The sequence below is a fragment of the Sturnira hondurensis genome, unplaced genomic scaffold (genome assembly GCF_014824575.4).
Source record: "Sturnira hondurensis isolate 20B ecotype Veracruz unplaced genomic scaffold, ASM1482457v3 Scaffold0017046, whole genome shotgun sequence".
In the NCBI taxonomy this organism is placed as follows: Eukaryota; Metazoa; Chordata; class Mammalia; order Chiroptera; family Phyllostomidae; genus Sturnira; species Sturnira hondurensis.
Window position 1 is genome coordinate 322577 of NW_028089677.1, and position 72089 is coordinate 394665.

The 72089-nt window shown below is 39.4% G+C and overlaps 4 protein-coding genes across 9 annotated transcripts; 1 reads left to right on the plus strand and 3 right to left on the minus strand.

Annotated features, from left to right (window-relative positions):
- Window positions 1-709: 709 nt before the first annotated feature.
- Window positions 710-1282, plus strand: LOC119001632 (small proline-rich protein 2E). The gene has a single exon (XM_037067060.1). It carries the CDS (start codon window positions 722-724, stop codon window positions 935-937), a length of 216 nt encoding a protein of 71 aa, XP_036922955.1. The 5' UTR covers window positions 710-721; the 3' UTR covers window positions 938-1282.
- Window positions 1283-25627: 24345 nt separating this feature from the next.
- LOC119001620 (cornifin-B-like) lies at window positions 25628-27413 on the minus strand. Of its 2 annotated transcripts, none has more exons than XM_037067040.1 (2): window positions 27340-27413; window positions 25628-26221 (listed from the first exon to the last, which is right to left on the minus strand). In XM_037067040.1, exon 2 carries the CDS (start codon window positions 26200-26202, stop codon window positions 25789-25791), a length of 414 nt encoding a protein of 137 aa, XP_036922935.1. In that variant the 5' UTR covers window positions 26203-26221; window positions 27340-27413; the 3' UTR covers window positions 25628-25788. The 2 variants fall into 2 exon arrangements, with proteins under 2 accessions (XP_036922935.1, XP_036922936.1); XM_037067041.1 differs by having other exon boundaries at window positions 25628-26218; window positions 27337-27406.
- An 11929-nt stretch (window positions 27414-39342) lies between these two features.
- Window positions 39343-41816, minus strand: LOC119001619 (small proline-rich protein 3-like). 5 transcript variants are annotated; one of them, XM_037067039.1, is made up of 4 exons: window positions 41649-41810; window positions 40161-40359; window positions 39866-40112; window positions 39343-39718 (listed from the first exon to the last, which is right to left on the minus strand). In XM_037067039.1, the coding sequence occupies exons 2-4, from the start codon at window positions 40338-40340 to the stop codon at window positions 39654-39656; spliced, it is 492 nt and encodes a 163-aa protein (XP_036922934.1). In that variant the 5' UTR covers window positions 40341-40359; window positions 41649-41810; the 3' UTR covers window positions 39343-39653. The 5 variants fall into 5 exon arrangements, with proteins under 5 accessions (XP_036922934.1, XP_036922932.1, XP_036922931.1 ...); XM_037067037.1 differs by having other exon boundaries at window positions 39866-40387; window positions 41649-41816; XM_037067036.1 differs by having other exon boundaries at window positions 39866-40366; window positions 41649-41815.
- Window positions 41817-49575: 7759 nt separating this feature from the next.
- Window positions 49576-51476, minus strand: LOC119001621 (cornifin-B-like). Its single transcript, XM_037067042.1, has 2 exons — window positions 51381-51476; window positions 49576-50311 (listed from the first exon to the last, which is right to left on the minus strand). Exon 2 carries the CDS (start codon window positions 50290-50292, stop codon window positions 49882-49884), a length of 411 nt encoding a protein of 136 aa, XP_036922937.1. The 5' UTR covers window positions 50293-50311; window positions 51381-51476; the 3' UTR covers window positions 49576-49881.
- Between the last annotated feature and the right edge of the window lie 20613 nt (window positions 51477-72089).

The following is a 72089-nucleotide window of genomic DNA, read 5'->3' on the forward strand; positions in this document are numbered from 1 at the left end:
CTGTTGAATTTACCCACAGACAGCAAGTTTTCTGGGTCCTAAATCATGATCATTGGTGTGATGCTACTTATTTGATAAAACCTTAGAACTGAGGCACATTGATATACTGTTCTCACTTGTTTGTAGGTAGACAGTTTGATATCTGGTACAGAAAAGAAATTAATAGGGAAGCTTTGATATGACAGAGAGAAAGGCAAAAGTTTTTTTGTTTGTTTTCTATATATTTTTTGTGTCCCTTTTCTTCTGGTGAGTTCAAACACTCATTTTTTAGAAGGTGTGGGGCCATTGCATTATTTCTGAAGGGCCTTTTGCTCTGCACCAAAGCAGCCTATTGGGACCTCACAGGAGACAATGATGATAGAAATTGCTTGTGAGATAGGTTGCCCAGGATTTCAGAACTTGTGATGGACTTTCTGGAAGATGTTATCTTCATACAAACCATATGACTTTGTTCTTTCATCGATGTTTTCTTTAGACAAATAGTAAACAAACAAACAAACAAAAAACCCAGGTTTTTTCTCAAGGCTGATGAGTCAATCTTCTAACAATGAAGGGAGAAGCCAGAGAGTCTTAAAATGAAGTTAAGAGATGAAAGTACATTCTTGGAGATTGGAGGAATAAATCTCATGGGACTATCTAAGTGTTGGGTTCTCTCTCTGCAGGAGTGCCTTCTTGTGACAACTGTCATATAATTTCTTTCAGATTCTAAGGCTCCAGAAAGATGTCTTATCAACAGCAGCAGTGCAAGCAGCCCTGCCAGCCACCTCCTGTGCACCCACCTAAGTGCCCAGAGCCTTGCCCACCCCCAAAATGCCCTGAGCCATGTCCACCCCCAAAGTGCCCTGAGCCATGCCCACCTCAGCTGTGCCAACAGAAATGCCCTCCTGTGCAACCTGCTCCACCATGCCAGAAGAAGTGCCCACCCAAGAGCAAGTAACAGCTCCATCATTCATCAGGATCAGGAAAAGATAAGGAACCATTGGCTTACCTGGTTCCACACCCTCCTTCATCTTCCCCTCAAAGCCTGTTATGGATGCAGAAGAAGCTTTTCCACCCTTCAGCCTGTAATATGCCTGTGATGAATCCTGTCAGCGAATTATTTTCTTTCTGAGGTTGTCCCGCCATCCTCTCTAGGAGAAAGCTGAGAAAGGGCAGTCCTCAGCTGTGCCAGCATCCCCCAGCACCCCCCAGAAGGAAGACAGCCAGTCGCTTCCTGAGTGGCAGCAGAAGGTTCTTTCAATGGCTTCTGGGTCTGGTTGTCACGTAGATGAGATTTCTACTACCTGGGCATCTCTTACTTTTCTTTTATTTTCTGAATAAAGTATTTATTTGTGGTGGGATAAATACTGTTTTTTTTAAAGCTGCCTATTAGCAATATCATCTCATCATTTCTGTTTATTTCTATTCTTTGGGCCTAATGTTCAGGATCTCACTACCAGTATTTTATATAAGTTGATGAGATACCAAAAATTATTTCTATATCATTTCAAATATATCAAATTATGGAGCTCATAAGCATTTCAGTTTCTTTACTGCAAGTGAGAAAAATGACATATTACTTATGAACTGGTCTTAGGTATGAAATTGAATATGCAAAACTTAGTTGGCACAGTGCCTGATCCTTATTTAGCATTTGGTATGGTAACAGAACATCACTGTCTCCATTATCATCATTTTCATCTTCACCAGTGCCATCGACATCACTATCGTCATCCCCATCACTATTATCATTATGAACATGTGTGCTGGAGCTGGAAATTGGCTTAGACTTAACCAGTATAGGAATAAAAAGATTCCCAAACTTTACTACCCTTTCATATTCTGTGGTTCTCTTTAGTTTTAATTCACTCCATTTTTATATTATATTGCAGATAAAGAGCTTTTGATTATTAGTAGGGTATTCTGCATAAAACTGTATTTGTTTTTAAAACATGAGACATAATAAGAGTCCCTACAGAAAATGTTGCATCCTCTTCATGTGACCACCTTCTTTTCATACCCCACCAGAAATAAGGGTCTGATAATTTTGTTTACCTCTAAAATTACTTTTTTGAGTATTCTGACACCATATTTTAAAATTATTGGGGTTTCCATGTTTATTTAGATTTGCAAAGTTACTTTTGCCATGTACCTTGTTTTCTAAGTGCTCAGTCCCTTAGATAATTAAGCTGCAGAAAGAGGGATATGTGTGCTAGTATAATGTTTCTTGTGGTCCTCAGTGTCTACCATGGGACACACACACACACACTCTGACAATTACAGCCGTGTTTTAAAAACTAACAAATCCTTCATATAAAATCATAGCACACCTAAACATATTTAAAATTAAGAAGATTTGTCTGTCTAATAAATGCTATTGGGAAAATTAGACAGTTACATGCAAAAGTGACACTAGACCACCTTCTTATACTATATACTCAAATAAGAATATACTCAAAAATAAATTAAATTCTTAAATGTTAGAATCAAAACCATAAAAATCATAGAAGAAAACAGGTAGTAAAATCTCTGACATTTTCTTAGCAATATTTTTGTTAATATATCTCCTTGGCCAAGTAAAAAAATAAACAAATGGTAGTATATCAAACTTAAAAATTAGTGAACAGCAAAAGAAATCAACATAATGAAAAGAAAACCTGCTGAATGAGGAAGATATTTGCCAATGATACATCTGATAAGTGATTAATACCCCAGATTCATAGAAAACATATACAATTCAACACCCAAAAAACAAACAACCCAATTCAAAAGTAGGCAGAGGATCTGCACTGACACTTCTTCAAAGAGGACTTACAGATGACAAATAGACATAGGAAAAGATGCTCAACATCACTAATAATCAGAGAAATGAAAATTAAAACCAGAATGAGATACCATCTCACACCTTTCAGAATGGCTGTCATCAATAAATCAACATGTAGTAAGTGTTGGTGAGGATATGGAGAAAAGGAAACCCTTCTGCACTGTTGGTGAGAATACAGAATGGTTCAGCTACTATGAAAAACAGGATGGAGGTTCCACAAAAAATAAAATATGAAACTTCCCCAAGAACCAGAGATTCCATCAGAGATTCTATTTCTGGATATAGATCTGAACCCCCCCCAAAACACTAATTTAAAAAAATATATGAACCCGACTTTTAGCCAAGATGGAGGTATAGGTAGATACACTGTGTCTCCTCACACAACCAAAAGAAGGACAACATCAAATTTAAAAACAAAAACAACCAGTACTGCCAGAAAATCAAACTGTATGGAATTCCAACAACCAATGAGTTAAGAAATATTTATGCAGACCAATAGGAAGAGCGGAGATGGGCAGCCAGGCAGAGAAGACTCTGGCAGGGCAGTGGCAGGACAGTGGCTGGAGGACTAGGTGAGGTGAAAGCTGGCGGACCAGGTGGTTCAATATTTGCATGCAGATAAACTGGGAGGAGCAACTGGAGAGTGAGACAGATCCTGCAACCCAGGGTTCTAACACAAGGAAGTAAAGCCTCAATAACTCTGACTAAAAACACCTGTGGGGATTGTGGCAGTGGGAGAAACTCCCACTGCCTCAGAGGAGAGTTCATTGGAGAGACCCATAGGGTTTTAAAATGTATGCAAATCCACCCACCAAGGAATCAGCATCAGAAGAGCTCAATTTGCTTATGGGTAGCAGAGGAAGTGACTGAAAGCCACTGAGAGCCCAGGGAGTGGCATTGTTCCCTTTTGGACCCCTCTCCCACATCCAGCACCACAAAGCAGCAATGTAGGTTGCCCCACCTGGGCGAATACCTAAGGCTCCACCCCTTACCAAGTAACAGGTGCACTGAAACAAAAATATATGGCCCAAGTGAGAGAATAGATTAAAGTTTCAGGAAAATGCAACTAAGTGATGAAGAGATAGCCAAACTATCAGATGCAGAGTTCAAAACACCATTGATCAGGATGCTCACTTAAATGGTTGAGTGTGGTCTCAAAATAGAAGAAAGAGTGAAGGCTATGAAAAGTGAATTAAAAGAAAATGTACAGGAAACCAACAGTGATGGGAAGAAAACTGGGACTCAAATCAATGATTTAGACCAGAAGGAAGAAACAAACATTCAACCAGAGCAAAATGAAGAAACATGATTTCAAAATATGAGGAGAGGCTTGGGAACCTCTGGGACAACTTTGAATGTTCCAACATCTGAATCATACGGGTTCCAGAAGGAGAAGAGGAAGAAATTGAAATAAGTTTTCATGAAGTTGAAAATTTATTTGAAAAAATAATGAAGAACTTCCCTAACCTGGCAAAGGAAATAGACTTCTAGGAAGCCCAGGAAGTTCAGAGAGTCCCAAAGAAGTGGGCCCAAGGAAGCACACACCAAGACACACCCTAACTACATCACCCAAGATGAAAGTTAAGGAGAGGATCTTAAAAGCAGAAAAAGGAAAGGAGTCAGTTACCTACAAAGGAGTTCCCATGAGACTATCAGCTGATTTCTCAAAAGAAACCTTACAGGCAAGAAGGGGCTGGAAAGAAGTGTTCCAAGTCACGAAAGGCAAGGACCTACATCCAAGGTTGCTCTATCCAGCAAAGCTCTCATTCAGAATGGAAGGGCAGATCAAGTGCTCAGATAAGGTCAAGTTAAAGGAGTTCATCATCTCCAAGCCCTTCTTATATGAAATGTTCAAGGGACTTATCTCAGGAAAAGAAGAAGATCAAAACCTATGAATAATAAAATGATAACAAACTCACAACTATCAAGAACTGAACTTAAAAAACAAAAACAAACTAAGCAAACAACTAGAATAGGAACAGAATCAGAGAAATGGACATCACACGAAGGGTTGTCAGTGAGAAGGGGGAGGAGGGAGAATGGGGGAAATGTTACAAGGAATAAGAAGCATAAACAGTAGGTACAAAATAAACAGGGGGAGGTTAAGAATAGTATAAGCAATGTGGAGGCCAAAAATCTTATATATATATATTACCCATGGACATGAATGGGGGGGGATGAGAGTTGGGGGTATGCAGGGTGGAAAGGAATAAAGGGGAGGAAAATGGGACAACTGTAATAGCCTAATCAATAAAATATATTTAAAAAAAGACTCAAAAATAAAAAAAATGTTAACCCCTATGTTCACTGCAGTGTTACTTATAATATCCAAGCTATGAAAGCCATGTAACAGGGTGCAGTCATGAGGGGGCCCCAAATAGGAATTTGTAATGGGGTTCAAAAGAACTTGGAGATAATCGGCTCCACACCACAGGACCATACCTGCCCGGAATGCTGGCAGCTGTGGCCAATTGTGGGAGGAGCCAAAAATGAGGCTGCAGCAGAAGTTTGGTGCTGGGATTTAAACCCAGGAGCAGCAGCCATTATGGGTCTTTGGGGGGAGCACATGGCTTTGGCGGAGAGTTGGAACCACGTGTCTTGGGCATCTTGTTGGGACCACACAGCTTGGGTGAGAGTCAGGACCACATGTCTTTGTGAGTGCTCCTTTTTGCCATGGGGATGATGCCTGGACCCTAAATCACAGACGTCTACATCTTTTCTGAGATATGGTACCCAAGACTGGGTGAGGGGAGAAGGAAGGACTGTGTGCATATGTGGATGTTCTAAAGAACTTTAGTCTGTGTAACTTTTAAACAAATAATAATTCCTTCCCTTTTCACCAATCTTTGGCATTAAGAGACTTCTTTCCTCTGGTGGCAGGCAAAATGAACCTAGTACAGGTGACGAACCCCCAGAGAAAAAGGGGGGATCTTTTATATCATTCAGTTCACCCCAGTCTGTTCTATAATAGCCACCCGAGTGTCCATAAAAAGATGAATGCAAAAAGTTGTGGTATATATATATATATATATATATATATACACACACACACACACACATACATATACATACAATGGAGTATTACTCATCTATAAAAATAATATCTCACCATTTTTGACAGCATGGGTGAACCATATGATTTCACTTATTTGTGGAATCTAAAGAGCAAAATAAATAAACAAAATAGAAAACAGACTCAATAATATAGAGATCAGGCTAAAGGTTGCCAAAGGGCAGGGAAGTTGAGTGAAAAAGGAAAATGTATTAAGAAGAACAAATTGGTAGTTACAAAATAGTCAAGGGGATGTAAAGCACAGCATAGGGGATATAATAAATAATATTGTAATAACTATAAATGATAACAGGTGGGTACTTAAAATATTGGGGGATAACTTTGTTAATTTATCCCCCAATAATAAGGGACAACTGTATTAGCCTAATCAATAAAATATTTTAAAAAGACCCATAAGAATTAAAAAATATGAACCCCTATGTTCATATTTTTATACAGTTGTCTAATGGTTAGACAATCATAAGTTATATGATTGTCTAACCATTATGCTGTATATCAGAAAATAATACTGAATGTAATTTTAAAAAGATTAAGAAAATTTTCTTTTTCCTACATCTTCCACTCAGAAAGCTAGAAGTAAAGAATCCAAGGTGATNGGGACAACTGTATTAGCCTAATCAATAAAATATTTTAAAAAGACCCATAAGAATTAAAAAATATGAACCCCTATGTTCATATTTTTATACAGTTGTCTAATGGTTAGACAATCATAAGTTATATGATTGTCTAACCATTATGCTGTATATCAGAAAATAATACTGAATGTAATTTTAAAAAGATTAAGAAAATTTTCCTCCCCGCCTCCCTCCCCTGCGGGGAGCATGGGGTGGGGGGCGGGCAGGGTTGGGAATATAAGACAGAAACCTGTACTTGAACAAGAATTAAATAAAAATTATATTAAAAAATAAAAATAAAAAAAATAAAGATGGATTTATCAAAAAAAATAAAAATGTTATATAAAAAAAAAAAAAGAAAATTTTCCTTTTCCTACATCTTCCACTCAGAAAGCTAGAAGAATCCAAGGTGATGGAACTGCAGATAGAAGGAGATTCCCAGATTACATATAGCTCAACTCTCATCAGACTGTGAGGTGAATAAAAATGAACACTGATATTTTAGACTTATTTCTGCTGTACTCAGTATATTCAAAGTAATACAGAAATTAGTTCCTTGATGTGGGTCTACTACAACAAATTTTATTTATCTTTTATTTTTTTAAAGATTTTATTTATTAATTTTTATAGAGAGGGGAAGGAGGGGAGAAAGAGAGGGAGAGAAACATTGATGTGTGAGAGATACATCCACCAATTGCCTTTTGCATACCCCCAGCTGGAGAACTGGCCTGCAACCTAAGCATGTGCCCTGACTGGGAATCAAATCAGCAACTTTTTGGTTCACAGGCTGGCACTCAATCCACTGAGCCACACTATTCAGGGCCAAATTTTAAATATGTAGCATTGACTTAGTAGCTTGGTAAGGAAATTGATATGGGAAACTGAAAATATGATGGTATGTGTTATTCAATGAAATACATTGGCTAAAGAGGTTGTCTGTTATAACTTGGGAGGCTGACCAAATGTTGATTATTTGTATGTTCAACTAAGTATTTTCACAAAGACAAAAGTTCAGGAAATCAGTGTTTGGTTTGCATGCACCTTGCTACCCAAGGAAAAGAGAAAACAATAGAGCCCAGAAATTCAAAGTGTTGAAGAATTAGAAGCTTGCTTGCAAGCCTTAAAGAGTAAAAGATGAGATTGAAAATGATTTTGAACTTTTAAAAAAAGATTTTATTTATTTATTTTTAGACAGAGGGAAAGGGAAGGAGAAAGAGAGAGAGAGAAACATCACTATGTAGTTGCATCTCACATGCTACCTGCTGGGGACCTGGCCCACAACCCAGGCACGTGCCCTGACTGGAAACTGAACTGGCAACCTTTTGGTTCACAGACTGACACTCAATCCACTGAGCCACACCAATCAGGGCTGGTTTTGAACTTTACATTCCCTTTGGGCAGACTGTAACTACCCAGAAAAAGATAAAAGGGTGGTCTTGCCGACAGTATGCCAGATGCCTTCACATTCACCCCATTATGTTCAGAAGGAAAGGGTTTGGGGAAAGGCAACTGAATGAATCAGGCTTAAGAATTACTTTTGGAAAAGATGTGAGTGTGGTTCAGAATATCAAAATGACTGGAGGAATAAAATATATCAGATGCCTAATAAGTTTTTAAGGGAACTGGCTGAATAAACTATGAGATGAGATTCAAAAGACTTTGATTTTTCAAGAGTAGAAACTATTTTCCAGTCCTCCTTACCCACTTCTCACATCATCTGTTTCAGATGTAGTCAGTTACAGGTACCTGATAAGCAGTAATAACTTCTGTGAAGTGGATACAACAACCCCAGTAAATAATGAGGGAGGTATCCTCTCTCAGAGAACAGTATCAGAACTTAGTATAAGGAGACTTCCGCCAAGATGGAGGCATAGGTGGAAACACTGTGCCTTCTCCCACAACCAAGTTTGAATACAACAAATGTTTAGTAAACAAAGATACAGCCAAAGAATGGAAAATTGAACTATATGAAAGTCTGACAACAACAAACCGTTCAACTGGACCAGTAAGAGGGGCAGAGCCAGTAGCAGAGCAGGGTCAGGCAGGAAGGATCCCCTGACCCCAGGCACCCAGGCAGCCATGGACAGATCCCAGACATGGGGTAGCAGTGGGCAGACCCAGTGAGGATGCAAGGCGGCAGGTTGACCATGGTCACACATTCGTGCATAGGGAGACAGACTACACAGGCCCCAGCAGTGGGAAGCAGCAGAGGGGACAGCCATTGCTCCTCTTTGACCCCGCCCCCACATACAGCATCACAACCCAGCCACTGAGTTGCCCGGCCCTGGTGAACACCTAGGGCTCTGCTCCTCATATGTAACAGGCACGAACAGTCCAAAATATGGCTCAAGAACTCAAAGCCCCAGAGCTGATAACTCTAACTGACCAAGAAATAGCGAATCTCTCAGATGCACAGTTCAAAATACTGGTGATCAGGATGCTCTCAGAACTGGTTGATTTTAGTCACAAATTAGAGGAACATATGAAGGCTAAACTGATTGAAATGAAGGGAAATGCACAGGAAAACAATAGTGGTGGAAAGGAAACTGGGACTCAAATCAAGGGAGTGGACCAGAAGGAAGGAAGAAATGACCAAACAGAAAAATGTGAAGTAACAAGAATTCAAAAAAATGAGGAGAGGCTTAGGAACCTCTGGGACATCTTCCAACATTCCAACTTCTGAATTATAGGGGTACCAGAAGGGGGAAAAAACAGCCACAAGTGGAAAACTTATTTGAACAAATAATAAAGGAGAACTTCCTCAGTCTTGCAAAGGAAATAGACTTCCAGGAAATCCAGGAAGCTCAGAGTCCCAAAGAAGTTAGACCCAAGAAGGAACATACCAAGGCACATCATAATTACATTAGCCAAGATTAAAATGAAGGAGAGAATCCTAGAAGCAGCAAGAGATAAGGGGACAGTCACCTACAAAGGAGTTCCCATCAGACTGTCAGCTGATTTCTCAAAAGACATCTTACAGGCAAGAAGGAGCTGGAAAGAAGTATTCCAAGTCATGAAATCCAAAGATCTGCATCCAAGATTGCTCTATTCCACAAAGCTTTCACTTAGAATAAAAGGGCAGGTAAAGTGCTTCTCAGATAAGATCAAATTCAAGGAGTTCATTATCACCCAGCCCTTATTATATGAAATGTTAAAGGGACTTATCTAAGAAAAAGAAGATGAAAAATATGAACAGTGAAAGGACAGCAAACTCACAGTTATTAACCAAATCTAAAACAAAAGCAAACCAAGAAGACAGCTAGATCAGGAGTGGAACCATAGAAATGAAGATCACATGGAGGGTTAGCAACAGGGGGGTGGGAGGAGGAGAAGGGGGGAGAAGGTACAGAAAATAAGTAACATAGATGGTAGGTAGAAAATGGGTAGGGGGGAGGGCAAGAATAGTAGGGGAAATATAGAATCTAAAGAACTTGAGACACGTGGTCATAAACTAAAGGGGGGAATGTGGCGGAGGGGTGTGCAGGGTGGAGAGGAATGAAGGGGGGGAATAAAACAACTGTAATGGTATAATCAATAAAATATATTTAAAAAAAGAACTTAGTGTAGGGAAGGAGGTGGTTATTCTCTTTCATCCTTTGCACCCTGGTTTATGGAAGTAAAATTGACAAAATTATATATGTTTTAAGTGTACAATGTGCTTATGTGCCATTTGTATGCTTTTTGAAATGATTGCCATAGTCAGGTAAATCAACACATTCATCTCACAGTTACCACAGTGGGTGCGTGGTGAGAACGCTGAAGGTCTACTCTCTTACCAACTTTCAAGGACACAACACAGTATTGTTATTTTTAAATATTCTTTCTCATTATTTATTTATTTAAACATTTTTCAATTATAACTTACATTGATATTATATTAGTTTAGGTGTATAGCATGTTGGTTAGATAATCATATAGTTTACATTGTGTTCCCCCCTGATATATTTCTAGTACCCACTGGGCACCATATATAGTCACTACAATACTATTGACTACATTCTCTGTGCTGTACTTTACACCCCCATGGCTATTTTGCAACTACCAATATGTACTTCTCAATCTCTGCATGTTTTTCACTCAGTCTCCCAAATTTCCTCCCCTCTGGTAACCATCAGACTCCTCTCTGTAACTATGAGTCTGTTTCTCTTTGGCTTATTCATTTATGCTGGTCTTTAGCTTCCACAAGTAAGTGAAATCATATAGTACTTGTCTTTCTCTGACTTATTTCACTTAGCATAATACCCTCTAGGTACATCCGTGATGTGATAAATGGTAAGATTTCATTCCTTTTTTTGGCTGAGTGACATTCCATTATATATGTGTGTGTGTATATATATATATATATATATATATATATATATATATATATAATATCATATCTCTTTATCCATTTATCTATTGATGGGTACTTGGTTTGTTTCCATAGCTTGTATCTTTTAAGTATTGCTGCAAAGAGCATAGGGGTATATAAGAAATTTTGTATTAGTATTTTGAGCTTCTTCTAGTATATATCTGGAAGTGAATTGCTAGTTCATAAAGCAGTTACACTGTTAATTTTTGGGAACCCTCCATAACAATAGAGCATTATTAACTATAGTTGCCATACTGTACATTAGACCCCAGAGAGTATTTATCTTATAACTGAAGGTTTGTACCCATTGACCAGCATCTTCACATTTCCTCCACCCCTTAGCCTCTGGTAACCACTATTCTACTCTCGTTCTAAAGGTGGCCCCATGTTCTCTAGATTTGTTCATGTTGTGCAAATGGTAAGATTTTTTAAGGCTTTATAGTATTCCATTTTGGGTGAGTCATATAATTCTGATAGGTGTGAGATAATATCTCATTGTGGGTTTTTACATTTCTCTGATGGTTAGGGATGTTGTACACCCTTGTACTGTTACTGAGTTGTGTTATTATATATTCTGGATACATTCAGATATGTGCTTCTCAAATATTTTCTACCATTGTGCGGATTGCCTTTTCACTTAATAGATTATTTCTTTTGCTACATGGAAGCTTTTTAGTTTGACCTAGTTCCACTTTTTAATTTTTACCTTTGTTGCTTGCATGTACATGTATGTATAAAATCATTACCAAGATTAATATAAAAAGTTTTTTCCTATGTTTTCTTCTAGGATTTTGTAATATTAGCTGTTACCTTTATGGAACCCATTTTGAGATAATTTTTGTGAGCAGTGCAATATAGGGTTCTGGTTATATTCTTTTGCAGGTTATTGTCCACATTTTCACCATCTCTTCATCTCTGCAAATCAACATTCTACTCTCTGTTTTCAAGAGTTTAACTTGTTAAGATTTTTTATGTGTAAGGAATACCATACGGTATTTGTTTTTCTGTCTGGCTAATTTTATTTTAATAATGTCCTCTAGGTTCACACATATTATTGCACACAACAAGATTTTCTTCTTTCTTGTGACTTCATAATATTCCATTTTTTGCATATGTGTGTGTGTTTCTCACATCTTTTTCCATGTAGTTGTCTATGGACATGTAGGTTACTTCAGTGTATTGGCTATTGTGAATAATACTGCACTGAACATGAGAGTGTACGTATCTTTTTGAGATAGTGATTTCCTTTATCTATATCATCTATATCTATATCTATCTTTATCATCTATATCTATATCCATCTATATCCCATCTATCTGTATCTATATCAAGAAGTGGGATTGCTGGATCACATGGCAGTTCTATTTTAATTTTTTGGTGAAACTTCCATACTGATTTCCTATTGGCTGTACCAATCAACATTCCCATCAATAATGTAGAAGAGTTCTCTTTTGTTCACATCCTTGTTGATCCTTGTTATCTCTTATGTTTTTGATAATAGGTATTCTATAGATGTGAAATAATATCTTGTAATTTTATTTGTATTTCTCTGATAATTAGTGATGCTGAACACCTTTTTATTGCTAGTAAATTGTGTAATTTGATTATATGTTCTGGATACTAATCCCTTATTAGCTATGTGGCTTGCAAATATTTTTTTCATTTTATAGGTTGCCTTTTCATTTGTTGATTGTCTCCTGCTGTGCAGAAGCGTTTTGGTGCAACAAGTCACAATTTTAAAAAAATTTTGTGGCCTACGGTTTTGCTGTAACATCTATAAAATAATTGTCAAGAATGATGTCAAGAAGAATTTTTCTAGGCTTTCTTCTATGAGTTTTATAATTTTAGGCCTGACATTTATACATTTAAATCATTTTGAATTAACTTTTGCGAGTGGTGTAAGATAGGGCTCCAATTGTACTTTTTTTGCAGGTGGCTGTCCAGTTTTCCCAAAATAATTTGTTGTAGGGAATATCATTTCCCCATTTTATATTCTCGGTACCCTTGTCAAAGATTAGTTGACTGTACATACCTGTGTTGTATCTGGGAATCCCTATTCTTTTTCTTTGGTTATCTGTTTGTTTTTATGCTGATACTATACTTCTTTGATTATGGTAGCTATTAAAAAAAGTTATTTTATTGTTGTTCAATTACAGTTGACTGCATTTACCCCCTACCATTCCCCCCCCCCCACGACCCCAGCCATCCCCACTTCCTTCCCCTGCTTCCAACTCCCCTTGGTTTCATCCATGCATCCTTTATATTTATTCCTGAAAATCCTCCCCCACCCCACCCATTATCTCCTCCCACCTCTGCTCTGGTTATTGTCAGATTGTTCTTAATTTCGATGTCTCTGGTTGTAGTTTGCTTGCTTGTTGGTTTTGCTGATTAGGTTCCAGTTAAAGGTGAGATCATATGGTATTGTCCCTCACCACCTAGCTTATTTCACTTAGCATAATGCTCTCCAGTTCCACCCACGTTGCAAAAGGCAGGAGCTCCTTCTTTCTTTCTGCTGCATAGTATTCCATTGTGTAAATTTACCATGGTTTGGTAACTTTTCAATAAAGCTTGAAATTAGGAAGTATGGTACCTCCAGGTTTGCTATAATTTCCAAGGTTGTATTCACTATTTGGGGTTCTTTTTTATTTTTTTATTTAATTCTTATTCAATTACAGTTTTCTGTTTTATATTCCCTGCCCTGCCCCCCAAGTGCTCCCCACCTCCCTTCCATTTCCACCCCCACCTTAATTATTGTCCATGTGTCCTTTATACTTGTTCATGTGAGTCCCTCCCCTTTTCCCCTATGATTCTCTCCCCTCTCCTCTCTGGACCCTGTCAGCCTGTTCCAGATTTGAGTGTCATTGGTCATATTTTGTTTGCTTGTTTGTTTTGTTGTTTAGATTCCTGTTAAAGGTGAGATCATATGGTATTTGTCTTTCACTGCCTGGCTTATTTGGCTCAGCGTGCTCTCCAGTTTCATCCATGATGTTGCAAAGGTTAGGAGCTCCTTCTTCCTTTCTGCAGCATAGAATTCCATTGTGTTAATGTACCATAGCTTTTTGATCCAGTCATTTACCGATGGGCATCTAGGTTGCTTCCAACTGTTGGCTATTGTAAATTGTGCTGCTATGAACATTGGGGTGCATAGGTTCTTTTTGGATTGGTGTTTCAGGGTTCTTAGGATATACTCCTAATAGTGGAATTGCTGGGTCAAAAGGCACATTCATTTTTAGTTTTCGTAGAGAGTTCCATACTGTTTTCCATAGTGGTTGTACCAGTCTGCAATCCCACCAAGAGTGAATTAGGGTCCCCTTTTCCCCACAACCTCTCCAACACTTGTTGTTTGTTTCTTTGTTTATGATAGCCATTCTGACTGGTTACATCATACACCAAAATTAATTCAAGGTGGATTAAAGACTTAAATATAAACTGTGAAACCATTAAAGCCCTAGAGGAGAACATTGTCAGGAAAATCTCAGATATTCCACGCAGCAAGATTTTCACTGATACGTCTCCTAGAGCAAGGGACATAAAGGAAAGACTAAACAAATGGGATCTCATCAAAATTAAAAGCTTCTGCATGGCTAAGGAAAACAGTATCAAGATACAAAGAGAAGCAACTGTTTGGGAAAACATATTTGCCAATGATACCTCAGACAAAGGTTTAATCTCCAAAATATACAAAGAACTCCCTCAACTCCACTCAAAGAAGACAGGCAACCTGATTAAAAAATGGGCAGAGGACTTGAACAGACATTTCTCCAAGGAGGACATACAGAGGATCCAGAGACACATGAAAAGATGCTCGATATTGCTAGCCATCAGAGAGATGCAAATTAAAACCACTATTTGGGGTCTTTTGTGTGGTTCAATGTAAATTTTAGAATTTTTTGCATATTTCTGTGAAAATATCAATGGAATTTATAAGAGATTGCATTGAAAATGTAAACCACTGTGGACAGTAGAAGCATTTTAATAACATTAATTCTTCCAATCTGTGAACACAGGATACATTTTCATTGAGCATATCATCTGCAATCAGAGACAATTTTACTTCAAATAATTCAATATGCATATTTTATATTTTTTCTTTTACAACTTTTTAATTTTAATTGTTTAAGTACAGGTTTCTGTCTTTTACTCCCATCCCAGCCCACCACCCCAGTGCTCCCCTCTCCCTCCCATTTTCACCCTGCCTAGTTTTTGTCCATTTATTTAGGTCTATGGTGTAAGTTGGTGTTCGAGTTTCATTTTTTTGCATGTAGCTGTCCAGTTCTCCCAACACCATTTGTTGAAGAGGCTATTATTAGTCCATTTTATGTTACTGCCCTCTTTGTCGAATATTAATTGGCTGTAAAGATTTGAGTTTATTTCTGGGCTCTTGGTTCCGTTCCATTGGTCTATGTGCCTGTTTTTATGCCAGTACCAGGCTGTTTTGATTACAGTTGCCTTGTAATACAGTTTGGTATCAGGTATTGTGATCCCTCTGACTTTGTTCTTCTTTCTCAAAATTGCAGCTGCTATTTGGGGTCATTTGTGGTTCCATATAAATTTTTGAAGTATTTGTTCTACATCTGTAAAGTATATCATTGTTACTTTAATAGGCATTGCATTGAATCTGTAAATTGCTTTGGGTAGTATGGACATTTTGATGATGTTAATTCTTCCAATCCATGAACATGGTGTATGTTTCCATTTTTTTTGTGTCTTCCTTGATTTCTTTCTTCAGTGTTGTGTAGTTTTCTGCATATAGGTATTTTACGTCCTTGGTTAAGTTTGTTCCTAGGTATTTTATTTTTCTTCTTGCTATATTGAATGGGATTTTTTTCTTGATTTCTGCTTCTGCTGTTTCATTGTTGGTATACAAAAATGCCTTTGACTTCTGGATATTGACTTTGTACCCTGCTGTTTTGCCAAATTCATTTATTACGTCGAGCAGTTTTTTGGTAGAGTCCCTAGGGTTTTCCATGTACACTATCATGTCATCTGCAAACAGTGACAGTTTTGTTTCCTCCTTTCTTATTTGGATGCCTTTTATTTCCTTTTCTTGTCTCATTGCTGTGGCTAAAACTTCCAATACTATACTGAATAGAAGTGGTGAAAGTAGACAACCTTGTCTTGTTCCTGATCTTAGTGGGAAAGATTTTAGTTTTTGCCCTTTGAGTATGATGTTGGCTGTAGGTCTTTCATATACGGCCTTTATTATGTTGAGGAATGCTTCCTCTATTCCCACCTTGCTGAGTGTTTTTATCATAAATGGGTGTTGTACCTTATCGAAAGCTTTTCCCGCATCTATTGATATGATCATGTGATTTTTGTCTTTGCTTTTCTTTATGTGATGTATTACATTTACTGATTTGTGAATATTGAACCATCCTTGCATCCCTGGGATGAATCCCACTTGGTCGTTGTGTATGATCTTTTTGATATATTGTTGGATGTGTATTGCCAATATTTTGTTGAGGATTTTAGCATCTATGTTTATCAGTGATATTGGCCTGGTTTTCTTTTTTTGTTGTGTCTTTATCTGGTTTTGGAATTAGGATGATGCCGGCTTCATAAAAAGAGTTGGGGAATCTTCCATCATTTTGAATTTTTTGGAATAGTCTGTGAAGAATAGGGTTTAGCTCTTCCTTAAATGCTTTGTAGAATTCTCCTGTGAAACCATGTGGTCCAGGGCTTTTGTGTGATGGGAGTTTTTTTTTATTACTGCTCCAATTTCATCTGCTGTTATTTGTCTGTTCAGGCTTTCTGCTTCTTCTTCATAGAGTTTTGGAAGATTATATGTTTCTAGAAATTTGTCCATTTCACCTAGGTTTTCAAATTTCTTGGCATACATTTCTTCATAGTAATTTTTTACAGTCCTTTGTATTTCTGTGGTGTCAGTTGTAATCTCTCCTCTTTCATTTCTGATTGTGTTTATTTGGGTCCTCTCTCTCTTTTTCTTGATGAGCCTGGTTAAAGGCTTGTTGATTTTGTTTATCTTTTCAAAGAACCAGCTCCTGGATTCACTGATTCTTAGAATTGTGCTTTTAGTCTCTATGTCATTTAATTTTGCTCTGATGTTGGTTATTTCCTTCCTTCTACTAGCTCTGGGCTGTCTTTGTTGTTGGTCCTTGAGTCTTGTAGGCGTAGGGTTAGGTTGTTTGTTTGAAATGTTTCTATGTTTTTTAGGTAGGCCTGTATTGCTGTGAACTTCCCTTGCAGGACTGCCTTTGCTGTGTCCCATAAATTTTGAGTTGTTGTGGGTTCATTTCCATTTGTTTCCAAAAACTTTTTGATTTTTTTTTCTAATTTTATTCTTGACCCATTCATTGTTTAAAAGCATGTATTCAACCTCCATGATTTTGAGTGTTTTGGTTTTTTCCCCTTAGGGTTGGTTTCTAGTTTCAGTCCCTTGTGGCCAGAGAAAATGCTTGGTATGATTTCAATTTTCTTGAATTTTTTGAGTCTCGTTTTGTGTCCTATCATGTGGTCTATGTTTGAAAATATTCCATGTGCCTTGGAGAAGAATGTGTATTTAGCTTCTTTGGGATGACGAGCTCTCTATATATATCAATTAAGTCCATTTCATCTAGGGTATTGTTCAATGCCATGATATCTTTGTTGATTTTTTTTGGAAGACCTATCTATTTTTGACAGTGGGGTGTTAAAATCTCCTACTATAATTGTGTTGCTGTCAGTATCTTTCTTGAAGTCCTCTAAGATCTTTATGTATTTGGGTGCTCTTACATTGGGTGCATATACATTTACAATGCTTATTATGTCTTCTTGGTGGATTCTTCCCTTGAGTATTATGAAGTGACCTTCCGGGTCTTTTTTCATGGCCTTTTTTTGAAGACTATTTTGTCTCATATGAGTATTGCTATCCCAGCTTTTTTTTCCTGTCTGTTTGCTTGAAAAATTTGTTTCTGGCCCTTTACTTTCAGTCCGTGTAGGTCTTTTGTCCTGAGATGGGTCTCTTGTAGGGAGCATATGTGTGGGTCATGTTTTCTTATCCATTCAGCTATTCTATGTCTTCTTGATTGGAGCATTTAATCCATTTACATTTAAGGTTATTATTGATAGGTAGTTATTCATTGTCATTTTTTATATCTGTGTTCCTCCCTCTTTCTCTTTCCCTTTCCTTTCCGTTCCTTTAATCAGTCTATATTTTTTTCTTGCATAATTTCTCTGGCTAACACTTTCTGTAGTATGTTGAATAGAAATGGTGAGAGTAGGTACCCTTGACTTGTTCTTGATCTTAGCAGAAAGGCCTTTAGCTTTTCACTATTGAGCAAGATATTATCCTTGGGCTTGTCATTTATGGCTTTTATCATGTTGAGTTACATTTCTTCTGTACCTAATCTGCAGAGCATTTTTTTTAAATCACAAAATGATGTTGAATTTTATTTTTATTTCCATTCATTGAGATTTTTATATGATCTTTATTCTTTATTCTGTTAATGTGAGATAGCACATTTATTGATTTGTGTATGTTGAAGCTGTCTTTCATCCCAGAAATAAATCCAACTTTATCATAGTGTACGGTTCTTTTAATGTGCTTTTGAATTTTTTTAAAAAAACATTATTTATTTTATTGTTGTTCAAGTACAGTTTTCTGTTTTTTACTCCCATCCCAGCCCACCTCCCCAGTGCTCCCCACCTCCCTCACATTTTTACCCCTTCTTAGTTTTGTCCATGTGTCCTTTATACTAGTTCCTGTAAATCCTTCCTCTTTCCCCCTGGAATTCCTTCCCCTTTCCCCTCTGATCACTGTCAACCTGTTTTTTATTTCAGTGTCTTTGGTTATATTTTGCTTGCATATTTGTTTTGTTGTTTATGTTCCTGTTAAAGGTGAGATCATATGGTATTTGTCTTTCACCGCCTGGCTTATTTCACTCAGCATAATGCTTTCCAGTTCCATCCATGGTGTTGCAAAGAGTAGGAACTCCTTCTTTGTTTCTGCTGTATAAAAATCCATTTGTGTAAATGTACCATAGTTTTTTGATCCATTCATTTACTGATGGGCACCTAGGTTTCTTCCATTTCTTGGCTATGGTAAATTGCGCTGTTGTGAACATTGGGGTGTGGAGGTTCTTTTGGATTGGTGTTTCAGAGTTCTTAGGATACAATCCTAGCAGTGGAATTGCTGGGTCAAAAGGCATATTCATTTTTAGTTTTCTTAGAAAAAGAAAACTTTTCCATAGTGGTTGTACCAGTCTGCAATCCCACCAACAGTGAACTAATGCTTTTGAATTATGTGTGCTAGTATTATAGAAGGATGATGGAGAGTGAGCCATACATCAGAAATAAAAGCATAGGTACAGATGAAAAAAGTCTTGAAGTTACCACTTTTCTAGTAGTATTAGAAATATCTTCTGGTAATTCCTTCTTTTTCATATTTTATTATAGAACTTTGATTGCATGCATTATTTTGTTCAGTGGTATACAATATCAAGTAGTAAATATGGAGCTAAATCTTTGAATAAAGACTTGGATAAAATTTGTTATTTTTCTATAAATCTTCTTGTAGTGATGATTCAGGATAAAACCTTCACAAAATTAGGGAGTGAAGGTACTGGGACTGATTTTGGGGCTATTTGCTTATAAGGTCCATAAAGTGAAGCACCAAATAGACAGATAGATAGATATGTAGTATGTGTGTGTGTGTATAAAGTGCTCTATGTTCCATGTCTCAGGTCTTTGGTATTCAGACTTGGAAGGACTTTGATTGTTAGATGTCATTCTTCACCTGGAGCAACCCTTCATTGTGTTGAACTCTGAGTGTTAACATTCACCACTGCAACCTATAAATAGACTCCTGCCTGATGTTGGGGATACAAAGGCAGATGTAAATTCAGTGCCTTTATTATCATGATTAGTACCCGTTTTGAAGGAGTTTCCTCAGAGGGAGAGCCTCAAGGTATGACCAAAATCAGATTATCTGATACTTAAATCCTGTTTAAGCAGGTAATTCTCAAATTTTGGCTGGCAGATTTCTTAGAGAAATCTCTAGGAATTTATGTTTTAGATATGATGAGGAGTTACAGTGAGTACTAACAGTGATTACTAAGTGACCTGTTGAGTAAGTCCCTTCTGTTTGTCCTCTGAAATGGTCTATGTGAACCATTTGTTAATGACACCTAGTGTAGACACTTGGCCTTAGGGTACTGAAATGTTGGCTCTATTCCTGTATGGTCATGGACAATGGTGAATCTTGGCCCAAAGCCCTTCCTGACTGACAGGAGCAATGACAGTTCTGGGATCCTAATTTTTTTAATGCAGGGGATGTGATGCTGGGTTTACTAAGTGACTCTTAACTTTCCAGGGAATAGCTGGTGGCTCTTTCAGGGATTCTGAGTACATCTTCTCTTCCTCATTCTTCTGATCTTCCTCCTTCTTCAATGATGAAACTGCAATCTTGAAAATCTTCCTGATTATTGACCATGACAAAGAAGCTCTAGCAACATTACTTAATAATGTTAGTCTGCCTTAGTGACTGCAAGTAGATTTTTGAAAAATATAAAAAAGTCACGAAATGCATTGATAGCATGCCTTGAGTGACAGATACATCCAAATTGACAATAAGAGGTACATGGGGAATGAGAGGATAATATGACAATTTGAAGGGTCTAGCATGTTTAAGGTATAGATAGAGAATGGATGTGAAAATAAAATGTAAAACTTCTTGTCTTTTAAAGACATAAAATCTGTTTGTAAAGAGAGTGGGCTAAAGCAAATATATATGGGCAGCCCAAGTTCATATTTTCATCTAGATTTCCCAATCTCAGTGCTCTGACCCTTATTCTCCTCCTCAAAACATACTGTCAAGCATTACATGTGATGGTAAGAATGTTCAATGTAATTTTATTTATTTTTGGTTTTATGTAACTTTAAAACAGAAATTTTTATGGAATAAAAAAGACTTCTTTCCTGATAAGAGAATTACAAACACATACCAGCAGGCCAGGGTGGTGTTGGGATTAGCTGAGATGGGGACATCCTGATCTCATGAACAAATGTTTTCACTTCTACAGTAACATAAGGACAGTTTTTAAAAACTTTATTCCTGCCCTGGCTGGTGTAGCTCAGTGGATTGAACATGGGCCTGCAAATCAAAAGGCTGTAGGTTTGATTCCCAGTCAGGGAATACATCTGGGTTGTGGGCCAGGTTCCTAGTGGCGGGCTCATGAGAGGCAACCACACATTGATGTTTCTCTCCTTCTCTTTCTCCTTTCCTTCCCCTCTCTCTAAAAATAAATAAATAAAAATCTGAAAAAAAATAAAAAACTTTATTTTTAACCATAATGGGGTTCCTTTACCTGTGATGGCTCCCCACCAAATGATTTATTGCCTGATGAGACTTTAAAGAAATGAGTAGAGTTTATGTTCAGGACTGAAGAGCTCAACTGTGGAAGAATATTTGAGAGCTTATTCTGTAAAGACAGAACTCAAATCTGTATCAAGGATTGTAGAACATATTAGGACACTGTTTTCCAAACTTTAGTTGCTCCCATAATGCCCAATATATTTGTCATAATTACATGTTACATGTATCATATAACATTCTTAATATTTTAATATTTACAACCACTTTCTACCAAACTTTTGAATTTCTAATTTAACTGGCCATCAGAAATCATGTCCGTAAAATGGCAGATGATATATTTAAATTAGGTATTTCAATAAGGCAGCATTAACATAATAATACAACCAATATTTGAATTATATTGTTCTTCACCTAAGCCACCTCCTGTAACATAAGAGGTATTCCTGTTTTCAGAGACACTGTTAGAAATGGGATTGTTAGAAAACATTTCCTTTGCAGGCAGAGTAAATTTTTCAAAGGCTATTCATAAATAACTTTAATGCCTTTTCATGAGGTTGCCTCTCATTTGTAGCACAGAAGGTCTCAGGACAGGAAGTGTGTGCCCTTGTAAAGACTTTAGCAGGTACCTCTTGTTCTGCCCTGATAGCATCTGTAGGCTTGGATGCTGAAGGTGAAGCCAGAGTCTATGCTTTTGCAAGCATACAAGGGGGACAGAGAAAAACCAGAATTTTAAAGACCTATAGGATTGAGAAAGTTGATTACCTCTAGGTACTAAATTAAAAAAGATAAAATTGAGAATGATTTTGAGAGAATAAGACCCAGGTTTTCAGTCAAGATTAAATTAAGATTTAATGCCTTTTCACAAAAATTGTTTTTTCCAAATAGTATAAAAAATCTACAGTTGAGAAAGAAAGGAAAAAGGAAAAGGAAGCATACAAATATTTTCTGGGAAAGAAATTTGAGTATAGTTATTGGCACGTACAATTGACTGGAAGCAAATAGAAGTTTATAAAGTTTTTGAGGAATCATATCTCCAAAGTAACCATAGCCTAGATTTCAAACAAAACAAAACAAAACAAAACAAAACAAAACAAAACAAAACATGTTTCCAAGAGCCTTAAAACCACACTTGGTTAGAAAGTGAGGGTCAAAAGTGAACTAATTAAGGAGATCTTGATCTGCAAGACACACTTAAACTTTAATCATGTAAATGGAATAATCCTAACAATGGCAGAGTTATGAATAAAAAAGGAAAAAGGAGTTCCTTCCACTGAGCTGGATCAAGACCTTAACACAGAATTTCTATCAATTCTGGATGCTGAGATGGGGGAAAAATATGGCTTGACAATGCAATCCCAGCTATATTTTAGAAAACTAAGGCCAAGTTACAGCGATTTGTTCTCCATTATTTTTTCTTGCATGTGGCAGTTTCTATTTAGTGTTCCAAGGTCTCATCATTGGATTCTGGGTAACAGAGAAAAAAAGGTTCATCTGTTTATTTCCTAGATTATTGAACTAATAGGAGCTATAGAAAGACACGATAGGAAGAATGCTATGTTACCAGAGCCTGTACTTGGAGCTGGATGGGGATAAGGGGTTGTTCCCTGGGGGGACTGTATTCTGTTTATGAGGCAAAAGAAGTAAATGGATAGGTGAGGACCAGAGGGTAGGCATTGGCAGAAATTGAAGAGCTACCATGGGCATACCAAGAAACTACATTTTTGACTCTGTAGGCATATAGGGCCATATGACCAAATTCTACTCAAGCCAGTAAGAACAGAAAGGATTTATGTCATCCCTTATTTCAAGCGGATGAGAATAGGGCATATTCTTTATTTTCAGTCTATTTCCCTGAACATACTCAATTTCCTTGTTTTTGTACCTGCATCCAGAGGAGGACAAGGCACTCAATGACGGTGAGAAAATTTGAAGAAAGGAACCTGGCTCCCTTTATGTCTGCGTGGACCAAAATTGTTGCCAGCTCACATTGGACTTGGACACAAGTAAGAAATACTTTCTGGACTGAGCCACAAAAATTTAGGTGGTGTTTGTTATAGTTGACTAACAAATAGTATGGTTAAGACACATTACTTTCTGTTTGTTTGACTAACTGATTTGGTGCTAGGTGGCACTGTTTACTCTGTTATGATAGTGGACCTTATCTACTAACTAAACAAAAAGATGTTTAGGATAATAAGACTTTTAGGTAAACATTTTTCAAATAGACTTTAAGGAATGAAGTTAGGTAAAAACAGTATGATCAAAACTATCACAATTGCTTATGTTAGGTACAAATGCTTGTGATTTTTCATTATTTCATTTTACAATCTAAGGGAAAATGTGTCCCTTTTTATACTGCTGCAGGAAAATTTTCTTTGTCTTCAGTAATATAAAAAGAAACACACTTTTAAAAAATCCTCACCCAAGGATATGTTTCTTTATTGCTTCAAGAGCAGGGGTGTCCAACCTGTGGCCTGCAGCCTGCATAAGATTCAGGATGGCTATGAATGCAGACCAACACAAAATTGTGAATTTACTTAAAACATTATGAGATTTTCTTTGTGATTATGTGTTGCAATGTTGCATAAAATAAATGTATGTATGCTCTCCCTATTTGTACCCATCAGTGCACAATCAAGCCTTATTCATGGCATCACTATTTGGTGGCACCTACATTTGTGAGCAACTATTTTCAAGAATGAAACACATTAACAGTAAAATTAGAACCAAAATATCTGATGATCATGTGGAGAACTCTCTGAGAATTGTAACTACTTCTATTAAACCGATACTGATGCGCTGGTTTCTCAAATACAATGTCAAACATACCACTAGTTGTATGTTGCCCTCTTTTCTTTTACTTTTATAATAAAAAATATAAAAAACTATCAATGATGTTTTATTGTTAGGTATGAACATTTCCTATATTAATGATCACAAATTTGGGACCCACTCAGTGATTTTAAAAGATTATCAAAAGGGCTGCTGCACAATTAGAGTTATTATATGAAGACTTTTTTCTTATTTGTGGTGGTGGATATCATGAAAATTATGCACAGATCTTTTTTTTGCTCATCAGTTTTCATTAGTGTTTGTGTATTTAATGTGTGCCCTAAGAAAACTCTTCTTTTTCCAGTGCAGCCCAGAGATGCCAAAAGGTTGGACACCACTGTTCTAGAGGGAGAGGGGGAGGGAGGGAGGGAGGGAAGGAAGGGGAGAGAGAGAGAGAGAGAAGGAGAGGGAAGGAGAAGGGAAGGGAAGGGAGAGGAGAAGAGGGGAGAAGAGAGGGCCATCAATGTGAGAGAGAAACATCCTGTGTGCACTCTGACCAGTATGTTCCCAGACAGGAAACTGAACCCACACCTTTTTGGTACATAGGATGACACTCCAACTACTTGAGCCACCTGGCCAGGACAAGAAACATACTTTTGATGTAAATCTGAATATGAATAAATACACATATATTTGAATGCATGATTGATAATTCTACCATGTTTCATTTCACTGTAAACATTTTTATACTCTAGGATGGAGTAGTGGGCTTTCCAATTCTCATTTCCTGTGCTTCCTGCCACACTATATATGAAATAAACAGTTTGCAAGTTGGGATGCAGTGAATCAACTTATGTGTGCTATTCTGGAAAAACTCCTAATCTAGCATGCATGGGTGTGTGGGTGTGTATGTGTGTTTGTATGAGGGGTCAGGTGAGGAGTGAAGTACATCACTCTAAACAACTGTAAATGCCCTAAGGCAAGAACTGTGAATCCTTATTCTCTTCCTGGCAGAGTGGGCACTCAGTGAGTGGGAGAGGATTGATTGAGATAACAAATGTGGAGGCTGTGAGTCCTTGTGTATGTTTGAGAAACTGAGTCACAGGTAAAGAAAGAAATGAGTGGAGAGGAGCAGAATCACATATGTAGGAACAACATCCCTTGAAATAAACAGAAATTAGCTGGATAAGTCAGCAGTCTGAAAGCCAGGTTTAGGGACAAGGCACTCAAGCTTAGAAAGTCAGTCAGAGTCAGAGTCAGAGTCAGGGTCAGAGAAGACAGGCACTAACTAGACTCCAGGGTGACTCACTGAGTAGCAAGAGGAGAGTCCTGCTCCAGCCCTGGATGCCCAAGCAACAGCTTCTAGGTGGCATTACACAGCCTCCCATTGCCAGCCCAGGAAAAGTCAGTGGGGAAAACCCACACCTACCAAGAACCAGGATCTGAAGTCTCTGAATGATGCCCTTTCTCACCAACCTCTCTGTGAACAGGTCCTACTTCATAAGGAAAAGGAATGAAGATGTTGAGTCAGACCACAACACACACAGTCAGGAGTGAAATTGAAAGTGCATTTAATGAGGGCAAAACAGCTGATCCACCTTCCCCCCCAACCCCAAGTCCCTCTTCAGATGAATCCTGAGCAGCTGAAAACTAAAGTTCTAAGGTACCAAGACTGTCAGCCTCATTCAGAAGCTCAGAGGCCTTGGGAAGGAAAGCTTCATGGCACATATTTTTAGGGTACAGATGAGGGAATATTTTGACTATGGTGACTGTGTGCTAATTGCAAGGCAAATGGGGCAGTTAAGCAGAATGGGAGAAGATATTCAGTATTCGGTGGTGGTTGCCTCAAGGGCATGGGCCACATTACTTCTGCTTGGTCTGTTGAACTGGTGCTGGAATGACTGCTGGCTCTGGGCATGGCTCTGGAACTTTAGGGTGGCAGGGCTCTGGCATCTTGGGGTGGCATGGTTCAGGAAACTTTGGGTGGCATGGCTCAGGAACCTTGGTGTGGCATGGCTCAGGAACCTTGGTGTGGCATGGCTCTGGCACCTTGGTGTGGCATGGCTCAGGAACCTTTGGGTGGCATGGCTCAGGAACCTTGGTGTGGCATGGCTCAGGAACCTTGGTGTGGCATGGCTCAGGAACCTTGGTGTGGCATGGCTCCTTGGTTTGGGGGATACGTGGTTCCTGGGGTGGAGGTTGGCAGGGCTGTTTCACTTGCTGCTGCTGGAGCTGGGGGGGTGCGGTGCAAGGCTGCTTCTGCTGGTGGGAACTCATGCTTCAAAGAAGGCGGAACCTAGAGAGCAGAACAGATGGTTTAAATAGGGATTAACTAGGGAAGAAGCCATGTTCAATGCCACTTCAGTTCTCCTAAGAAGCAAAGTTTCTCCTTTTTCTCCCTTTACCACTAAGAACACCTTAATGATTTCTGAGCCTTTGAGCAGGGGGAACAGAAAGGCAGTTGGTTCTGCTCCACTCAGGGCTTCTCCCAGTGCTCTCCTTCTGGCACATCTTAAAACCCAATTAGCAAAACAACCCCACTGTAGGCTCTTGGCAGAAATGTGAGAGCACAATATTGGGATCACATGGAAATGTGATGTTATTTGAAAAACAAACCCCAGTAACTTCAACACCTCACACATTATTGGTAACAGAATGATTTATCACCTCGAAGATAATTACTGACTTTTCTAGAAACCCACATAATCCCCTCTCTAGCCTCACTCACACCCTAATCTGCCTCAAATGTTTCCCTCATTCAGTTTGTCCAGAAATACCCAGCCACCATGGGTTATAGGTCACCTCATATGATACATTTGGGAGGAATTTCTAGAGTAAGTCTTCTAGAAATTCTTTGGCACTTCTATCCCCAAACTACCAGAGACCTTTATTTGTCCTTATTGCTTCATGCATGTGACTTTCTACATAGGATTTTAGCTTTCCTGCCCATGTCTTCTTTTCCTTCATAAATTGTAGGTTTGTGGAATAAATTCCCTGTTTTTGTCTAAACAGTTGTCTAAACTGTTGTTTAGCAGATGATATGCCAACATAATAAATTCTCACAAAACAATTTGGTAAAAGAATACATTTTTCTGTCTTAAGACTATGAATAAAGAAATAATTATAATGTCACTGTAAGTTCTACTAAGCGTAAGTTAGCAGGACTTATCCTGCTGAGAGTCTTACACAATCCTCTTCTCTGGCAAGAACTGATGGGGCAGAATTGATAACATCTTAAGTCCCTTCAAGCTCAAACTATGAAAACTTTTAAAACCAACCTATTTCTAGAGGCTATAACTCTGATGGCTGAATTTCAATAGTAGGGGAAAGATAGCAAAAATAACAAGGAGGTTTCAGTAAAAATAAAAAACAACTTTGAGTGAATGGTAAAAAGTTCCAAGGAAAGAGACTCACCTGGTGTGCTGAGAAGAGCAGGCTGTGTGGTCACTCGGATCTGCTGTGGTGTCCCCAGCCAACTGGCTTTTTATAGTGACTGGTACCTCTCTCAAGGAAATGAGATTGTTGCAAACTGCTGTGCCTTAATTATTTGCTGCCAAGCATGATTCATCCCAGTCCCCTCATCTACCTGTTAGTTCAGTTTTTGTGATGAAACCACCCACTTGACATATTTTTGGCACTTGCTGTCTGACAATGATGTCACCTAAGACTTATCCCCACTGAGGGTCCTTTGCAGCCAAGTGTAGTGTTCAGAGTAAGGGCAGTATAGGCCAAAAGGTGAGAGGAGGAGGTCCTAGGGCTGCTGGAACCAGAAACAGCCCTGTTTCCTGGAGGCCTAATCCCTGTTTCCTAATTCTTGGCACTGACCAGGCTTGTTGAACTGTTTAGTATTGGAAGTGGATGTGGAGATAAAAAATTGTTTCTGGTTCTCCTGGTAGGCCAAGGGCATGGTTGTATGAAATTCCCCAGGTGGTAAAATGTGAGGGTGACTATGCCCACGAGTCCCTCCATCCACCATGGATGAAAGTAAACACTACCAAGACGTGATCTGCTTGGGAGGAGAGGTGGCCAGTTTCTCAGAGTAAAAAGGCCAGGAGCCCCTTCCTCCAGGGGCTTTTATTGGGTTGTAATACAGGAATTCAGGGCAGCAAGGATCAAACAGCAGATAACATTTCAAAGAAATCTGAGGGCTTAGTCTGAGTCAGAGTCTGTCAGGAAGGGAGTTTTGCAGAAACTTTAAGGCTTCCTGCTTGGACTCTTCACATATAAATGAAAGCACTCTTAGCAAAGCAGGATTTTTTAGGAATTCTTTCTTATGCCAGATTTCCCTGGATCCGGATCTGCTCTAGCAAGGCAAGGAGCTGCACCCCTCCCCACCAGGTTTTCAGGCTTAAGTGGTTTAGAGCCAGGGAGCACTTCTCCCAGAGCACATGGGGACTCAGGCTATGTCACATAGCCAGGGGGCAAGGGTCTATTGCTTGCTCTTTGTTGCAGCCTCCTAAGTCCTTCCATGATGGCCTCTCGAGTGATTGTGTCTGGCTTAGGTTGCCCCTTGCTGTGAGGAGTCTTACCCATCTCTGACTTCTGATCATGCTTTGGGGTCAGGGAGAGGAAACAGGCAGCATTTGCTACCAGAACCAAGCTTTTGTCTCCTGTGGCTTGCATTCTGGAGGTCACTCACTCATCCTTAGCCATGGGGGGTAGTTACAATCCCTGAAACCAGGTGGAGCGGTCCCCAACACCCCACCCTTGGGCTGCTGCTATGGGACCTGCTGCAGTCCCAGGAATGTTCTGGATGGGCAGGACATATATTTCTTCACTGACTTCGGTATTTTTAAGATATTTTGATAAAAAGTTATAAAAATAAATAATATCATATCATATGTAATGTAGAAAACATAAAGCTTTTCAAAAATGAGTACTAACTAACATAAAGCAGCCAGAAATAATCACTATTTATACAGGGGTGGGCAAAAGTAGGTTTATAGTTGTTTGTATGGAAAAAGACATGCAGGTTATGATTATTACAATAGTTATAATCATAAAATAGTTCACAATAGATAAACTCTGTGTTTTGTCTACTCACATCTGTAAAACTACTTTTGCCTGCTCCTATATTTTGGTGTGTTTAGTGTCAGGATTTTTTATTTTTCATAAACTCATATACTTGCATACATTTTAACAAAAGCACACAACAGTGTAAATGTATTTAATGCTGGGGAATTACACACTTAAAAATGATTAAAATGGTAACTTTTACATCACAATAAAATACATATTTTTTAAAAAGCAGGCTCCAAAGGATAGGAGTAACATTATTTTATATTTGTAATAGCAATGTATCATAGTGCTCATTTTCCCATTCAGGATAAGCCTATTTAATTGTGAGTGACCTGGAGTTCTATCTAGACTCTTCTACTGTTGAAATCAGCAGTAATATGAAGCCATGTCACATGTGCAGAACGTACAGACCCAAGATGCCTCATTTTTTCCTGCCGGTTTGACAACTACTCATCACCTGGTAATGAGTTGTTGGAAAATTTCTGTCTTACAAGCTTCCAAATATGTAGAATTCTTGCTAAACTTAGATTTCTTGTTCCCGTCACCTGTCTCACACCTTGATATTATGGACCATGAATCCTAACATAAAGTGAGGTTTGTTCCTTAAGGACTACTGTGGCCCTTCTAAAAATTTATGATGTCTTCTCTACTGCTGGAAGCAGCTCTCTAATATTCCAACCCACTCAGCACAGATCTACACCCTGCTGGTCCCCAGTGAAATCCACCAGACCAGGCTGCAGAGGAAAGTGAGAAGCGGGTGTCTGGAGAACTGGGATCTGGGTATGATGCAAAATCAATTTCTGGGTTACTCTAATTAATGTTTTGGTTATCATTTTCTTTACTTGAAAAACAGAATGGCTGTACCAGATGCTCTTAAGTCTCTTTTCTCACCTGATATTTTACAACTTAATGACCAGCTTTTCCCCAGCAATATGGCTAATTACACACCTCACCTTGATCATGTGCTCCTAATCACTGCCTAAAACTCACTTCTAGTTTTAAGTCATTGAATAAATCTGTATTTGTGGGTTAAGTCAGTAAAGAAAACCAGAATGATTAGGTTCAAGTATGTAGCAGTGATGTTTTTGGGAATAAGCAGGGGCCTTGAGGGCAGGGCCCTCAGAATCAGGGGTAGTTTGGAGCAGGCACCATGAAACTGAGGGAACTGAGGCATGACACAATCCAGTGTCAGAGGAGCGCCCTGCTCCAGGTGTGACTGCCCAAAGTGACAGGCTCTGGGTTCCATTACACAATAGCCATTGCCATTCTCGGGATGACCCTAAATGCAGTCACACACACAGACACACACACTCATGGGAATACACTGTACCAGAAAAATAGATGATGTCTGCACCAACTCATTTCTGATTACAGGCCCTACTCATGATGGAATAGCAGTGAATGGGGCAGAGTCACTCAATGACACATACAGTCAGGAGTGGACTTAAAAGTGGTTTAATGGAGGCAGAGCAGGAAACATGCATTTCTTCCCATTTAGATCCCCTCTTCAGATGAACCCTGAGTGGCCGAAGACTCACAGAACAATTAAGACTCCTGTTTAATGTAGAGGCTCAGGGGACCTCTAAAGTGAGTATAAGGAAGGCTTCATAGCAAATGTTTTTAGATGCAGGTAAGAATGTGAAAAACATATGTTTTCTCAGGGTGAAAACATACTGATTATAAAATCTACAGATAATAAATACACAGAAGCAGAAGGAAAGAAGGGGTTCAGCATCCAGTGGTCAGCTCCTCAAGGACATGGCTATGGACCACATTACTTCTGCTTCATCTTCTCCTGAGATGGACTTGTGGAAATAGTTGGGATGTATGGTCTGGAAACTTAGGGTGACTCAGCTCTTGTACTTTGGTGTGGCCAGGCTGAGAAACGTTGTTCCCATAACCAAGCTAACTCCTTGGTTATGGGAACAAATGTTTCTTAGGGTGGAGGCTGGCAGGGCTGTTTCACTTGTTTCTGCTGGTGGGAACTCAATGCTTTAAAGGAGGCTGGACCTAGAGACAGAAAAGTTGACCCAGTGGTTTCGTGAAACAAAGAAAAAGACAAACTTAATGATAAATATGTCTCATTTAATGTCCCTTCAGAGGCGAGATACTTCCTTCTCTTTCTTTCTGTTTCCCTGAATTTAAGATAAATGGAAACTTTGGCGATTCCTGTGCACTTTCAAGAAAAGAAGCTTAAAGGTGCTTTATTCTGTTTGACATGTGTGCGTGCTTTCTGGAAGGCTTTCTATCCATCAAAGGATAGAAAAGCAGCTTTCTTGCTGCTTCCCCACGTGCTCACCCACCATGGCTGTCCTCCCAGACACTCTCTGCCAGATCCAAGTCACCTTCCTCCTTTGCCACAGCATAGTACTTGCCTTGCCCTCTCTAGAAATCACTTTCTGTGAAGTATGTTTGCAAATTACCCTCATGTTTTATGTCCTATAGGTCATAGGGTCATAGGGTCATGAAGTAAAGAATTTAACTTTTGATCATCAAATTATCTAGTTCAATGCCTTTGAGATCAAAATTCTTAATAAAATTAGAGTAATAAGTAAAATGTCACTAAAAGTACCCCAGACATAATATCTAGGTCATATCCTCCTGGCAACTTTATAGCTATCTTTACAGAAATTATTTTTTTTTCTGAACCAATTTTCACAGGTGTACTCTAAATGGGAAGTACAAATTATGTACTTTAGTACCCTTAAGCACAAACTGCAAACACATTTTAGATATATTGTTAGAATGTTAAGAGCTCCCAAATAAAATGCCATTGGGTGAATAGTTCCAAGTAGGGAGTCTAACTTGGTGTACAGAAAAGTTTGATCTGTAGGTCAGTGGGAAATCTTGGCCAGCTGAATTTTCATCAGAAAATGAATTCTACCTTTAAAAAGTTGGAGTTTTAGATTTACTGCTAGCTTACTTCCAACATTTGTAATAAAAATCTCTGGCTTAACTTTTTGTTTTGAGACTTCGTGTTTGACAATGATGTCATCAGGGCCTGTCCCCACTGTCCATCCTTTGTGTTGAGTTATTGTAGCTATGAACAACAAAGAGGCTTTCTGGATGGTTATGAATTAAATCAATGGGAACTTCCGAGATTCTTGGACCAGAAAAACCATGCCTCTTTGACAGGACCCTAATCTTTAGCTCAGATGAATTATTTTGAACATTCTAGTTTTCTAAGTGGATGGGGAGATTAACAAAAGGCATTAGTGTTTTTTCTGGGAATTGATGCAGATGGTGACAATAAGTGAACCATCTAATTTTCATCTCTCAGTGGATCTGAGACTGGGAGAGGAAAGGAAAGGCTAAAATTTGTTCTTTGAAAATGAGTTGTTTTGACTTTGGAGGAAGCCTTAAGATGTCATGTAAACCAGGGATAGCAGATGTCACTGGGGATGATGGACCATCAGGATTGATTGCGTCTGTCAGACATGATGTTACAGCCCTGAAGAACCTGCCTCTCATGAAGTCTCTCTTTTCTTGAGGCAACACAGAAACAAGAGAGCTCTGAACCCCTGATTTCATATGCCAGCCATGTCCTCTGATCATGGTAAGAAGAAACAGAAGTCACTAACCCTGAATTGAGTTGAACACACAATCTCTTACTAGGCATTGCCCTTGGGAAATTCAAATATCCTTAAAACTTAGATATGTGGATGGTTCCTCCCTTTCCACTGCTTTACCCTGTAGGTAAGACTAAACATCACTCAGATTCCAGACATTGAGAAGGATGATGATAAGAAGAATTTAGTCCCTAGTGCTGATTTTTTTCCATTTATGTATGAGAAAAAAAGAAGTGAGTATATAGGAAATATATACTTGATGATCAAAGGAATGTGCTATGGCAGGATTTGAGGAATCAGTGATATCTGTGTTCTTACTTTCCTGCATGCAAGCATGTCATAGTTTTCAAAGCTCAGTACATTTATTTCTATTTTTGTTTTTTAATGTCAGTATTATTTATTTTATTTAGGTTCCTCCAGTTTATTAAGTTATAATTGATGAATAAAAATTGTACTTATTTACTGTGTATACCATGATGCTCTCATATACATAAATATTGTGAAATAATTCTCACAAACACATTCATCACCTCACATAGTTAATTTGTGTGTGTGTGTGTGTGTATGCTGAGAACACTTATGATCTACTTTCTTAGCAAATTTCAAGTATACGTTGTAGTGTTATTAACTAGATAGGATCATGTAATCTGTACTTGCCTAGGAGAATATGGGCAGAAGTGATGAAGATCACCTCTGGTCTTGTTAATTAGGAACAAAATTTTCTTATCTATACTCCAAATTCCTGGTGTATCTAGAGAGACTCTGGAAGATGATAGAATTTCACATGGCAGTGACAGAATCCCTGTGTGACTGGGTAGAATAGAACTCCCTTAGCAATCCAAATTCAACATGATAGATGCATAAATTAAACTTCTGTTGCCCTAAGCTACTGAAGTCTTGGGCTTTTTAGTGAATCATTTATCTTACTGTAAGTAATATATAAAACATTATTTTTATATATTATATAAAATATTTATATAATATATAAGTATTATATATATATTATATATATATATATATTTTTTTATCTTTCTCCTAGGGTAATGACTACTTATAATTGGTACAAGGGCCTAAATAAGTGAGCCAAAAAGGTGATAGAAATTTTAGGTTTAATGTTTTTTAAAGAGAATTTAGTATTTCTTTTTTTTCCAATTTTTTTATTTAATTATTTTTCAAGTACAGTTTTCTATTACTCCCATCCCATCCCACCCCCCATCCTCCCCCCTCCCTCCCATTTCCACCCTTCTCAGTTGTTGTCCATGTATCCTTTATATAGGTTCCTCTAAATCCCTCCCTTATTTCCCCTGAAATTCCCTCCCCTCTCCCCTCTGGTTACTGTCAGCCTGTTCTCTATTTCAGTGTCTTTGGTTATATTTTGCTTGCTTGTTTGCTTTGTTGTTTAGCTTCCTGTTAAAGGTGAGATCATATGGTATTTGTCCTTCAACACCTGGCTTATTTCACTCAGCATAATGCTTTCCAGTTCCATCCATGTTGTTGCAAAAGGTAGGAGCTCCTTCTTTCTTTCTGCAGCATAAAATTCCATTGTGTATATGTACCATAGTTTTTTGATCCATTCATTTACTGACGGGCACCTAGGTTGCTTCCAACTCTTGGCTATTGTAAATTGTGCTGCTATGAACATTGGGGTGCATAGGTTCTTTGGGATTGGTGTTTTAGGGTTCTTAGGATACAATCCCAGCAGTGGAATTGCTGGGTCAAAAGGCAAGTCCAATTTTAGTTTTCTGAGAAAATTCCATACTGTTTTCCATAATGGTTGTACCAGTCTGCAATCCCACCAACAGTGGACCAGAGTCCCCTTTTCCCCACACCCTCTCCAACATTTGTTGTTTATTGCTTTGTTTATGATAGCCATTCTCACCGGTGTAAAGTGGTATCTCATTGTAGTTTTAATTTGCATCTCTCTGATAGCTAGTGATATTGAGCATCTTTTCATGTGTCTCTGGATCCTCTGTATGTCCTCCTTGCAGAAGTGTCTGTTCAAGTCCTTTCCCCATTTTTTAATTGGGTTAGTTGTCTTCTTAGAGTGAAGTCGTGTGAGTTCTTTGTATATTTTGGAGATTAAACCTTTGTCTGAGGTATCATTGGCAAATATGTTTTCCCATACAGTTGGTTGTCTTTTTATTTTAATACTGTTTTCTTTAGCTGTGCAGAAGCTTTTTATTTTGATGAGATCCCATTTGTTTATTCTTTCCTTTATAGTCCTTGCTCTAGGGGACATATCAGTAAAAATGTTGCTGTGTGAAATATCTGAGATTTTCCTGCCAATGTTCTCCTCTAGGACTTTAATGGTGTCATGGCTTATATTTAAGTCTTTTATCCACCTTGAATTCATTTTGGTATATGATGTAAGTTGGTGCTCGAATTTAGTATTTCTTAAATAATGTTAGTTAGAACCAAATAAAATTTCTTACACTAGTATGGTAGAAATAGAAATATATTCAATAATTTATATAGAACAGTATTCATATAGTATTGATAATATTTTATAGATACATATAATTATGTATTATGTTTATACTTCCCTCTCAGAAGATTAATGGAGGTTGGGTTCTCCTACCTGTCCTCATGTTCACCACCTCATAGATGGGAGAATGGACAATGTCCAACTTATGGGCCTCAGTGAGGCTGGGGACACATAACCTGGCCCTCAGGAAGCTCTCTGTCTTCTGGGAGATGAAGACCTCTCTGGGCATTTCATGTACAAACAGGACAGAGAAGCTTGTTTGAAGTTCTGAGTACTGCTGCTTTAGATGTGGAGAGAGCAGAATGGGGTGGGAAGGATGAGGCTCAAGGCCTCAGCAGTGGGCAGGAGCGATCTGGATTCAGAGTGAGGTTCAGAATGTTCCCTTCAAACCCACAGTATGATTTGGTGAAGGTATAAGGTGCTTAGCATCTCAGGAGACATTAGATAAACTCCCACTGTTTGATAGCTGGTGGGCTGGACTTTGAGTCTACGGCCCGAGGAAGCCTGAACAAGAGGGCTTCTGCCCTCATGATGCTTACAGTGTGAAGTCAGATGTGATCCAATAACCACCAATGTCACCATATGGGACATGAAAGGCAGCTGGTGAAAGTAGCAGCCCGCCTGACAACTTTATCTGCAAATGTGTCAAGAACCTGGTGGCCTAATAAGATCCAAAGCCCAGACAGGCTACTGGGTTCCAGAGAAGTGTGGGTGGCAGGAGGGGGGAGTAGTATAGAATATAGAGCATTATAGAGAAGAGACAGAAGAGAGGGGAGGAAAGTAAGTTGAGAATTGGCAAAGAATAGCTGAAGAAAGTGGTTGACCTTAACATCCAATAATGACAATTTTCTAAGCCAGAAATATGGAAGTACAGGAAAGTCCTTGAATCAGTTTCTGTGTCAACCAGAAAGATTTTTTTCAGGAATTATAGAGGTCATAGTTCTGGTCATAGTTCTGGAAAGTGGAGTTAAGAAAAAAGGAACCATAAGGAGATACTAACTTGTTTGCACAAATTGACATGAACAACTAGACTGTGGACCTGAAGTTTGCCAAATTGTTCATACTTTGGACTGAAAGTTCTTCATCTAGAAGCAGTAACAACCTTCAGAATAGTTATCCCAATAGGGGATAATTTTTCAAAGTCACAAAGGAAGAAAGGGACTGAAGCAAGACAGGAGCTGAGACAAGAAGATAACTTGTCATTTACCTCTTAGATGATTTCAATTGTCAGTCAGTGGACAGGATCTGAGGCCCTTGAGCTGTGAGTGTGAGTGGAGTAGTTGGAGCATCCAGTGTCCCTACCAGAAGATTGAGAACTGAGATGGAGCTCTGTGGAGAAAAGAGACACATGGCTGCTCCACCAGGGTGTAGAATCTCCCACCCTTAAGTTGCTGCTATCGAACCTGCTGAAGAGCCTCAGGAATTTTGTATGGGCAGAACTTACATTTCACTAGTCAGCAGCATCTTCACTGATTTCTGTATTTCCTAATATAATGAATAAAATTTATACAGAAATCAAATAACATTCATATAATGTGTAAATGGAAGACAAAGCTATATAAATAATGAACACTAATGTATATGCATGCAAAACTAGCCATAGTTATAGGTTGCTTCATTTAATGTCAGGATATTTTTTCTATAAACCCACACACATGCATACCTTGTTAAAAAGATGTCTTTTACTTAAATTGTTTAGTGTTTACTTCTTTTTTCCTTTTCCAAGGATATGCTTATTGAACCTACAACCTAGGGATATGACATGACTAGGGATCAAACCTTGAATGGGATGAAGTTCAACCAACTGAGCCACTTAGCCACAAAAGCAGGTACTAGATGCTTTTGTAATAATATAATCTGAACATTTCCCAATAAGACATCATTTTCCTACAATGATCTTGTTAATGGTTGCTGTATAACCCTAACATACAGTTATTGAACCCATTATCTATTGACATGCACTTAGGGTTATCAACTTTTTGATATTGGGTAGAATACTGAAATTTATCCTTGTGTATAAAATATTTGTATATGTGCATGAATATTTCATAAAAATAAATTTCCAGAATAAAATGATAGTTCAAGAGTAAGGTAGAACTTTATACCTTTTGATTCATTCCTGCCAAACTCTTCTTTAAGATGCTTAAACCATATTCATACTCTGTATTATGGAGCCCATTTCCTCATTAAGAGTTAACTCCTTTAATTATTAATGGCCTAGATATATCTTTAAACATTTTTATAATGGAAACTAGCAGAAATATGAAGTCACTTCAAATGTGCATACCATACAGACCCTGGACATATAATTTGACTACTCATCATTTTGTAATAACCTGAAGAACAGTTCTGTCTTAAAGTTTCCAAATATTTTAAAATATTTTAAATTTAATTATTGTTCAAGTACAGTTTTCTTTTACTCCCTTCCCAGCCCATCCCTCCCCCTCAGTGCTCCCTACCTCCCTCCCATTTCCACCCCCCTTACTTGTTGTCCATGTGTGCTTTATACTTGTTCCTGTGACTTCTTCACCTTTTCTCCTGAAATTCCCTCCCCTGTCCCCTCTGGTCCCTGTCTGCCTGTTCTCTATTTCAGCGTCTTTGGTTATATTTTGCTTGCTTGTTTGTTTTGTTGTTTAGCTTCCTGTTAAAGGTGAGATCATATGGTATTTGTCTTTTACCACCTGGCTTATTTCACTCAGCATAATGCTCTCCAGTTCCATCCATGCTGTTGCAAAGGGTAGGAGCTCCTTCTTTCTTTCTGCTGTATAGTATTCCATTGTGTAAATGATCCAAAAACCATAGTTTTTGGATCCATTCATTTACTGATGGGCACCTAGGTTTCCAACTATTTTTGAGCTCTTGCCAACACTATTTGGAGTGCTTTTGTGTCACTCAGGTACCACCTGACACCTGCCTTGCTCTATGTGGTGTTATAGACCATGAATCTTTTCAGGAAAGGGGGTATACTCCCAGGGACTGCTACAGTTATTCTGATGTTTTCTCTTTGCTTCACTGATGTGGGAACAAGCTCCCTAAAATCCAAGACCCATTCAACAAAAACCTTGAAACCTGCTGGTCATCCTTGGAAACAAAAGCAGGCTGCAGAAGAAAATGATGATCTAGAAATCTGGAGACCTTGGTTCTGGGTGTGATTCAAAAACAATTTCTGGTTGATCTCAATTAATCTTCTTGTCCTTTCTGAATGTGAGTTTTTATCTGAAAACACAGGGACTATGCAAGGTGCTATTTAACTCTTGTTACATCCCTGACATTTTATAGCTCAACAACCTGTTCACTGTTGTTGAAATACAAATGACAGCAAACTGCCAGTTACTGCTGGTTACCCACCTCACTTGGATCACACATTCCTCCTTCTAAACTCTTCTTCAAACTCACCTTATTTTTCTAATCACTGAATACGCAGGATTCTGTGTTTCATTTTGGGTGAGACATTATTTGGAGTGTTTGCCTGTGGCTGTATATGTACATGTTTGTGTGAGGATGTGAATACTGTATCTCCCAGAAAAGACTACTGATTCTCCAAGGAAAGGCATTGTGTATTCTCCTCACCCTCTTTCTGGTAAAGATAGTTTCTGACCTCTTTGTACTTGATAGGTGGAGGTAAAAACAACATTGTCTGAGCTAATGAGAGCAAGGCTTATGTGAATAATTAGGAGAATGCGTGTCTACTTAAATGAATGTGCTTCATTGTGAGCATGTGTCTGTATGTATTCGTTTTCTTTTTCTTTTTTAAAAATTTTATTTTATTTATCTTTATAGGGTAAGGGAAGAAGAGAAGAAGAGAAATATCAATGTGTGGTTGCCTCTAGTGGGTCCCCTGCCGGGAAGTGGCCTGCAACCCAGGCATGTGCCCTGACTTGGAATCGAACCATGATTGTCTGCTTTGCAGGCCTGTGCTCAACCCACTGAGTTACACCAGCCAGGGCTGTATTCATTTTCTGGAAGGTGAAATGAGTGAAGAAAACCAGAATAATTGGGTTCGACTGTGTAGCAGTGATGTTTTAATGGGAATAAGCAGGAGCCTTGGGGACAGGGCCCTTAGGAGCAGGCACCATGGAACTGAGGCATGACTCAGCCCAGTGTCAGAGGAGTGCCCTGCTCCAGGTGTGGCTGCTCAAAGTGACAGGCTCTGGGTTCCCTTACATGATAGCCATGGCCATTTTCAGGATGCCCCTACATGAAATCACACACTCACGCATTCATGGAAGCACACAGTAGCAGGACAGAGAGATGATGTCTACACCAACTGCTTTCTGATTACAGGTCCTACTCATGACAAAACAGGAAGGGGCAGATCTAGCAAACAACATAAGAAGTCAAACGTGGTGTTAAATTCATTTAATGGTGGCAGAGCAGAAACAGGCATTCTTGTCAATCAGATCAACTCTTCAGATGATACCTGAGCAACTTAGGACCAGCAAAGCCACTTAGGCCTTCAGCATAATTCAAAGGCTCAGAGGACCCTTCAGAGTGTCCAGCAAAAGCCTCAGAAAATATATTTTAAAATGCAGTTAAGAGAGAGATTCTGACAGATGGTGAGAACATACTGATGACAAGATCATTACAACACAGAAGCAGAAGGGAAGAAGGTGTTCAGCATTTGGTGGCTCTTCGAGGGCATGGGTGCTACCATATTACTTCTGCTTGGTCTTCTGCTGGGATGGGCCTGGAATAACGATTGGAGAATATGGCTCAGGGACCTGAGGGTGAACTGGCTCTGGAAGCTTCCTGTGGCCAGGTTGTGTGTGATCCTTGGTGTAGCCAGGCTGAGGATCCTTGGTGTAGCCAGGTTGTTGATCCTCAGTTTGGCCAGGTTGTGGATCCTTTGTTTGGCCAGGCTGTAGATTCTTGGTGTGGCCAGGCTCAGGGACCTGAGGGTGAACTGGCTCTGGAAGCTTCCTGTGGCCAGGTTGTGTGTGATCCTTGGTGTGGCCAGGCTGAGGAACCTTGTTGTGGCCAGGTTGTTGATCCTTGGTTTGGCCAGGTTGTGGATCCTTTGTTTGGCCAGGCTGTAGATTCTTGGTGTGGCCAGGCTGAGGGACCTGAGGGTGAACTGGCTCTGGAAGCTTCCTTTGGCCAGGTTGTGTGTGATCCTTGATGTGGCCAGGCTCAGGAACCTGAGGGTAAACTGGCTCAAGAGCCTTGTTGTGGCCAGGTTGTTGATCCTTTGTGTGGCTAGGCTGAGGATCCTTGGTGTGGCATGGATCTTTGGTAGCGGGAACAAATGGTTCTTGAGGTGGAGGCTGTTGGGGCTGTTTCACCTGCTGCTGCTGAAGCTGGGGAGGTGGGATGTTGTGTTGCTTCTGCTGGTAGGAACTCATGCTTCAAAGGAGGCTGGACCTAGAGACAGAAAAGTTTTCCAGGAGGTTTGTTGAAACAAGGAACAAGAAAAACTTAACGATAAATATATCTCATTTTGTGTCCCTACAGATGTGACCAAGTGTCTTTTTTTCTTTTTTAAAATTTAATTATTTTTCAAGTACAGTTTTCTGTTTATTACTCCCATCCTATCCCACCCCCATGCTCCCCCCTCCCTCCCATTTCCACCCTTCTCAGTTGTTGTCCATGTATCCTTTACATATGTTCCCCTAAATCCCTCCCCTATTTTCCCTGAAATTCCCTCCCCTCTCCCCTCTGGTCACTGTCAGCCTGTTCTCTATTTCAGTGTCTTTGGTTATATTTTGCTTGCTTGTTTGTTTTGTTGTTTAGCTTCCTGTTACAGGTGAGATCATAGTGTCTTCTTTTCCTTTCTGTTTCCCTGAATTCAAGGTTAATGGGAACTTCTTTGATTCCTGTGCACATTCAAGAAAAGAAGCTTAAATATGCTTTATTCTGTGCCACATAGAGTGGAGTGCTGATCTAGCCCTCCTTTCTTTTTGGTGGTTCTGAAAACCTACATCAGCAACACAGCACAATGCCCATCCCAGGATTCACTGAATCTCCAGGTTTTTAATAACTTGGAAAGACGATAAGGTCTGAAGTCTCAAGTCTATCACATAGGTCTCATAGGAAAGCTGCCTGAGAACTTGCCCTGAGCCCACAGGAGCCCACCTCTGGTGCTCTGTTCACATCATTCTCCATGTGTATACTTTCTGGAAGGCTTCCCATCCTTTCACTGCTTCCATACAGGCTCACCCACCATGGCTCTCCTCCCAGACACTCTCTGCCAGATTCAAGTCACCTTCCTCCTTTGCCACACAGCACAGTACCTGCCTCGTCCTCTCTCTTAGTCATTTCCCATGAATTATGCTTGTAGATTACTCCCACATTTTAAGATCTCTGATGGATGGCATCATGAAGCAAAGAAAAATCTGTATTTTGAACACACAAGTTGCCAGTGCAGTGCCTCAATATTTCAAATTCTGAGTAATGATTAGAAGAAGTAATAAAAGTCACTAAATGTACTCTGGACTTGGTAGTCCCTATCCTGTAACTGAGCAAATCATCATTACAGAAACCATTCTCTGCAGTTACAATCTGAGAGGGAAGTCAGAAAGATCTGTAATGTCACCTTAACCACAAATCACGATTGCATTTAATATAAATATATTTTTTAGCATGGTGGAGAGTCTCCAGCAAATAAAATAGAATTAGACAAATATTAAGAAATCACAAGCAGAGAGACTCACCTGGTGCAGAGAAAAGTCAAGCTGTCTGGCCTTCAGGTCTTGTGAAGAGTCTCTGGCAAGCTAGCTTTTTATACAGAATATGAGCCTTGCCTTAAGGAAGTGCAATTGTTTGGGGGCCACTCTATCTTTATTCTAGCTTTTGTAATGAAAATCCCTGGCCTGACATGTTTGGGCACTTACTCTTTGACAAAAGTGTCATGCAGGCTTGGCCCCACTGTGCATCCCTTGTGGGGCCAAGCCCAGGTGATCCTTAGTTTGCTATGGACTATAGGATTCCTGGGTGGTGATGAGTAAATCAGGAGGAAGTTCTGGGTTCTGAAACCAGAAACAAGTATGTTTCCTGGACAGAACCCTAATCTTTAGCTCAGATTAATTCTATTGAGTGTTTGAATTTTCTAAGTGGTTGTGGAGATGAATAATAGACACTACTGGTTCTTCTGGGATGCCCCGAGGAGCAGGAAGTGAATCACCTATCTTCACTTAAGTGACTATTCAGTAAGTGACAATAGTGAATCATGTGATATTCCAGTTCTTCTATATCCAGGTCTGGGAGAGGCTTAAGTCAGGAGAGGCTTAAATGCTTGCTTTGGAAATGAATTGTTTTCAGTCTGGTGAGAGGCTTAAGTCAGCATGTAGACCCAGGATAGCATACTGATGTCACTGGTGAACAAGAGTCAGGATTCACTGGATCTTTTCAACATGGTGCAGAGTCCTGAAGTTAGTACATGTTATAGGTTCTCTCTTTCTCTCTGCCTCTCTCTTTCTTTTTATACAGCACCATGGCCTCCCATCCAGAGAATCGGAAGTCACTAACTCAGAGTTGACATCAACACACAACTTTTTACATGGTGTGGCCCTCGAAACATATTAACATCCTTAAAACTCAAGTGTGTGGATTACTCCTTCCCTTCCAGTGCTTTTCCCCTGTGTTACCATCCATCAACATGAGCCTCAGGCACAGCCACTGTTGTGAGCTGCTTCCATCAGGTCCCCAAAATCCTAGTTGCATCTTATGTCTCCACCTGTCTGGCAGGTGCTCAGTCAAAGGGCAATTGTTATCCCTGGTGGATGTAGGTTCATGAAAGGAAGGAAGGATGGAAGGGAGGAAAATAGCCAGTAAGGGAAGATGAAAGGGAGGGAAGAAGGAAAGAGAGATAGAGAAAAACATTATTTTAGAGAGATATCTATAACATGCTTTTGTAATCATAAGACAAGTAAGACAAGATGATTTACTCTTATGACAGTTTTCATGATATAATCTGAGGAGAGGGTGAGGGTTTGTCATCCTTTCCCTTTCCCACCCATCTTCTTCTTTTCTGCTGGTGTTTGACTAGTCTCCTCCCTCTGGGATGGTGCCAGTACCACCATCATGCCTAAGCTCTTTTTCCTGGCATCACATTATTCTCCTCTCAGGTTGGGTTCATGTCCTTCTCCCCTTCAAAATCACCTCTCCTGACCGCCTGACCCAGGGAGATTTGACCAGAGTCTGTTACTCCACCTGGGATTCTTATCTTCAGAGGTACCTGATCTTCTCTACAAATCAGCGTGTTTCTTGTGTTCTATCTTGATTCTGGGCTTTGGTTCTAGAAAAAATTATTTTCTCATTTTCCATCTTACTTTTGAGTGGCTTTCTCCTGCCTTATTCTGATATCTTGTGCACTCTTATACCAGCCTCTCTGGCACCAGCCTATAGGACTTCTAATATTACCCAACCCTGTTGTTCCTTTTTGTTTGGATAAGCATACTCAGTGTCTTGGTGTTAAGGCTCTTTCTGCCCTTCAGAGAAGCTTGGTTTGTTCACCAGTGTGCATGCACTAAGGAAACTAACCCCCAGTACAGAGTATGAGTCACATTGCTTCTGATAGAGAGTGTCACTTCCAGAAGTTCCTTAATCTCTTCTGGCACCTTTTCTGGTGTCAAGAGGCTGCTTATTTCCCATCTCAATGGCATGGGCCTTGCTTGATTTCTGAATTTGGATGACACTGGCTACCTTGACACATTCTCTAGATTTTCTGGGTCTTACTCTTTTGTCATGACCATGCTCACATTTTTCCTTGCACTTTACTTCCTTGGACCTAGGTTTCAGCATGGTACATCTGTGTGAATTTTTAAGGTGTTTGTGGAAGTGCAGGCTTGAATTGTTAGTGCTGGGCAGCCACACTCCACCAATGGAGTACATGAGCTGATAGATAATGATTCCCTCTTTCATTCCCAGTGAAAACCTTTCTAAGATGCATTTTTTCATTTTTAATATGTGTAATTAGATGAGTTTGAACATAAACAAACACCTATGATACCACTACCATAATCAAAGAAATAGACATATAAAAATCTTCCAGAATTTCCGTGTGTTTGTCTGTGGTAAGAACTTGTCATGAAATCCACTCCCTTAAATTTAAGCGCACAACACCATATTTTTTAACTATAAACATTGTGTTGTAGAACTGATCTCTAGAACTTACTCATCTAATAAAGCTGAAACTTTATGCCCACTGAATAATGACTTCCTACCTCTCTTCACCCATTAAAACCACTAGTGTATTATCTGCTTTTATGAATTTGATTATCTTACCTACCTTTAAAATTGAAATCATATAATATTTGTCCTTCTGTGATTAGCTTATTTTGCTCAGAATAATATTCTCTAGGTTCACCTACATTGTTGCAAATGGCAGGATTTCTTTCTTTTTTTGAAGACCAAATAGTGTTTCATTGTGTATATATTATATTGTCTTTACTCATTCACAACTTGTGTTGTGTCCACATCATGGCCATTTAAAATAGTGCTACAATAAACATGGGTGTGCTGGTATTTCTTAGAAATGCTAACCTCAATTCTTTTGAATGTATACCCAGAAGCCAGATCTTTTCATACTTCTATTTTAATTTTGAGGAATCTTCACTCTTTTTTATAGCTATTGTACCATTTTACATTCTCTTTGACAGTATACAAAAGTTCAAATTTCTCTATAACCTTATCAATACTTATCTTTTGTTTTTTAAATAATTGCTATATAGAACCACAAAAGATCCAGGTTAGTCAAAACAATCTTGAGAAAGAAAAACAAAGCTAGAGGCATCATATCCTGATTTCAGATTATATTACAAAGCTATAATGATTAAAACAGTGTGGTACTGCCGTAAAGACAGACATATAGGCCAATGGAACAGAAGGAAGAGCCTATAAATAAATCCATACATACACATACAGTTAACTAATCCTTGACAAGAGTGATAAGAACACATAATGGGAAAAGCATAGTCTCTTCAACAGATGGTGTTGGTAAAACTGGATATCCACATGCAAAAAAAAAAAAAGAAAGAAAAAGAAAGAAAGAAAGAAAAAATCGAACCTCTACCATCCATCATATAAAAATAAGCTCAAAATGGATTAAAGATTTAAGACCTGAAAATGTAGAAATCCTTTAAAAATATAGAGGAAAATCTTTGTAGTATTGGTCTTGACAATGATTTCATATATATAAACCAAAAGCACAGGCAACAAAGCAAAAGTAGTCAAGTGAGACTACACCAATCTAAAATGCTTCTGCACAACAAAATAAATGATCAGCAGGTTGAAAAGGCAGCCTACAGAATGGTAGAAAATATTTCCATTTTTATGAGGGGGTCAATTTTCAAAGTAAGTAGAAATCTTATAAAGGGTTAATTTCTAAAATACATAAGAAAGTCCTATAATTCATTGGGAATAAAAAGAAGGAAATATAAGGAATAACCTGATTGGAAAAAAGACTAAAGGGCTTTGATAGGCATTTCTCCAAGAATTACAGATGGCCACCAGGTATATAAAAAGATGCTTAACATGATTATCAGGAAAATGCAAAACAAAAAAAATTGTCTGGGAAATGCCCTTGGTAGTTGACTACTTTGTAACATATTCTTTGTAACATACAGAGGTTTCCTTTTGCCTAGTTTCACTTCTCCTTTATCTTATATTTTTCCTCCCTAAGATTATATTTCCAAAGAAATAAGTTGCACATAAGGCTCTGTTTTGGGAAAATCCAGGGTAGCACATGCCATGAGACCCATGCTCTGTATGAGATACAGAGAGAGAAACACAATTGTCTGCCAATGAAAATCAGTGCATAGGCCTAGGTCAGAAAAATCATAGGATGAAACATTGTAGGAAACTTGGAATTGACTAAAGACTCTCTCTGGAAGCTCTAGAACTAGGCTGTCCAACAGAATAGCCACTAGCCACATGTGTCTATTTAAATTTAAATGTAGGAGCCTCAGAATCTGAAACCCATGAAAACTATGAGATAATAAATATATGTTGTTTTAAGACATTAAGTTTGTTTTGATTTATTATACAACAATAGAAAACTAACAGTATTTATTTCTAATGATAAAATGTAAACTTTTAAGCAAAAATTATAATTTTGTGTTCAAAGGGCAAGGTTTAGAACATTCCTCTCAAATCTAAGACGCCCTGGCTGGTGTAGCTCAGTGGATTGAGCGCAGGCCTGCGAACCACACGATCACAGTTCGATTACCAGTCAGGGCACATGCCTGGGTTGCAGGCCAGTCCCAGCAGAGGACTCATGAGAGGCAACCATACATTGATATTTCTTTCCTTCCCTTCCCCTCTAAAGATAAATAAATAAGGTATTTTTAAAAAATCTAAGGCATTATCTAATGAAGATATAGACTACTCAACATCTGGGCAAATATCAAATAAACTCTCACCACTTGGCAGGCATTTGGTTCTGCAGAGGTGTGGGGCTGGCAGGGGTGTGTGGGGGATTGCTAAACACACAGCTGAAAAGGGACAGATGGCAAAGAGAGAGAGGGGGAGCAACATAGTGGAAAAGTGAGTACATTATGTAGGGAGGTATTGGAAGCCGTCTGGGAAAGTGGTTGGCATAGACCCCCTTCTCAAAGACTGTTCTGAGTCAGAAATAGGAGGAAATACCTACAGTCCAGTGAGAACTCCCTTATCGAACAGTTCTCATCTAAACAGGTTACTATCAGCCTCTGTTCTCTTCAGAACACATGGAGACTCATGGTAGTGCAGGGACAGAGAAACCAGGTCTGTCTACCCATAAAGAGACCCAAATATGCATTTCTTTATTGGCACAGGTGACATCTGCATCCAAGCTGGAAACATGCAGTTTACCAGCTGTGTGTAGTTTGTACCTCAAATTCCTCATATAGAAGCAGTATCCTACCCTCTACTGTTGGCTGGGTAAATGGCATTCATGAATATTTATGGGAGAGGAGAGGAGCCAAGGGAAGAGGAGGACCTCAGACAGGACACAGAACTCCACCTCTGCCAGGTAACCTTGTGGTCACAGGCTCAAAGGCAGTGGGCAAGACTGGAGTGCTTTGTTGAGAGTGGGCTGAAGGGAGTGCATTCTGGGGGACTTTTGACAAAAAGTTTTAGAATTGAATTGAGCTTTATATGGGATATCATTCTTTTTTAAAAGACTATTGTGCCAATCTTTTCCCTTTTGGGCTGCTGGCCTGGGAACAGCTGTAGGAAGTTTCAGGAAAAAACTTCAGGAAGTTTCTGGAAAAAAATGTTTCCTCTAGCTCATCAACATCTTGGACTGCTTAAATTTTTTTAAACATGTGAAAGAAGTGTTATAAATAAAAGCACTTTCAATTTATGGTATAGAAAATGTTTAAAACATAGGGATGTTCAAAGAATAAAATAAATAATACCTTTTACTCTATAGCCAAATATAGCCACTCTTCGTGTTTTGCTGTATTTACTGTCAGATTTTTAAAGATTTATGCATATATACATACATTTTAACAAAGAAATAATTATGTGACTATGTATTACATGGCGTAATATTTTGCAAGATCTTGACATTGTCTGAACAATTTCCCCATGACTAAATATTATTATTTTGTGATTTCAGTATAATCCATGACATAACTACACAATAACTTGTTCAGTCAATTTTCTCTTTTGGGGACTTTATTTTGTTTCCTTCTAATCCTTTTTTCCCATATTATGTTGAAGTGATTCTCATAAATAAGTATTTATATACATGAATGCATATTTTCCAGTGGAATAGAGAGTGTGTGCAAATGTTTAAGGATTTCAACTTATTTTTCTTAACTCCCCCTAAGATAGTTCCTTGACTTTACACCCTTCCAGCTGTGTGTCACCAGTGAGTGTCCCCAGTTGTAGTCAGCCCCTTTAAAGGTGAATGCTCTGTAGATATTGGTGACACTTTCCATCATGTCATTGTGTAGTTATTTGAAATCACCTGAATGTGTGTGCAAACCTCACAGGCTCAAGTGACATCATTCTCTCTTGCCAGTCTGATAATGACTCATCAAATTGCAAAGCTCTGTTGAACAATTTTTGTCTTATATTCTCCAAACATCTTGGAATTCTTCCCAAACCTGTCCGGGTGCTTGTGCATCATGCAGGTACTAACTGTTGATCTCTGGATATCAGTTTGTTGATTTGGAACATGAATGAGCTCTTTAAACCTTTCATTCTAACATTTTATATCTTAATGACATGCCCTCCCTCAACTTTATGCTGGCTTTTTGTCTTACCTGCATTAACCTCTCTTCCTCTGAAACCCATCTAAAGTTTTTTTTTACAATGCATTTGATTTTATGTTGTACTCTGAGAGGTACCTTGCGTGTGTGTGTGTGCGTGTGTGTGTGTGTGTCTGGAGAGAGAGAGAGAGAGGGAGAGTAAGAGGGAGAGAGAGATTGAGCATGTTATGTCCATGCTTTTTCTTGTTAGTGTAAGTTTATATAAGGAAGGAGGTAATGATCACCCCTCTTAGGCCTCTACTGGGGCAGGCACTGTTGAAATGTTCCCCTGAAGCACTGGGGTCTTCTTGTTGGGCATTCAGTGAGAAATAAACACTGGTTAAAGTGATTATATGTACCTATGTGTGTTGTGTGATTTGGGGGATGTATAGGAGTCTACCTGTGTGTGTCTCTGTGGTGAATGTGTCGGTGTGAATGTCTGTGGATTTGTCTGTGTGTGTGTGTCTGAATGTGAGTGATTAAGTGCTTGGCTTCCATGTGTTAGGTCATCAGGATGGGAGAATGACTGAAGAACAGATGATCATGTTGGAAAATNTGTGTGTGTGTGTGTGTGTGTGTGTGTGTGTGTAGAGAGAGAGAGAGAGGGAGAGTAGGAGGGAGAGAGAGATTGAGCATGTTATATCCATGCTTTTTCTTGTTAGTGTAAGTTTATATAAGAAAGGAGGTAATGATCACCCCTCTTAGGCCTCTACCGGGGCAGGCACTGTTGAAATGTTCCCCTGAAGCGCTGAGGTCTTCTTGTTGGGCATTCAGTGAGAAATAAACACTGGTTAAAGTGATTATATGTACCTATATGTGTTGTGTGATTTGGGGGATGTATAGGAGTCTACCTGTGTGTGTCTCTGTGGTGAGTGTGTCAGTGTGAATGTCTGTGGATTTGTCTGTGTGTGTGTGTCTGAATGTGAGTGATTAAGTGCTTGGCTTCCATGTGTTAGGTCATCAGGATGGGAGAATGACTGAAGAACAGATGATCATGTTGGAAAATGTACAAGCACTATTTCTTTGAAAAAAAAGTAAATAAATAAACAAGCTGAACAGAATAAGTGATTTGGGAACAAGGACTCAGAGTCAGAGACAGCTTGAAGCAAGGGCTATCTATACATAGATAAGACTTAACTCAGGGGTGAGAAGAAAGTCCAGCTCCAGCTGAGGCTGCCCAAAGTAACAGGCTCTGGGTGACCTTGACTGCCTTCCCACTGGCAGCCCAGGAACACCCTGTGGGTACAATAGTCACGCATATACATCTGCACATCTTTAGTGCCTGGGTCAGATGCTTGCTGACAACTGCCCTCATCACCAGTCCTGCTGTGTGCAGTACCTACTTTGTGTTGAGAGAACAGTGAAGAAAGATGAGTCAGACAATGACACACATAGCCAGCTATGGAGTTAAAAATGATTTAATGGGGGCAGAGCAGGAGAAGAGTCACTTGATCCCCATCCCAATCACTCTTCAGGTGTGCCCTGAGCAGCTAGAAGACTAGCTCAGCCAGTGAGACTTTCAGCCTTATTCAGGGGCTCAGAACTCTTCAGACTGAACGTGAGGGACTTTTTAGAGGGTGCAGAGGGAGGGGTTGTGACTCAGAGGGTTATGACAGCATGGTAATTATAAGTGGAACAGATAAGCAGAATAGGGGAGGGGATTCAGCATTCAGAGGTTGGTTCCTCAAGGGCATGGCTGTGGACCACATTACTTTTGCTTGGTCTGCTGAATTTGTGCTGGAATTACCGTTGAAGGACATGGCTCAGCAACCTTGGGATGGCAGGGCTCCAGAACCTTGGTGTGGCATGGCTCAGGAACCTTGGTGTGGCATGGCTCTGGCACCTTGGTGTGGCATGGCTCTGGCACCTTGGTGTGGCATGGCTCAGGAACCTTGGTGTGGCATGGCTCAGGAACCTTGGTGTGGCATGGCTCTGGCACCTTGGTGTGGCATGGCTCAGGAACCTTGGTGTGGCATGGCTCTGGCACCTTGGTGTGGCATGGCTCCTTGGTTTGGGGAACACATGGTTCCTGGGGTGGAGGTTGGCAGGGCTGTTTCACTTGCTGCTGCTGGAGCTGGGGGGGTGCGGTGCAAGGCTGCTTCTGCTGGTGGGAACTCATGCTTCAAAGAAGGCGGGACCTAGAGAGCAGAACAGATGGTTTAAACAGGGATTAACTAGGAAAAAAGCCATATTCAATGCTAAATAAATTTGATTTCATGACCCTTTACAAGAGTGAGCCTCATCTCTACACAGGAGTGAGCTCTGGCTGTCCTCCTACAGTCGAGAGTAAAATTTGTGGGCCCTTTTCAGAGGAGAAGCTGAAAGGCAATTTGTTAATTCCATTTCAGTGGGATTCATTGCTCAGCTTCCTTTTTTCCCAGGAATGTCAGAGTCCTCTTTGACAAGTACCCACATTAGTTTTTTTGGAAGGCAATGTCTTAGAAATGACTGCAGTTTCTCACTCCTAGTCCTACACAGTACACCCACCTGTGACTTATGGGAGGACTGTATGAATCCAAGCTCCTACAACCTCACTCTAGCCTTTGCTTACACAGTTCTCTCTGAAATGCTTTCCTTCCCATCTCTGCTGTCCAAAAACTCCTCCATCGTAGTGCACATTATTGCCACCACTGAGAGCTCTTTGTGAGTGTGGCTCCCCAGAATTGCCACAGCCCTTCCCTGCCCCTTCTCCTCACACCAGTCACTATCTACTTTGTGTCTCATCTATGTATGTACATGCATTATCTTCTCTGCTAGGTTGTGAGGGTCCTAAATTCCTATGAATATGGGTATGATTTACCTGAAGTGCTTAGCATAGTTCCTTAAATACAATAAAAGGCTCAGTAGAGGTCTATCATATGAGTTAAAAACTTTATAATGAGTATCATAAACAGAGAGGACAACAGTGTTTCCGAGAGTGCTCTGGGCTTGAGCTGTGGTTGTAAACCTGCTTTTAACTTACTATGGGATCTTCCACAGGTCTGTGCCCTTCCCTGTCCCCCAGTTCCACAGTTGTCCACTGAGGTGGCTGACTTAACCACCTACCAAATTTTCTTCAAACCTAAACTGTACTTTAATTTAAAATAAAAATATCCCAATAGCCCCATTCTCTAATACCCCTCATCAGCCCTCTTACACATTTGCCTCTATTTTCTAATAACAAAACAATAAACAAGAATTTCACATTGGTTCTAATCAGAGACTCACCTGGTACACAGAAGATCGGGCTTTGTGGTTGCTCTGGTATGGTGTCAAGTCAATGTCTAGCTGGCTTTTTATAAGGTGACTGAGCCCTGCCTTAAGAAAATAAAATTGCCCCAGGCCCCTCTGTTTTCTTTCTTCACCTGTTGAACATGATTCACCCCACTCCCCTCAATTACTAGTTGGCTCAGCTTTTGTGATGAAAACCACCCACTTGGTATTCTTTGGCACTGGCTGTCTGATGGTGATGTCACCTGGGACTAATTCCCACTGCCACCCTCCTTCCCCTTTAGACCCAAGTGTAGAGCTTATGTTGGGGCAGGGGTGAGCCACAGGCTTCCTGGAGGGTTTGAGTTAACCCTAGAGGGAAATCTGAGACCTTTTGTGATCTTGCCACCTTTCTGCTCTCTTCTTTCTTGTGGTGTTTGTTCCTCATATTCTGTGGGATAGAATGCATTTGGGCATATGAACAAGTGGGAAAGGGAAGGGGAGCCGTGGAGTTGTGGTGGGTACAAGTTGCCTGAAATGTGAAGTAGATGCTAGAGATCATGAACTTGACTGAATGTGGACTCCTTGTCTGGGGGATCCAAAACCATTATATCTATTTCCCCCATTTTTTCTCCTGACTCCTTGAACTACACACATTCGGAATTACTTAATTAACACTCCCCTAACTCCACTCCTTAGTGACTAGTTGCTAATCTGGGTAAACCTGCTTTGCTTTCACCAACCACACCTTCAACCCTCTCCTACTTAAGAGATTTTCAAGGGCTAATTCATCTTCTGGGATAACCTTTCCTTCCACTCCACCCAACCTTCTGGCCATGGCCATTTCCTTTTTCCTAACGCAACTCTTTACCATCCCACCTGAAAACCTGGAAACCTTTTCTTTCTGCCTGCCCAAGCCCATCCATTGGAGCCCTCAGTGATGAGTACCCCCACCCTCGCCCACTCCCAACTCCAGCCCCAACACCTGGAGCTCTTGCTGGCTCCTATGTGCCCCCACCCCTGGCTCTGTAACTCCTGGGAGCTTTCTGAGTATCAGAGCTGTGCCTGCTCAAAGCGATGATGTTCCGAGGGTAATATTTTTGTCCTCATTCATTCAACAAATATTAACAGTCTTAGTATACACCGGTCATGGCTCATTCTAGGAGCTCTCTGTACAAAGAGCACTTTCCCTCATGAGACTGGGAACTCCCTGGGACAAAAGACACAGTCTCATTCAGAGCTACTAGTGTCATGGATCTCGGAGAGCCTCAGTCCATGCTCCTTGTGTCATAACTGGGGTGTTTGAGGCCATGAGAAGTGAAATAATTCACCCAAACAACAAACCCCGTTTGTCAAACAACAAACCCCGTAAGAAAAGGAATTCTACCCAGATATCCTGTGTTCTCCTTTGTCTTAACCCGTCCTAATGCCTACAGAGGAAATTAAGCAAGAACATGATTAAAAATGGAAAGGGGAGCCCTGACTTCCTGGCTTGGAGTTGAGTCCACTCAGTCCTGGGAAAACTGTATGTGGCAATGTGGAAAGACATGAAGAGGCTTTTCTTTGGGTAAGCTCTTAATCTTTGTTAGGATGAATCCTCTTAAGTAGTCATCAACCTGCTTAATGTTTGAAGTGGCTCTGAGGATTAATAGAAAATATTTCTAGTTCTGGTAAAACTAGGAGGGCACATGAATTAGCATAGGTGGAGGTAAGTTTATCATTACTCAGTGGACCAGGGTCTGAGAGGAAGGAAAAAGCTAAAATGCCTGTTTTGAACAAGTTGCTTTCACTCTGGAGGAGGTCCCACAGTGATAGAGTCTGGGAACCCTGACCAGTAATGACACTGAGGATGGCGTAAGGTGAGTAGCCTCTGAGCACCTGCCCAGGTATACCTTCCCTCCACTATGGCCAGATCCTGACCTTTTCTGGGGATATAAGAACAGGAATTCCTTGGGTCCTCACACCAGCAATTTCCTCTAATCAACATAACATAAAATGAAGTCACTGGTTCAGAGCTGCCTTCAAAACACAATCTGTTATTAGGTGAGGCCTTAGGAAAATCCAAATGACCCTTAAAACCCAGGTGTGTGGATAGTTTCTCCTCCTCATTTGCCTCCACTGCCACCAAACACACACTTAAGTATTTGTGGAGAGCCTGCTGGCTCCACAGCTGAGCCACCTCTCATGAACCTGATTCCTGGATCAGCCTTCCACTGTGTCCCCATAGTCAATAGTCCACATCCATCCCCACATGCCACCTGGTGTGCAGTAAGTAGCTGCTTGGTGAGCTGGTAATTATAGAATGACTAACTGACTGACTGAATGATTGAATGAATGAATTAATGAATAGCATTATTTATAAACAGAGGTGTAGAGACTGCTGGAAAGTCCCCCACCTTTGGGGATAAGCTGATAAAAGAAGGGCCCAGCAAAAGATAGATGGTGCTTCCACTGCCTTCCCCATACATCTGCCTCACTATCTGTCAGTTAAATGACCCACCCCTCTCTGGGCTGCTGCCAGCACTGTGGCCACAGCTGGGCTCCGAGCCTCATGCTTCAGTTTAGCTCCCCTCTGGGCTTGATCCAGGTCCCTCTCTTCTCCTAAACTCCCTCTCAGGAGCCCCTGATAAGGGGAGCACCAGGAAAAAGTTGCTGCTGGCCCTGGTAGAATTTTCAGTCCCGAAGAAAGTGCTTTCTTTCTTTTTTTTTCTTATGACTTAAAACAACAGAAATTTATTATCTTACAGCTGTCAAGCATGAAGCATGAAATCTAGGTTTCAACAGGGTAGGTTCCTTCTGGGCACTCTGAGGGAAAATCTTCCATACCTCCCTCCTAGCTTTAGATGGTTGCTGGTGATCTTTGAATTTCTTGGCTTGTAGATGTATGACCCCAATCTATGTCCTCATTTTGACATGGCTTCCTCCTTTGTGTCTCTCTACTTTTCTCCTTAAAAGGACACTAGTGGGTTATCTTGGATGAAAGGAATATCTCTAGTAAGATCACATCTTAAGTAGTTACCATTTTCAAATAAAGTCACATTCTGAGCTTCCAGGAAGGAATTCCTGGCTTCTTTATTTAAATCACTAGAGTCTGCTATCCTTGCCTCCTGAAAACTCATGTCTGTCCCACATGCAAAATATATTCACTTGTCCCAATATCCTCAAACACCTTAACTCATTCCTACTCCAACTCTAAGACCAAAATATCATCTAAATAAAAACTCAAAGCACCCAAATAGCAATGCCCAAATCAGGCATAGGCTCTGGGTATGGTCCATTATAGGGTAAACTTCCTCTTTATCTGTAGACTTGGGAAACATCTAACCACCAGTCTGGTTCCAGATCCCATATGACAGAGAAGGAGGTAAGGGATGAGACCTTTCCTACTTACAGTCCTGATGCCATTATTTAGGATAGTGTCTAACACTCTGCTCATGCTCAATTAATGTTTCTTTTATTCCTTGCTATGAAATTTATTTGGTTAACAAAATTATACAGTTTGAGGTGCATGGTTGCACAACATATCATCTGAACACTGTATTATATGTTCATCACCCCAAGCAAGACTCCTCTCATTACCATTTATCCCCCCATACCCCAATCCACCTTGCCACCCCAGCAGTCACTACACTGCTGTTTGTGCCCATGAGTTTTCCTCCTTTTTTCCCTTTTGCTCAATCCTTCCACCCTTAACCCCACAACTTCCCCGCAACAGCTGTCAGCCTGTGTCTATCTATGACTCTGTTTCTATTTTGCTTGTTAGTTCATTTTGTTCCTTATATCCCACATATAAGTGAAATCATAAGGTATTTGTCTTTCTCTGACTGGCTTATTTCACTCAGCATAATGTTCTTCAGGTCCATCCATGCTGTTGCAAAGAGTATAATTTTCTTCTTTTTATTTTTCATGGTCAAATAGTGTTCTATTATGTAAATGTACCATAGCTTTTTTAACGTACTCATCTACTGATAGACACTGGGCTGTTTTCCAGATATTGGCTATGGTAAATAACACTGCAATGAACATAGGGGTGTTTATGTTCTTTCAAATTGGTGTTTTGGATTTTTCTGGGTAAATTCCAGAAACGGAATCACTGTGGCAGTGCCATACTGCTTTCTGCAGTGACTGTACCAATCTACATTCCCACCAAGAGTACACAAGGGTTCCCCTTTCTCCACATCCTTGCCAACACTTATTGTTCATTAATTTATTGATAACCATTCTGACAGGTATAAGGTGATATCTCATTATAGTTTTAATTTGCATTTCTCTCATGATTAGTGATGTTGAGCATATGTGTATCGGTCATCTGTATGTCATCTTTGGAGAAGTGTCCATTCAGGTCCTTTGCTTATTTTTCAGTTGGATTGTTTGCTTTTTTGTGTGTTAAGTTTTATAAGTTCTTTATAAATTTTGGATAATAAGCCCTCATCAGATGTATCATGGAAGAATATGTTATCCCAGTCAGTGGGTTGTCTTTCCATTTTATTGATCGTTTTCCTTTGCTGTGCAAAACTTTTTAGTTTTATGTAGTCCCATTTGTTTATTTTTTTTGTTTCCCTTGCCTGAGGAGATATATCAGAAAAAATATTGCTGTGAGAAATGTCCAAGATTTTACTGACTATGTTTTCTTCCAGGATTTTAATGATTTTGAGTCTGACACTTAAATCCATTTTGGGCTTATTCTTGTATATGGTATAAGAAAGCAGTCTGGTTTCATTTTTTGCATTTATCTGTCCAATTTTTCCAACATTATTTATTGAATATTTCTTTTTATCTCATTGTATGTTTTTGCCTCCTTTGCCAATATTAATTGACTATAAAGGCATGGGTTTATTTTTGAGCTCTGTATTCTGTTTTATTGATCTATATGTCTGTTTTCATGCCAGTATCATGCTGATTACTATGGGTTTGTAGTATAGTTTAGTACAGATAACAGGCAGCATGATTTCTCCAACTTTACTCTTCTTTTTCAAGATTGTTGTAGATATTTGAGACATTTTGTGATTCCATATACATTTTTGGAATATTTGTTCTAGTTTTGTGAAATACACCATTGGTATTTTGATAGAAATTGCATTGAATCTATAGATTGCTTTGGGTAGTATGGACATTTTAATGACGTTAGTTTTTTGTGTCCACAGACATGATATGCTTTCACTTATTTGTATCTTCTTCTCTTTCTTTCTCCAATGTTTTGTAATTTTCCAAGTACAAGTCTTTTACATCCTTAGCTAAATTTATTCTGGGGTATTTTATTCTTTTTGAAGCAATTATTAATTGGATTGTTTTCTTAGTTTTACTTTCCGATAGTTCATTATTGGCGTATAAAAATCCAAGGAATCTGCCTTCTGCTCCTCTGTTTAGCCCACACAGTTTGTGTCAGGCCATGGAGGATCTGAATCCAACTCTGAAACTGAATACCCTGGGTCCTCCTTTGGCCCTGACTCTGGATGCAAAGGAATTTCCCTGTCACCTGGTACCCTGCCCTGCTCAGGCTCTCCTGCTTGCCTCAACCTGTGCTTCCTTCTCTCCAGCAAACACTGCCTTGGCTCCCAACTCTGGAACTTTCCACTGACCCCCAACATCATTCTCCCTGTTTGTTGACCTGAAGCTCAATTAGTGCTTGGTGTTAAGTCTGTTTTCCCTGTCAAATAAACTTTGTTTCATTGTCAGGGTAAAACCCAGCTGATAAATCTAGACCTAGCAACTCCCCACATAAAAAAAAAGTGGGGGGAAGCAGGTGGCTTTTAATGGTAAGTCCATTTTTCAGGGTTTCTCAGGCTTTTACAGGAGCCTCTCCTTAGTTCACAGGAGGCTGCTGTTCTTCCTAAGCCCGAACCTGGCTGAACCTGAACCTCCATTAGCTCTGAGTTGCCTCTGGTTCACCACCCATTCACAGAACAGGGCAGACTGGCCTTGCACCTAACCAGTTGTCAGGCCCTTCCTGACTTTTGTAACTCCTTCCTCCTTTACTTCCCTGAGGCTCAGAGCAGGCAGAAAATATTCTGCAGAATACTAATTCTAGTGATTTTTACCATAGGCACCCATATTTGAAATATGGCAACATCTAGAAACAGGCAGCATTAAGAGAGTTTTACTTTCACTTCCTCCTCCTCCCAAACCCCCCCATCATTGTTAGGAGCAGGGTATCAGTTGCTTGTTACAGGTCATGATGGTTAAAGAGAAAAGTCTCTGTAACACACAAGACCCCCATCTGAAAAAAAGGAGGGAAAGGAAGAAGCAACACCATGCCTCAGGAGTTTAGAAGCCTGGTGAGCACCTTGGCCCAGCAGGCAAGGGAAGCAAATGTCGCAAGCATGGATGCAGAGGTGGGAGAGTGCTAGACATGGCACTGGTAGAGGCTGGCATTGACAGCCTCTACTCAGCTCTGAGTTTCGTAGCGGGGAAAGGGACAAAGAGGGTGAGAAAGGGATTGGCCCAGGCTTCGGAGTTTACCTAGCAGCAGAATTAGACCAACACCTGGGATACAGGGTTCCCTCTCCAAGCCACTATCTCCCTAAGAGTAGAGTATGACTCTCTCCCTTTTTTCTTTTTTCAATCCCTGAGAGGATGGATAAACATTTAAATTATCTTCTATGTTCCATGCAGGTAGAAATTGTTCCAAAGCCTTGTTCTGCCCTTGTTAGTTGGATGACCTTGAGCAAGTTGCCTAAACTTTCTGTACTTTAATGTTCTTATCTTCAAGTTGGGAACTTCAGATTATACTTTACAAAATTGTTGCGAAGATTAAATGAAATGATGCTTCAGACATTTTTAGTATGAATGTGTTAAAAATGTTGTTTATAATGATTCTTGCTAATTTGTCTCATTCTTTCCTTTTCTCCTATTTGAAATCAGATGAGACTTCTTCCTATTGCCTTTACAGTTTCCTTTTTCTGCTATGAGTGTGTGTGTGTGTGTGTGTGTGTGTGTGTGTGAGAGAGAGAGAGAGAGAGAGAGAGAGAGGCCCTTTATCTCTCTCTTTTTCCACTAAACTTTCAGACATACATATTGACTGGATTATATCATGAGTTATCGGATAGTGGTGATGACTACACAGTCCATGGTTTATATGAATTGGGGCATAGGGGTGGCTAACGTTGTTGGTGATTATGCAATCACATGGGCATGTCCCAGATACAAAAACTGAGGCAGAAAAATGTTAAGTAACTCTCCTAAGAGATTACAAATATAGAGTGTGCCAGGATACAGTCTCTTAATTCTGCCAGATTGCTTCTCAATACTAGTAAAGATGGAATGTTGCTGGAAGACTACTCTTAGAAGAGATACTAACTATGTCCTGACATTCTCACACAGCTGAACTGATCAATTGCCCATCTATTATCCATTTGACATAAAGTTTCCCTGAGTATGGTTGATCGTAAGATACAGATAGATAACCACTGAGTTTTGAAATAGAATCTAGGATCGTGCAGATTAAGTGCTAGGTGTGTTCCCCCTCTGATCATGCATTGCCCCATAGACTGTTGAAGGGGCACAGTGATAAGCACATGGCTAAACATTTTCCACAGAGAATCCAGAACCCCACTGGAGGGGATTACTGTTTGTGGTTGTTGGACTTGCCCTTTTTTATTCAGCTGTGCCTGCTACATCCTGACCTACTCTGAGACCCAGCACCTCCAGAGTGCAGAGTGGCCTCCAAAGATCACAAGTATAAAAACATAAAGTCCTGGGTTCAGATTCTGACTCTGGTCCTTACCAGCAATGAGTGTATGAGTTTAGGAAAGTTTCCTAACAACAATAGCTTCCATTTGATTGGCACCCACAAAGTGTTAGACTTTGTTCTGGACACTTGATGCTAATTGTCACAATAGCAGTGCTAGGAACAGGTCATTAAAACCATTCTAAAGATGTAGAAGTTGAAGAACAAAAGAATTAAGTCACTTGCTCAAGTTTACTTGGCAAATAGGTGGCAGGTCCAAGATGCAAATATAGTACTGTGACTCTGAGGCCTTTATGGATCATAGCTTATCTTACCCATACATTAGGAATGATAATATTGGCTTCCAGAACTGTTATTAAATGAAATTACATATGCAAAGTGACTACTATGGTGACTAGAGCATAGTTGATGGATACCAGATACTAACAATTTCTTCTTAGGATCTGAAGCACATCAATTATTAGAAACTCATCTCCAGTGACTCAGAACATTTCATAAAATTCTTGGTCTATGAAGTAGTCAGTCAGTCATTTGTTTAACACGTGTTTGCTAAATGACAACCAAATGTCAAGCATGAAGTCTGGTGGAGAAATAGGCAGCATTGGTGAGCTTCTGTGACCCGATACCCATCAGTGAAGAGTGTTTCCCCAACAGACCTAAGCGTAAGAATCATTTGAGATTCTCGTTAAAATACACCTGCAACCTCTCCATCTTAATAAAATAGAAATATCTAAAGGAGATCTGGGGATCTGTATTCCTGAACTGTTCTTCAGGGGATGGGGAAACACTGGATTCTAAACCCAACATCTTTTCTACCTTTGCTTCAATTACCATCTTTCAGTTTCTTAAAAAAATCCCTATCTGGCCTCCACTTCAGTTTTATTCAATCAGTCAATTTTTAAAAAGTCTTCAGATACTATCAGGGTTGAAAATCACTGCTCTCCCAGACTATCTCCACTCCTAGTCCCCGAATCTAGGCAGAGTGTACCAGTCCCATGACCTAATCCAGGTGGAAGTAGTTGCAGGTGGGTGAGAGGAGGTACAGGTGGGTGCTAAGGTGTCATATAAATGTTGATGCAACTAGATGCTGATAAATGTGGGCGTTTGGCCTGAGGATATTGAGAACCTTGAGAAGAAATTAAGTCCCATCAAAGGAAGGTGAAATATTTATACTTCTACACACCCTTGAACCCCACCTTCCCTCCAAGGAATTGTCAAAGGACAGGCGCAGGATGAGCAGGTCTTGGAGCCAGTGGTCTGGAGTCAGGAAATGATACTGTGTCACCTGCCTAGACTTCATCATATAAATGGTATGGAGGCTTCTTGGTGATATAGGGAAGGAAAAATTTTACCTCTGGCTATCTTATATTTTTAGCTGGACTCTTTTTAAAAAAGACAGATGAACAATAACAATAGAAAAACAAACACTTTTTTTATGTGTGCACATCTTGAGGGAGAAATCTAAAACAAAGAGAAACTCAAAGCAGTACCCAGGACTGCATCTTATATAATGTATTCAACAAAGAGCAATATATTTGTAGAGAAATGAAAGGACAGGGAAAGCAGTTTTGGGTTTCTAAGGGTAGTAAATTTTGGGAAGATAAATATACGAATGGGAACTAATAGAGGACCTTTTGTTTGCAGATTCCTCCGGTGTCATTTCTGGACTGATAAGAGTCTATGTCCAGTAAAAGAAGAATTTATATCCTCCCTCCAACAGAAGAGGGGGGAAGGTTCTGTTGTGTTTGCTCTTTCTTAATTGCCTTCTGTTCCAAATAACTTTTATATCAAAGAGGCATACTATGGGTGACATTTTGATTTCCTCTAGTGGATCAAAGTCTCATACTTCCTACTCCCAAGGAGCTTCTGGCAGGGACAAATTATGACCTTTGGAGTCCCAAAGTACTAAAACTTATAGTTTTCTGCCCTCCTGCCTTTTCTGACCATGCAAAAAACCTTTATTTTTTCAAAATCACCTAAAACACACAACTGTTGCTTCTTTTTAGATTTTCTGGTTCCTGCAGTCTAAAATTATTCATGAAATCTAACATTGTTTCCTTTGTTCATTCTCCAGTTTTCTGGGTTTTGCCGATGTTCCAAACACATTTCCTCTGCCTATTAGGAGATGAGCAGATCTACTTTCATGGGAGTTGTGTGGTTGGGCTAGAGAACAGGACCCACTAAAATGCAAAAGACCAAAAAAATCCACAAATCTACCTAATTTTAGGGCAGGAAGAAAGCATTCAAATCATCTTCTCATATGTGGAGAAAGCACCACGGTGTAAAGACTCACTTGAGGTCACATATCTGTTTAGTACAGAGCCAGAACTAGAGCCCTCATCTCTTCTCTCCCAGTCTATAGTGCCCCCCAAGGCTGAAAAAGAGGAAACAATTACATATTAGCATAATTCCTGAGTCAGTTAGAAGCCACTCTCTAGGTACAGGCATTGACACTTAACAGCAGTTAGCTTCCCCAGCTGTAAGTGATAATAAGATCAATCATTTACTGAGCATATATCATATCCAGCTAATTTACAGAGGTTATCTCTAATCCTCACAAAACTTCTGCAAGCAATTGCTATTAAACCATAAAGATTTTCAATCTGAGAAAACTAAGGCTTAGGCTCTAAGTGAATAGATGCAATTGCACAGCTAAGAAACAAATGCTGAGATTCAACTCTATTCATTCTGACTATGGAAACTTGCTCCTTTCTTGAAGGGAACTGATGGTCACAACAGCTCCCATGCAGATGCCAAGGTTGGGGCACTTTGTCTTTAAGGAGCTACTGGCCAGAGGAGGTGGCAAGGAATGTATTAGTGGGCTTGTGATGGGGCAGCTGGATCAGGTGGGGATCTGGTGTTCTGTCTCTGGGGTGGAAAGAATTTTCTGGACAAGTGGAAGGATAGAGTAAGGAATTGGTTGTAAGCTCTCCTTCCCCTACCACAGCATTAAGAGGTTTTCTAAATACACGTTCTTTTCCAGGAAGAACAAAAATATTGTTTTCATCACACTAATGTGTGGGGTTTGAAGACAGGATGGGTAGGGAATCTGAAATATGCACAGAAACAGGGAAAAACATCACTGTTTGTCAAGTCAATCAGAATGGGAATATCGTCCAAGTACTTTTTAAGTTTGTATGGCCTTCTATAAAAATTTAGAAGCATAATGTTATACAGGAAAATGCAAAGAGCTCAGTGATTTCCACAACGTTACTGCACCTATCTACTGAGTGCCCAGATAAAGTGACAAAACTTGACTGGTTTTCTGGAGCTCCCTTAGCTCACCTTCGAGTCATTTTGACCCTAAGTAGATGGGATCATTTAATACAGAGGTGTCCAACCCATTGCCCATGGGCCACATGTGGCCCAGGATGGCTATAAATGTGGCCCAACAAAAAGTCATAAATTTACTTAAAACATTATGAGATTTTTTTTTTGTTTTCGTTTGTGCTTGTGTATTTAATGTGTGGCCCAAGACAACTTTTTTCCTCCAGTGTGGCCCAGAGATGCCAAAAGTTTAGACAGTAATATGTGTTTTTAATGCATCTTTCTTCCCCTCAAAATTATGTTTGTGAGATGTATCCATGTGATGTGCTGTGGTGAATCCAATCTCATTGTTGTGTGGTAGCTCACTGTATGAATATATCACCAGTGTTTAGCATCTTTTTGTATGTTTATTTGTCACCTGGACATTCTCTTTCATGAAGTACCTTTTCAAGTCTTTGCCCATTTTCCAGTAGGTTTCTGTAGTTTTTATTAATTTTAGGATTTCTTGATATATTCTGAATATAATGCTTTGTCTCTAATATGTTCATATATATGTGTTTATATATGATACTGTGTGTGTATGTAAAATTCTCCCAGGCTGTGTCTTTGTGTCTTTTAATAGTGTCTTTTGTTGAACAGAGTTCTTAGTTTTAATGCAGTCAAATTTATTAATTTTTTCTAAATGGCACTTTTTTCATATTTAAAAGCTTTATTTTTTAAAATCATATATCAATTTTATTTTTATTTTTTTACTTATTACAATATATTTTTTTTATTTTCATTTTATGCTTTTATTTTTAATATAATTTTTATTTAATTCTTGTTCAAGTACAGGTTTCTGTCTTATATTCCCAACCCTGCCCGCCCCCCACCCCATGCTCTCTGCCTCCCTCCCCTTTCCACCCCCCGCCCTTAGTTATTGTCCATGTGTCCTTTATACTTGTCGCCCTTTAGAAAATCTTTGCCTACTCTGAGGTCAGTAAAACATTCTTCTGTCTCTTCTTCAAAAGTCACATATTGTTTTAACATTCAAATTCGTATCTACAATTTATCAGAGAATTAAGGTGTATCTGTTCCATTCGAATGTCCATTTTACTCATTGTCATTTATTGAAAAAAATATTTTTTTCTCATTTGTTTGCAATGCCATTGTTTGCAATAATTCAGAGGCTTGTGTGGGTATAATCCTATTAAACTTCAATAGAGTCTTTTAATAAAGATATGTGCCATATAAAAACATGGCACATATCTTCATTTGTTAGTTCTTCTTTAGTTTCTTTCAATATCGTTTTATATTTTTAGTATAAATTTCTCATAAATCTTTCATTTAATTTAGCTGAGGTAATCAATGCTATTTTTTTGTTTCTTTTTTCCCCTATTGATACGATTGACATATAACATTGTATAAGTTTAAGGTGTACAGTGTAGTGATTTGATACACTTATGTAATGTGGGATGTTTGTCTCTATTTTTATTGAGGTTAAACAAACAAAAAGCACAAACCTTCAGTACAGCCCAGTGAATTTTTATATACATATGTACCCAAGGAGCCACCACCCACAGACTGGGAATATCCCAGTACCCCAGAAAACTCCATCCTGTCCTCTCTAGTCAGCACTTTCCACAAGGACAACTATTATTCTGACTGTCATAAAGGAGCAGATTTGCCCCCTGCCTTACAATTTTAAATTCTCAACCTGGTAAGTTCCCAAGGTCCCTCTTCCTGTCAAGTTGCAAAATCCAATTGTTGTTCCAGTCTGCCTTCCAGAAACTTTCTGCTTAGGTTTTTAGTACCTTGATGTGAACATTTCCTAAATTAACTATATTGTCATTTGCTTGAGGTCCCCCAAAGCAACCACCAACTCTTTCAATTTATCTCCTTGTAGCAAGAATCATGGTGAAAAGCCTAGGTTTTTCTTCTGTTCATGCCCAGGATCCACAAATGATCCTGGGGTATACAAAAGTTTCAGCTTACCTCTGAAGTACTTTTCTCTCTGGAGTTTTGGAGTCCCCAGGTAATTTATAAATTTATTCTAGATTGTACTAGACAATGGGTTTACCCCAAGCTATCCCATTTCACTCAGAAGCAGAAGTTTTTCCTTCGGTATTTGGAAAAGCCAGTTCTGCATTAGGGAAATATTAAAAACAGTAAGACCTTTAGGTTTCAAGGGTTCATACTTTAGTAGGGGACATAAACACATAAAGGTGAATTATTATGCAAAAATATATAAATAATTTATAAAAACTATAATAATTATCTTAATAAGAAATTTGTACAAAGTATCATGAGAGCTTATCATAGGTTTTAGTTCTTTCTGATATGTTAAGTGAGGTACCTTGGAAATATGTGAAACAGACCTTTAAAACTAAGAAGATCTCTGAGAGAGCAAAGTGGAGAAATGATATTCTATGCCCAAGGAGCAGCATTAACAAAAAACAGAGGTATCAAAATTGAATGATATATCTGGGGAAAAGTGAATGGGGGGGTCTTGTAGGTAACCAAGTGAAAAACTGCACACATTCCATAGATGCCATCACTGGGACAACCTTTCCCTGCATAGGAAAATGACTGTCTTCCAAAGGCAGACTGAGATTCAGGATAGACTGTCTCAGGAACCAGCTCTGGGACCAGAACAGCAGAGTGGGCAACTAAACTTATACAGAGCTTGCTAGTAAGATGGGTGAATGAATAAGTAAGGGAATGAGTGTGAATTAGTGAGTAAATGAATGGATGATAAGTACATGAAAATATAAAAATTCATTTTCAAACCAGGTTCATCAAAAAAAAAAGAAGGAAGATCCAAATAAATAAAATAAAAAATGAAAAGGAAGTAACAACAGACACCATATAAATACAAAGAATTTAAAAAATTGTGAAAAACTATATGACAACAAATTGGGCAATCTGGACAAAATGGCTAAATCCTAGAAACCTACAATCTTCTAAAACTGAATCAGAAAGAATAAAAAATATGAATAGACTGATTAGAACTATCAAGTTGAAGCAAAAAACAAATAAACAAAAACCCCTACAAACAAAAGCCCTGAACTGGATGGGTGACAGGTGAATTTTGCCAAACATTCTGAGAAGGACTATCACCTCTCCTTCTCAAACAACTTCAAAAAATTCAAGAGGAGTGAAAACTGCCAAGCTCATTTTATAAGGCCAGCATTATCCTAATTCCAAGACCAGGTAAAGGCACTACAAAAAAAGAAAATTATAGGCCAATATCCATGATGCACATATATGTTAAAATCCTCAACAAAATATTACCACATCAAATGCATCAACATACACCATGATCAAGTGGGATTTATTCCAGGAATGCAAGGTTGGTACAACAATCACAAATCAGTAAATGTGATACATCACATAAATAAAATATATGGGAAAACACCATATAGTCATATCAATAGATGTGAAATAGAAAAAGCATTTTATAAAATCCAGCACCCTTTTATGATTAAAACTGTTAGCAAAGTGGGAACAGAGGGCACATACCTCAACATAATAAAGGTCATATATCTGACAAACCTACAGCTAACATCATGCTCAATGGGCAAAACTAAGAGCATTTCTCTTAAGAGTGAGAACAAGACAGGGATGTTCACTTTCACCACTTTTATTCAACATAGCACTGGAAGTCCTAGCCACAACAAGTAGACCAGACCAGAAAAAGAAATAAAAGGCATATAAATTGGAAAGAAAGAAGTAAACTGGTCATTATTTGCAGATGGCATGATACTGTATATAAAGAACCCTAAAGATTCTGCCCAAACCCCACTAGAACTGATAAATGAATTCAGGATAGTAGCAGGATACAAAATAAATATCCAGGTGTCAGATGAATTTTTATATACCAATAATGAACTGTCAGAAAGTGAAACTAAGGAAACTATCCATTTACAATTGCATTGAAATACAGAATACTTAGGAATAAATGTAACCAAGGATGTAAAAGACCTGTACTCAAAAAATTATAAAACAGTAAAGAAAGAAATTGAAGAAGATGCAAATACCATATTTTGCCATGTATAATGTGCTTCCATGTACAGTATGAACCCATGTTTTTGGCCCCAACTTTCAGGGAAAAAAACCCTTTCATTTTAATTTTTTAATTCAATTATGTATTCTTTTATATTTAGAAACAAAACTGATTACTGTTTTCTGGAGTAGTATTTTACATATAGGTATCATTATTGCTTTCTAGAGTTATACTTTTAATGTCTAAGCATAAATGAAATAATTAAAAACATGTACATAGATACGGAATTAGTACTACCTGTGTACAACGTGCATACATATTTCCCCCTAAAAAATAGTGTGCATTATATATGGCAAAATATGGTCAATGGAAGCATATACCATGTCCACAAATAGGAAAAAATTAACATTGTTAAAATGTCCATACTACCCAAAGCAATTTATAAATTCAACACAATTCCCATAAGATATGGAACAATTCCAAAAACTTATATGGAACCACAAAAGACTCCATAGCCACAGCAATTTTGAGAAAGAAAAACAAAGTTAGAGGAATCACGCTACTTAATATCAAACTATACTACAAGGCCATAGTAATCAAAACAGCATGGTGTCGGCATAAAAACAGACATATTAATCAACGAAACAGAAATAAACCCACACCTTTATGGTTAATTAATGTCACAAAGGAGACAAAAACATACAATGGGGTAAAGACAGTCTATTTAATAAAAGGTGTTGGGAGATTTGGACAGATACACACACAAAAAATGAAACTAGACCACTTTCTTATACCTTACACAAGAATAAATTCAAAGTGTATTAAAAACTTAAATGTTAGACTTGAACCCATAAAAACTCTAGAATTTAGACAGTAAAATCTCAAACAATTCTCATACTAATTTTTTTCTGTTATATCTTTTTGGCAAAGGAAACAAAAGAAAAACAAATATGACTACATCAAATTAAAAAGTTTTTGCACAGCAAAGAAACCGTCAACAAAATGAAAAGACAACCTACTGAATGGGAGAACACATTCTCCCATGATACATCTGATAAGGGTCTAATATTCAAAATTTATGAAGAACTTATATAACTCAGAGAGCTTGCAAGATGGCGATGGAGCAGATTGCATTTCCTTGTACACATGGGAGAGGATCCTGGCTGATCTGCAAAGGAGCAGCCCAGGCAGCCAGCAGCTCTCCAGCATATATGAAAATAAGGGACCAGAAATCGTGACGGTCAGGGAGGATCCAGACGGTAGGGAGACGGCGGTACAGTGGAGTCTCAGGGACGGGAGCAAAGGCAGGAGCAGCAGGGGCTTCGGCTGGTGCACAGCCCCAGGCCCAGTGCCCAGCGCACAGGGCTCGGTGTGCCTCAGTGGGTGCACAGTGCGCCTGGGTCAGCGCCCAGCGCTCAGGACCGCTCCCAGTGCATCTCCCTTGGACTCTGAGGGAGCCCCGGGCCTGCTGTAGGGTCCTTGGGAGAGAGCTGGGTTATCAGCTCCCTCTATCCCCGGCCAAGCAAGGTTGGACTTGGGGAGAGACTTGTTTGCTAGAGTTCACAGACAGGGTGCTGAGGACAAAGGGCCGAGATCAACCGGGGACTCTGTGGTCGCCAGCCCGGGAGAACTGAGAGGCGTAGTGTGGGGCTCTGACTCTGACAGTCACCGGTGTGGCTGGCTGGGGGAATGGGCTGTTCTAAGAGGCAGGCTTTCTAAAGGAGAAAGTTTTTCTAATGTAAACTGAAAGTTCCTTCTACTACAGCCCTGGCAGCGAACCCGAGGTTGGGCCAAGAGCCTGGAGTTCCCCCACAGAACTGGGACAGGTCTGCGCCCGAACCTGTGGGGAACCAGGCAGCCTGGCCGGCGCGCGTCCCGCAACCCAGCCCACGGTGCTAACCCCTGGGAAAAGAGCGCTGTGAGAAAGTCCTAGATCCCTTTCGTTGGGCGCTGGGGAGAGGCACCAGTTTGGCTCTTAGGAGAGCTCTCGCAGAAAGACCACACTAATCGCCCCTCAGCCTGCTGCATCCAGAAACACTGGTTTGGCAAGTTTGAAACCAACAAAAGATGGTGGTTTTTTTTTTTTAAGTAATCTTTTATCTTTTTAATTTTATTATTGTTTTATCTTTCAATACTTCTTTCCTCTTTTCTGTTTTATTCCTTCTTCCTTTCTTTCTAAACTTACCACTTTTTCCTCCCTTCTCCTGCCTTTTTAAAAAAATTTTATCCACAAGTGACACAAACAACTTGGAACTGCAAAAAGACCAGAGCTGGACCTAAAGAAGAGGCTTCCCAACAGTAAAGACAGACAAATTTCACTTTGCTATAGCAGAGAAGCTGCAAGTTGCTGCATATTTGTATTATTATTATTATTATTATTTTCATTATTCTCACTTCTTTTATATTTTAATAGTATCTTTGTATTCCTCCTCTTTCTGTATAGGCTTCTTTGCCTTGGCTGGTTATATTGTATCACTTGACAGGTTTCCCCTGTTCTCTCCTCCACAGGGTATTGCTAATTTTCTGTTGCAGACCCTGTCCAGCAGAGTCTGCCTGTTGTGGTTGAAGTGAGAATCAATGCACAGGTGACAACAATCCTGTGTGGAAAAAGGGAGTAGGCACTACTACTCTCTTAAGGGGAGAGTGCCTATGGTGCCTTGGCCACTCCCTCAAGAGGTGAGTGCCCCAACCCTTGCCTAGACAGGCTTTTATTATTTTCCTGGGGTCTTACATATAGAAAGATTTATTATCTATCACATAGAACATTATTGTCTACATTCTAGGTATAATCAAGGAAATAAAAATAACATGCAGAGGGGGATGGCAATGAGCTAATTAGCTCTGTCCTTGGGAGAGCTTGCATAGGCTTTGGAAGTTACCTCCAGGATAAACAATATACATTTGTTGCTTTAGACCAGGGTGAGGGAGTTTTAGCAAGAGCAAGCCATAACAGTATATAAGTATTTTCTAGGCCTGATTCCCACAGGAAAAAGTTTGAAGGTCTAGCTCCTGCCCACCACTTCTCATCTGCATCTGTAGGTTTTCCATACAGAGCCAAGTCACATTTGCCAGGCCAAGACAAACCGGTCTCCTACAATTTTCTATACTTCACACCACTTATTTTTCTTTAGCACACTACCCAAAGTTCTATACCCCCTATTCAGACAGATCACATAGAGTCTGTCATATGATTGTTGCTCTAATATTATCATAAATAATAGCTGTTCTATAAAACTGTAAATACTTCACAACACATCTCCCAGATCTTAGTCCACTTCACAGTTTCCTGAATTCTATTACTGGAGTAATTAACTCTATTTGTTCATACACTACACCTATTTATTATCCTTTACTTTCACCTTATCCAGGATCTGATTGACTGCAAACTCACTGCTTTCTAGATCCTACTCACTAGCCTTCCCTCCCCAACAAAAGACTTTTCTTGTGTTCATCCTTTCTTAAAAGTGGCAAGTTGGGTTGAAGATTACGGTTAACACTATATATATCCTAAAGATCTTCTATCTCTTCTCTACCGGCTGTGACTGTAAATGTCATAAAATACTCTATCACTGTCATAAACCATTTTTCCTCCCCTTCCAACTGATCTCACACACAAAAAAAGGAGTAGGTGGAAGCGTAGAACACCATGATAACCGAAGGAGAGTGCACCACTGAATTTCACAGGTATTCCACCACAGAAGTTCATACCATAAACCCAGGGAGTCAGAACAGATCAATTTAAGAAGCTGAGGCTAACAAGAAGAGTCTCACAAACAATGGGAAGACAAGAAACAATCCCCAAATGAAAGGAAAGGAGAAAGCCTCAGAAAGAATGTTAGATGAAATGGAGGCAAGTCAGCTATCAGATACTGAATTCAAAGCACTGGTTATCAGGAAGTTCAAAGAGCTCACAATGAGCTACCAGAAACTACAGGGGAGCTACAATGAACTCACCGCAAACTATATCAACATGAAAAAGGAAATAGAAACTATCAGGAAGGGACAGAGGAAATGAAGAATACAGTATCTGAATTGAAGAACACAGTGGAAGGAATGAAAAGCAGGATCGATGAAGCAGAAGATTGGATCAGTGAGTTGGAGGACAAAGTAGAAAAACTCCCAGAAAGAGCGAGAAAAGGAACAGAGGCTCAGAAAGAATGAAGAGGGATTAAGAGAAATGCAAGACAATATGAAACATAATAATATCCAAATAATAGGAATACCAGAAGGAGGAGAAGAAGAAGAACAAGGGATAGAAAACCTTTTTGAAAAAGTAAGGAGGGAAAACTTCCCTAATTTAATGAGAGAAAAAGTCACACAAATCCAGGAATCACAGAGAGTTCCAATCAAGAGGAACTCAAAGGGGCCCACTTCAAGACACATCATCATTAAAATGGCAAAATTCCAAGATAGAAAGAGAATCTTAAAGGCAGCAAGGGAGAAAAAGGAAGTAACATACAAGGAAGCCCTGATAAGGCTAGCAGCTGGCTTCTCAATGGAAACACTCCAAGCAAGAAGAGAATGGCAAGAAATATTCCAAGTAATGAGAACCAGAGGCCTGCAACCAAGGCTACTTTATCCAGCAAGACTTTCAATCAAGATAGAAGGTCAAATAAAGAGCTTCCAAGACAAAAGAAGTCCAAAAGAATATGCCTCCACCAAGCCAGCTCTGCAAGAAATGCTAAAAGGACTGTTTTAAGAAAAGGAAGAAAAAGAGAGAGACAGAGAGGAACACAGGTACAAAAATGGCAATGAATAAGTAGGTATCAATAATAACATTAAACATAAATGAATTAAATGCTCCAATCAAGAAGACATAGAATAGCTGAATGGATAAGAAAACATGACCCAAACATATACTCCCTACAAGAGACCCATCTCAGGTCAAAAGACCTACACAGACTTAAAGTGAAGGGCTGGAAACAAATTTTCCAAGCAAATGGACAGGGAAAAAAAGGCGGGGTAGCAATACTCATATCAGATAAAATAGACTTCAAAAAAAGGGCCATAAAGAGAGACCCAGGAGGTCACTTCATAATACTCAGGGGAAGAATCCACCAAGAAGACATTAACATTGTGAATATATATGCACCCAACATAGGAGCACCCAAATATATAAAGAAAACCTTAGAGGATTTCAAGAAAGATATTGACAGCAACACAATTATAGTTGGTGATTCTAACACCCCACTGTCAAAAATAGCAGATCTTCCACACAAAATATCAACAAAGATATTGGGGCATTGAACAATGCCGTAGATGAAATGGACTTAACTGATATATATAGAGTCCTTCATCCCAAAGAAGCTAAATACACATTCTTTTCAAATGCACATGGAACATTTTTCAAACATAGACCATGTGATAGGACACAAAATGAGCCTCAACAAATTCAAGAAAATTGAAATCATACCAAGCATTTTCTCTGACCACAAGGGGCTGAAACTGGAAACCAACCCTAAAGGAAAAAACTCCAAACACTCAAAATCATGGAGATTTAATGGCATGCTATTAAACATTGAAGGGGCAAGAATGAAATTATGGAAGAAATCAAAAAGTTTCTGGAAACAAATGAAAATGAACTCACAACAACCCAAAACTTATGATACACAGTGAAGGCAGTCCTGAGAGGGAAATTCATAGCAATACAGGCCTACCTAAAGAAGATAGAAACATTTCAAACAAACAACCTAACCCTACACCTGCAAGAACTTGAGGAACAACAACAAAGACAGCCCAGAGCAAGTAGAAGGAAGGAAATAACCAAGATCAGAGCAGAATTAAATGA

Excerpts from the sequence above, each read along its gene's own strand:
- LOC119001632 (XM_037067060.1), top strand. The coding sequence starts at position 722 with ATGTCTTATCAACAGCAGCAGTGCAAGCAGCCCTGCCAGCCACCTCCT.
- LOC119001619 (XM_037067037.1), bottom strand. The coding sequence starts at position 40,340 with ATGAGTTCCTACCAGCAGAAGCAACACAACATCCCACCTCCCCAGCTT. Across the intron at positions 39,719-39,865 it reads TGAGCCTGGCCACACCAAGA|TCCCTGAGCCATATTCTCCA; the intron begins ATCTACAGCCTG and ends TTCACCCTCAGG.
- LOC119001621 (XM_037067042.1), bottom strand. The coding sequence starts at position 50,292 with ATGAGTTCCCACCAGCAGAAGCAGCCTTGCACCGCACCCCCCCAGCTC.
- LOC119001620 (XM_037067040.1), bottom strand. The coding sequence starts at position 26,202 with ATGAGTTCCCACCAGCAGAAGCAGCCTTGCACCGCACCCCCCCAGCTC.